Source organism: Stegodyphus dumicola, chromosome 5 (genome assembly GCF_044657685.1).
Source record: "Stegodyphus dumicola isolate Sdum_Otavi_A_Nest chromosome 5, ASM4465768v1".
In the NCBI taxonomy this organism is placed as follows: Eukaryota; Metazoa; Arthropoda; class Arachnida; order Araneae; family Eresidae; genus Stegodyphus; species Stegodyphus dumicola.
The window spans coordinates 237300539-237372627 of record NC_140772.1 but is presented as its reverse complement, the minus strand read 5'-3'; the positions used below and the strand labels follow the sequence as shown (position 1 = coordinate 237372627).

Genomic DNA, 72089 nt, shown 5'->3' with positions numbered 1-72089 from the left:
AGTTTTACTTTCTTTTTCTTCAGGTTGTAATTAACAGTTCCTTTCCATTCAGAGACTCTTAATGTTGAGCATTCCATGAAATTTTTCATACCTCTATGTGAACATAATGTGTCTATCCCAAAGGGAAGATTTTTGAATTTGAAAACCTTAAAATATAGGATAGAGAAGTTGAACTTTCACCTCCTGCCAGCTGGTATACGAGAAGGTTTGGTTTTAATTGGTTAATTTAATCATGACAAAGCACTCAAAGGCTATCTGCCTCGTATATAAGGTATTCCAGTACGAACCCGCGCTCATTTATAGTGATGCCTCTGATCTACAGGATACTTTTTGTTAACCTTAGGATAAGGAAATCCTGCCACTCACTGGTACAAAGACTGAGGGAGTAAAAAAATTACAGTGAAATCCGTTTTGTTGAAGCATTACCTACCCGAATGACAAATCATAAAGCCACAGTTTACAATACGTTAAATAAATGAACTACGAAAATCTTTGATAGGTACAAGTAGGATATTCGGGGACTGGAAAATCAGTGTTTTACTAATCTGAGTGTAATAAACGCGGTTTTTCTATTGATTAGTATATAATTGTTTTGCTTCCTCGAAATGTGAAAGTAATACATGGCTGATTTTATTAACCAGTGAGTTTAATAATGTATCTGAAAATGGGTTTTAAACTGGAAAAGATTCCCACAATAACTCGAATTTGAACAGTCTCCTTGGTTAAAGAAATATATAGATAATATAGATAAGAACACAAAATGAAAACTAAGACTGCGAATGATTTTGGAAAAAAAAAAAAAAAAAGGACTTCTACAAATTCATGAATAATACAGTGTTTGAGAAAACATTAGAAAGAGAGATGATGCAAAATTATGAAAAAGCTAAAAGTTGATTGCTAAACATAACTTTAAACGGAAAACTATATATGATAAAAATTTAATTACTTTCACATGAATAAAACTAAAGAAACATTTAATAAACCAATCTATGTTGGAACACGAGTATATTAGATTTATCAAATATATTAATTTGTGACTTTCATCATAATATCATGAAATCCAATTATTTCGGATATTATGCTACTGTACATGGATACAGGTAACTTCATATATTTTATTGAAACTGAAGACTTTTATAAGAATTTGAAATACATGAGCGAATATTTTGATATCTCTAACTACCCCCAAAATAATGAATATAATATTCTACAAGTAAATAAAGGTTTTAGAGAAAATGAAAAATCCAAATGATGGCATAATTAATGGAAAATTTTGTTGGACTGAAAACGTATGCCGACAAAACTGAAAAGGTCAAAAGACTAAAGAAGTCAAATGGTTTATGAAAACTTGTCGTTAAAAACAAAATTTCATTTGAAGATTGTAAAGATTGTTTGTTTAGTAACAATGATCATTATACACTGACTACCAATAAGTATTTGGTCACCTACGCAAATGACGATATCTGCGGTCCTAAGGTACGTCACGGACTCCGCCGGTATATATCGTGTAGGAAACAGCATCGACTTTAGTCGCATGCAAGATGCCTCGCAGTTCGGAGCTCTCTGATTTCGAGAAAGGTATAATTATCGGGTATCACAAATGTGGCCGATCCTTAAGGGACATATCTAGCGATCTGAAGTACCCAAAATCGACAGTGGCCTATGTTATTAAGAAGTGGAAGGTGAGCGGTGATTGTCGGAATGTGCCCCGAGTCGGCAGACCAACGAAACTGGGAGATAGAGACCGATGAGTGCTGTCCAGAGAAATTCGGAAGAACCGCACCCTACCGATGGCCCTCATCCGCGAGGAGTTTCAACAGGCATCCGGGAGTATTGTTTCAATGAATACCATCCGTAAGGAACCACATCTGCTTGGTTATCATGGTCGTGCTGCTGCCCATAAGCCTTTGATCACAAAGTCCAACAGCGCTGCTCGTTTAATGTGGTGCAAAGCACATCGAAATTGGACCGTAGATCAGTGGAAACCGGTTCTTTGGAGTGACGAATCAAGGCTCACCCTTTACCGTTTGGATGGCAGGGTCTGGGTCTGGCGTCTACTTGGAGAACGTCTCCTGCCAGAATGCATTGTGCCAACAGTCAAGTTCGGCGGAGGTGGAATTATGGTCTGGGGGTGTTTCTCCTGGTATGGACTGGGACCTTTAGTCCCCATTCATGGTAAGCTCAACTCCGATGCCTACTGCACTATTTTGGATGACAATGTGTTTCCTACGTTGTGGCAGTTTTACGGGTTGGACCCCTGTTACATTCAGGACGACAATGCCAGTTGTCATGTTTCGACGTTAACCAAGGCTTGGTATGGGGCCATTGGAGTTCATCGAATGGATTGGCCTGCCCAGAATCCAGACCTGAACCCTATCGAGAACTTCTGGGACGAGTTGCATTGCCGAATTCAGGGGTGCACTACCCGTGCAAAATCGGTGAAGGAACTCCAAGCCGAGTGGAAGAAAATACCACTAGCTGCCATACAAAGACTTGTGGAAAGTATGCCCCGGAGGGTCCACGCTGTAATTACCTCTCGTGGAGACTCTACCAACTATTGATTTTGAATAAAGTTAGTTTTTCTTTTCTATCACAGGTGTTCAAATACTTATTGGTAGTCAGTGTACAACCATGAATTTAATAAGTATAAAACATGATTTTATATATTCGGTTCTGGTGAACTAAAAAAAAAAAAAAAAATTATTACCTAAAAAATGACAAAAGCTTTATTTTAGAAGATCATAGGCCATTCTAAAAATTTTATCAGTAATAAATAATGGAAGAATTCGAACTACACTGAAACTCTTAAAACCGAGTGATTTAAATCCAGGAAAATATAAACTGGTATCTCTGAAACACGTTCTATTATATTATGAAAAATTGGCAATATTTTACTTAGCAGCAGAAGGGAAAAACGTTACCTTGAAAAGTGTCATGGTAAACTCTCTGATTTAGCCATTGAAGAAATAAATAACGATTACGAAATGGCAAAAATTACACTCTAACAAATTTTGTATACAGGGTGAATCTGAACACATGCGCCAAACTTTAGGGGGTGATAAAAGCTATACGAGCAATATTCGTCATAAAATGTATTTTCGGAACGCAAACGTCGAGCCGCCAGGTGACATTGTAAATGGTATAAGAATCTTACACTGATGCCATTGGTTCTCGCATCCAACAGCATTTTCTACCGTGGATTGCCGAGACGGTGGCTGGTTATACAAACCACGAAAGTTGCAGGGCGATGGGAATCGTCGAGGTGGTCCCATAGCTTGGCCACCTCGTAATTTGGACTTTTTCCTGTGGGGCCATATGAAAAGCCTAATCTACGAAGGCCCCGTTTGAAACGAATATGTAAGGTTCCCCGTTTTTGCCGGTGATACCCAGGAAATACCTGGTGTCTTCGCAAATATGTGTCAGTTCCTATCGCGCATCTCTGAAGATGCTGAACTGCATTACAGCTGGCGGAAGCTCTTTACAACAATTACATTGCCGTTAATAAAATTTTTTCTGAAATATCTTTCTGAACTTGGACTTCTATGTATAGCCCCTAAAGTTTTTGCCCACTTGTTCAGATTAACCTTGTATATGTATACAATTTTAGTCCCCGCCGGAAAAATAAGATTACAGGGCAAGTCCATTTAGCATTAAGGTAAACTGACATTCAGCTCTCTCTCTCTAAATTAGCGATGGTTTTTGTTCGATCCCTGTATAAGTGAATTTCTCTAATTCCTATTGTAACTATAATTGCTTCTGACTCTATATAAAACTGGAAATGCATATGCCTTCCAGCAACTTCGAAAAATGAAAGGTATTGGAAAACTATACAAGACCGAAAAGAGCATCAGTTCTCAGTTGTTAAGTTCAAGTTGTATGAATACTTCTGTGAAAAGTTCCCAATTATTTCAAAACATCAGATATTATTAAAGCCTTATATTAGAATATAAACACAAAGTAGACTGGCATAATATTTATCCACATCAAATATTATCAGGAACATTTAATTCATTGGGGCTGAGGACAATATATATTTTAGATTTTTGAACAAATTTTAGCCAAATATTATAAAACTATTTTTTTTTAAATATAATGTTCACAACTTCTGACATGTACGTAATAATTTCGCCATTCTTTATTTTTTCAGTATACTTAATTTCGTGTGGCTTGTATTCACTTAGCAGCAAAAGTAAAACATCTTTTATCCAGTTCAGTATCAGTAATTCTGAAAGGTTTTGGAAAGTGTTTGATACTTGAAAACCTCATTCTAATCTATATCATCTTTCAAAAATTCTAAAGCACCTTCAGATAATTTCGATATTTAGAAGCTAATATCATATCTAATTTGTCCGAGTTCCCTACAAAGAACATATCACTTAAAGTTTGAAGTTCTAAACTTTCTTTCTACTCCACTTTAGAATAGTTTTCAATTTAAACTTTTGAGACAATGATAGAAATGAACTTGTAAACATGTTGGTTTGTGCATTAGCACTGAAGGCGTAATGAATTTTCCTCACGCGCAGTTTTCATTAAAGAATCATAAGTCAAAAAATTAACTACGAAATCTTTATTTAATAACATAGGAGAATTTTGCTTAACTTAAGCATAACAAAAAGTAATAATCTTCACAGACATTAAAACACTGAATTATCGAAAAGGAGATAACTTACATACAAATATAAGTCATACATCTTTAAGCATACCTATTTAGGCAATAAGAAAAAACAGGAACATACTTTGACACCGTACCTAAGGTGAAAGTCAAATATACTGCATCGCACACGAACTTTACTTTCTCTCGCCAATATATATCTTGGCGCACGTTCGTTTCGTATGCCTTTCGAGTTTCATTATGCAAAATACCTAAATTTATGCTAACAAAACACTTTCCAGTCAGTTGAAACGATATAATGGCATGATTTCAAGGCCAAGAATACGGCAAGGTAATGTAAAAAGTGTTTAATACAACCATTATTAATACTACTTCCTAGCAAAGAGAGGGGAAAAAAAAAAAGCTTTCGCTTGCAAAATTATAGCATCTCTCGTGTCTATTATTCAAGCGTCTCGTTAAGATTGCTTACTGTTTTTTTTTTTTTTTTTTCGTGTATTTGTTTAAAAACCTAATTTTTATTCTTTTATACTGTTTACTAAAAAGTACATTTATTTTCAACTTCATTCATTTAAAAATATTTTTATAACTAATCCTCGTTCGGGTATTAATTTTTTTTTAAAGAAAATTCGTTTCCGCCATTTGTTTAAACATCGTGTCTTTGAAAACTTCATTTTATACATTATGTCCTGTTTCGTAAGACTTTTTTTTCTTTTCTTCTTTTCTCTTTAATTAGAAAATTTGTATCTTTCTTAAAGTGCTTGGAAACCTCCAGCTGGAAATATGAGCCTAAAAGGGAGATTTGGAAAATCATTAAAATTACTAATTTAGACATATAATTTTAATTCTTTGTTTTTTTATGCTTTCTTACTGTTACCCTCAAGGCATCCTCGCAAGATTATTACGAATAATACAAAAAGAGATTAAATAGTATCAGTCAGCTATGAAACGAATGTGAAGTCTACATAAAGGTGACTTGAAAATTTTCGGTTCGCCGTGATTAGAATCCGCTTCGAAATGTTCGAAACGTAACTGATACTTAATAAAAAAAAACAAATTTATGGAAATTGAAAATGATGGAAATTTTTTTTCTTTAATATAGTGTATTTCATAAACATTACCAAACTATTGATCAAGTGTTGTGGAATGTCACGCCACTCTTCTAAAAGTGCATTTTTCAGCTCCTGGAGGAATTTGGCATACCGCTGACATTCGGCGTCCTAAGGAATCCCACGCATGCTCAATAGGATTTAAGTCGGGTGAGTAAGATGGCCGACCCATTCCAGTGATATCTTCTGTTTGCAAGTATTTCGACGTCACATATGCTCGATGAGGCCGAGCATTCTAATACCTCGTATCCGTCGTTTATTAAACTGTTGAGAAGTGCCTGGGTATTATCTGATTTAATCCTCAGGATGATATTCAGTTTCTGCCTTTCAGCAATGTATCTGTCTAGTGTATTCAAGATATACTATATGGAATTTAGGTAAACAGCATAAGAATGCCATGCCATGAGCCATTACCAATTATCTTTCCCTGCTTTTTTAGTGTGATGTAGTTCAGACGTCTATGCAGGAAGGCATTGTTATTCACAAACTGAACCAACTGCACCATGGAAAATTTTGATTCAATACTGCTTCTCAAACAATTCTTTCAGTTTTTTTATCATTCTGACTCTCCCCCCTCTCTACATTAGCTTATGTTCGAAAACAATATTAATGGCATAGTTGGATTTGTCACAGAAAATGTGATAGAAGACAGTGACACCTAGTGGCTAAAACAGTGAAATATATAAATATATATAGTTTCAACGTTGTCCTTCATTTGAAAACAATACAGAAGTCTGAATAGGAGATTATAGGAGCTTCAGAAGTATACTGCATATACATACATTCTTGACAAGTATATGAATTTGCTAATTTTGGTAAACTGTTATGTAAAGATGTTTTAAAAAACAATTTTAAGACTACATATGCATAGCATGGGCAAAACACGATGTTTGAGCAAATGCGGGAAGGAGTCAGATAAGTTAACTCCCCCTTATGGAGTCAGGCCAGTGATTTTTCAATTATTCATTTTCCTAAAATTTTAATTTAATTTGCATTTAAATTGTGTTTGCTTTACTACCACTACTAGCTATTGCTTGACAGGCATTTTACCTATTTACTTCCAAACTTCACATTCAACTTTTTTCTTTTAAAATTTATTAATTTTCCATTAAATTTTTATAAAATTTATTATATTTTGAATTAGTACTTAAATTGCATCATTGACTGGAGTAAATATTGACTTGAAAATTGAAATTCCTAATTGTTTGCTAAATTTGTACTATTAACAGGAGTTTCAAATTTCATTAATTTGATTTTTTATATATACACACATTGGCCAATGAATTAAGAAACCCAAGATCAATATTTTATTTGACCACCTTTTGCAATGATAATTGCTCTGATTCGTTTGCACATCGAGTCTACATGCTTCTCAAGTGCATTTATGTCCAGAGAATACCATACATTGGCTATGCAGCATATTAGATGGGAGTGCTGTCAGATTACATTTTCTATGTATGAGATATGAAAGTTATCTATCGAGTTAAGATCCGGGCTATGTGGTGGCCATGGAAAATGCTGAAGATAGTTCAGTGAACCAATTTTGAACACTTCTGGCACAATTATCATCCATGAAGTATCCATTGTCATCAGGGTAAAAATGCAACATTGCAGGATGCACTTGGATCTGCCAGTATATCTAGGTATCACATGGCTGTTTGTTTACCCTCGAGGAATACCAGGGCACCACTTCCATGCCAGCAGAACATGCCCCGTATCTTACTCCCATGAGAACCCTGCACAGTGTAAGTAAGGGAAGGTGGATTCATGGGGTTCTCGCCAAATTCGATGTCTTCCATCAGTGAAAAATAAGATGTAGCATGATTCATCCAACCACATTATCCCTTTTCAATCCTCAGCTGTCCAGTCAGTCTCTGTTTTCCCGACACAACTGCAAACAAATTCTTGCATGTCGAGCAGAAATGAGTAGTTTTCTCACAGGCTGTCTTTGAAATCAAGACCACTGCTAAAGGTGCACCAAGAATAGGGCCTTTCTCAAATGGTGAAAGATTTGTCTTTTCCCCATTTACTTCATTCATTGTTCATTAGCTTACATCTTATTTATTCAGTGGAACTTCGAAATAGGAGCACCTCTATTTACGGGAAATTGGAAAAAAAATTTGTCTCTAAATACGACCACTGACTCAAGTAATAAGCGCCACACATACCGACAGAAAAGCCGTCAGTATGCGTGGCGCCATTTCCCGATCTGACTCCACTCGGGGAAGCCCCTCATTAGATCACTCAATGCTCTTTGATGTACATGTTTGTACACTTGTGGGTTAATTGTTCATTACATTTAATGTGAAAATACTCATTTCATTATGCCTCCCAAGAAGATTGAAGCCTCAGATAGTGCTGCAAATGATAAGATGGAAGCCATGGCCGTTGAAATTAAGAAAGAAATCATAGATAAACATAAGCGTGGTGCAAGTGACGGAATTGGTGAAGACTTATGGTCATTTGATATCGAAGATCTGCACTATTCTGAAGAAGGAAGAAATTAAGAAACTTGATGTGGCCAAAGGAGTTACTTTTAAGCACTGTCCAAATTTTTGGGGGTGTGGATTAACTGGATTTTCATTATTTTCAATGGGGAAGTTTGTTTCTAGATATGAGAAATTCGCTATACGAGTTCAATGCTGGAAAGAATTAAACTCATATCTCGAGGTTCCACTGTACTATCATTCTAACCAGGCGTATCCCACGTCATAAAAAGATTTGCATACTTCATCCCTAGCATGCATTCAAATAAAAATTAAAAAAAAAAAAAAAAAGAATGATCTACATTCAAATGGAATTCTCATTCTCAATTCATTGGCCAGTGTGTATATGTCATGCCCTTATTCTCAAGCTCCTATTGATATATATAGGATCTACTTGGTTTGTTCCCTCATGATAAGGCAAATAATTTCCAATCAATAACAATAATAGCTTCGTTTTTATACGCACTACTTTTTAAAAATTTTTCTGGCTTTTAACTATACTACTGGTATATTTTACTCAGGGTTGCCACTCAAACAGGAGAACGAAATTCCCTGACTTTTCCAGGTATGTTTCGAGAAAATTCCAGTCTTATCCGCGTGATGTACGTTGGCTGTGCTAAGAGGTAAATTAATTATGGTATTAATTGTATTGTGCAGCAAATTCACTTAATTATTCCATAAATCCCAGCGGACATTTATTCTTAATTATTCTTGGTACACTTTGTTTGATAATTTGTTTACTTTTCCACTTAAGAAACTTAATAAAATTTAAGATACAGTCAAAAGTCGTTAATCCGGACTCGTCGGGACTTCGGCGATTCCGGATTATAGATCATCAGTTTAAATCTGGTAAAATGGCATGCAGAAATTATAAAATTAAAAATATGAAACCGTAATTTACGAAATAAAGAGCAATTATGATCTAAAGGGTATCAAAATTTACAAAAAAAAAAAAAAGCTTAATATTTATTTGTTTACTTTATTAAACATTTCTTTCAATGTAAGTTGTTTAAGTTGCTTCGTTTTTTATGTGATAATACATTCTCTTTAATTCTATAAACAGACATAATTTCTTGTTCAGTTACAAAGTTCCGCTGTTCAAGTCCTATAATTGCTGTGTCGAGAATACCGACTAATTTGTCAATCGAAATTTATTCGTTTTCAATAACCTCTGTCACTTTCTTCGCTATCCGAAGCGAATTATAATGACGAGGCATTTGATTTAAATCATATCAAAGACAGAGTACATCGAGATGAAATACTACATTGAGTAAGCAATTATAAGCCAAATAAAATAAAAACATCTGCCCTTAAGATAAGGATAGTGCTGACAGATCAACTTCCAATTCATTTCACGCCGCAGCCGGGTTAAAGATAAACAAACGTTAAAGTTTAGATAAACAAAGGCTATGCCTTTATCCATTTTTTGCATCAATTCCACTTTTTGTTTAATGGACTTCGAAAGATACTTTCGCTTTGTATATCCTTTACATATTAGTAAATATATATCGGAAATTCTATTTGACATAATCGAAAGTTTAAGCTTACTTTTATAAAATTGCTCTAACAGTCTGCAAAAAATAATAATCCGGATAAGAGATTAAGGAACAACGCAATCTGCAACATTAACTGAAATAGATAATTAGATAATTTTAGCTTAGCTTATCCCGTCCGTTATACATTAAACGCGCATTCGTAAACGTATTTTGCGCACGCAAATTCGCAGCGGTAAAGGTCTTACGCGCATGCGTCAACACGACGCATGCGCAGAAAGTTTGTAGCTTTGAGGTCCGGATTAAAGATCATTCCGGATTACGGGTGTCCGAATTAACGACTTTTGACTGTATATACATTGGATAACAAATGTACGTTTTATTTAATTATTACCCATGATCATCACCAGTTCAACACAAGTTTTATATAAAATAAAGATACAAGCGAAATTTTTTTTTTGCCGAAAATGGAAGAGCAAATGCAAATTTTTCTGATTTTCAAACTGTGGAGTATGCTAATTTTGAGTTCGGCGTCAAAAACGTCGCATCAGCAGCAGCGAATGAAATTTGACTTTCAACTGAATAAAAGACAATGAAGACAAGGATGATCGGCATTCAGTGACTGCTTTGTTTCGATGAGTACGATGTCTCAGCGAAGTCATTTAACGGATTCAGAAGCTTGCAGAGTTGTTGGTAGGTTAGAAGAGGGAGGAGAAATGAATGGAGCAATGCTCTTTCTTCTGATGAGTCCCATTTTTCTGTTCATCCTGATAATAGGCATATTTTCATCTGGAGGGACCATGGCAATAGGAATAATCCTGCGTTCGTGCACGAAAGTGTCAGATTTGGAGGTGGGGGAGTGTTGGTGTATGGTGGCATCTACATTGACGGGTGCACAGACCTCTACATCATTCAAGATGGACCTCCGACTGGTCGCCGATATAGGGATGAAATTCTCAGACCTATTGTAGTCCCTTACGCTGCAGCAATCGGAGATAACTTCATTTTAATGGACGATAACTGCAGGCCACATCGTGCTAACCTGGTGGAGGATTTCCTTTTCGAGGAAGGAATCATATGAATGGAATGGCCAGCGTGTTCTCCAGACATGAATCCAATAGAGCACGTTTGGGACGCTTTAGGAAGATGAGTTGCTGGCCACCAACCACCCCCCGCAAACTCTCCAAGAACTGGAAAGAGCTCTTCTGGAAGAGTGGGAGAGGATACCCCAACTCGTGATTAATAGCCTCATTGACTCCATGCCTCAAAGGTGTTCAATGTTGCTAGCCGTTCGTAGAAACCATACCCCCTACTGAAAATGATTTCCTTTGAAGAAAACACCTTTTGTTATTCTTTTTTTCTCATATGCACAAATTGTGTTTTTTTTTCCTTTTGTACACAAATGCGCAATAAAATGCATTTTTTTCTGCCAAACATTTATTCTCATATAACCAAACTAATTTATTCTCATATAACCTACTACGTCTGTTGACTATGTATCAATCAGCTAAAAAGTTTCCCAGCCACAAGATCCACCTAAAACCGCAATATCCTTTAATTGTTTTGAGCAGTGTACATCTTTTATATGCTGCTATAGATTGATATAATGCCCTGCTGTCAAGGGACAGGAAGTTATGCAATGCACTGAAAGGCCCTGTTTCCAACAGATACAAATGTAGGATGTGATGAGTTACACTGAACTTTTTATTAGTCTTTGGAATTAAAATGTTCTTTATAATTATTGTCTTGACCCAGGTGCTTATATTATTATACCTTCTTGTTCAGCTTACATTGTAAGCAGAATGAAGTCTACTAGGATAATTTATAGCATCTGTAGAACAAGACTCTGGGATCACTTTTGGTAATACGCTCTTTAAACCAAGGTACATCTTTTCCTGTCATGGTTTGTTTGCAAAAGATGGCATGCAACAAATTCTTGTACATATAAACAACTTTTAATTAATGATCGAGAAACGGTTCTCAGAGACATGAGTGCCAGTAGCATTAGTGGATTTACAATATTTTGTTGAGATGTGCATGTAATCATATAGCTTCTCCTATTTGCCACCATTTTCAAATCTATCCCTCTTTTTCCTGAGCATGATTTTACATGGCAATTCCACCTTCAGCAGCCTTCTTTAACCATGAGATAACACTCATCGATATGTCTATTTCTGTGGCAACTTGAACGACACTTTTCATTGCCCAGTTGTCAAATTTACAGTAATATTTTAAGTACTGGATGTTTTCTCTCAAATGCTACTGTTAGCAATTATGAATTTTAAAAAAATATGAGTGCATTACATTTTATGCAGATATAAAGACTTGCTCTACGATCCTTACTACATTTACTTTTCCTGAGACTGTGATGTTGACAGGAACAAAATTTTGCAAAACAGTTGTTCTTCAGCAATTGTCAAGTGGCATATACCAACCTAGTTTTGGGCTCAGTTTTAAATGCAGCTATAATGCCTTGGCAATGATTTAATAAGGTATCTGAATATATATAGATAATAGAACCCAACATGCAAAAACCGCCAGTCAACAAAATTAAAAAAAAAGGGGGGGAAGGGGGGTTAAAAGCATGATGGAAGTATTCCAACTCGCACCATAAATCATCATCTCAATACAAGAGGGGCAAAATCTCACTGGAATGTTTTTACAACCCAACCCTGTATCAGTTATGAAGGTTGGAATAAAGGTTTATCTTGTACAAGAAGACAATTTTTCTGTAGTAAGGTGCAGATAAATGATGAAGTAGCACATCCTAAGCCTGTCAGGGATCTCTCCAACTATATCATAGGCTGAGGAATGAAGCAATTTATAGTCATGTTATAAAAGTTTAACACAAAAAATTCTGAGTTTTTGAAGCTTCTAGGTTATGCTTTAGTAAACTTTGATTAAATACGAGTCGCTTCTGAAACTATAATAATTTTTGTATGCCCTATGTATGGTATTTCTCAATAATTATGATCAAAGCTGAAATAAATAAATAAATAAAAATAAAAAAAAACTGGACACAGTTCACTTACCGGACTTGCAAGCTATTTATATTTCTTGAAATATATTTCATATTTACCTTATATTTATTAAAACTATTACACACACAGAATTTCATTATCAATTACAATTATCATCACACAGCTATAAATAAAATTTCTCTTCTAAAAATATTCCTTTTTCCTTTCTCCCTTTTTTTTTTTTTTTTTTTTGTTACTTAACTATACATATCCAAGTGCATCTCTCCTTAAAATATACACTTTTCAGGTAACACTCAGCTTGTAATTTCAAGCAACATACATTAAAAGTTCTAGAAATGACCAAAGAACTTACTCTTGGTATTTTTTTCCCAATAGAAAAGACCTATACGTTCACAGCTTTTCACCTAATTACATGAATTTTCGTGTATTTGTATATAAAAATCTTTTAAATTAATATTTTGAATAAAATTTATTTAAATAAATAAGATTAAAATTTATTATTTAAAATAATTAAAATATTTAAACTCTCTCTAGGAGCATGTATTGTGACAGAAAAATTTTCTCTTTATTAGAAAATTAAATTAAAAAAAAAAAAAAAAAAAAAAAAAAAAAAAAAAAAAAAAAAAAAACTTACCAAAAAAGGAGGGGAAAAAAAAAGACAAACACAGGTATATCAGAGATACATTAATTTTTATTCATATCTATGAGCCAGAAATGTTGAGAAACTACATTGCTTTACAGTCTACACCAATGAAAAATTTCATACATTAAAATTAAAATATCTTAGTTTCTTCAACTTTTAACTCTTCTCAGATATGGAGCTTTTTCCTTACTTATTATATGATGTAGCTTGCTTATAATAATGCCATTTAACAGTCTTACAGAGAGTAACAAATATACACATAATATTCAATGAACTTTTACATATTTTCAATGCAAATCAAAAGTCATAAAAAGAAACATGTTTTGTTGGGACACATTTCGCTGCAAGGATAAATGCTATTTCAAAAGTCAATCTACATCATATAATATGGCAGGTATGACAAATCACCTAGAAAAGAAAAAGAACATACATAAGGGGAAAAAAAATTCTCATTCAGTGCTAAGCATATTAAAAATATTCAGATGTTCCAAAAAAATGAAACTTATTTAACAAACAAGTTTATCTTACATTTACACATATATAATTATTTTGCATGCTTTTGACAAACACATGCATCACTTATTTTACTTTAATGATTAAAAAAATTAAATAAAAAATATTTTAGGAAGGAAAAATTTTCAAACATACATCATTCATACAGAGGTTACTGAGGAGAACACAAGAAACCATTCCAAATAAAAATAATCTTTACATTATCAATTAAATTTCAAGAACAATGAACAAGCACAATTAAAAAAACATTTAACATGTAAACAGTACAAGAATTGAAAATAAGAACTAAAGAAATGAAATAAATGATCAAAAAACTTCAAGCACAGGATATTTAATTTGAAACTGCAGGCACAGAGTTTAAAGGTAGTAAGTGCAAGAAGCCATTGCAGCTGGTGGTAGCTAAAAATTTTAATTTTCTCGAGCTATTTCATAAATTAAAGATGAAGCAAAAGCATTAAGCTTCAATAGAGAAGATATATTTTTGATTTAGTGTTTTTATGTACAAAAAACAGCTTCTGCCTTCATTAACAATTTGTTTAGGTTACACTTCCACCAGAACAGCTTTCCATAAAAAAGCAAAAATGCTTTACACAATCTGCCTTTAAAGGTGCAAAACCTTAACTTAACCCTCTCGCTGCGCATCCCACGATTGTGTAGCACGTAAATGTAGCAAAATTTGCGCATCCTGCGATCTTCGCGGGGATGAATTTTTGCCGTCTATTTAACTGTGCAACCCACTCTTTCCCCATTTAAGGTTTCCTTTTAGCTTTTCTGTGATGTTTAATTGTTTATTTAGATATGGGTTAACAGATGGTGTTAGTTGTTCACATTTCTGCCAAATATATGAGAAAATGTAATGTAGCATTTTGCGTGCACTTTTCAGAGCTCAAAGATGTCTGGCAGGAAACGTTTCGCAAGTGATATAACCAGTATCCTTGACGATATTTCCGACACCGATAGTAGTTCTGACTCTGATTTCAAGTATATTGAAGATTATAGCGAAACTGATGAGAATTTTTCGAATTCCTCTGCAAATAGTGATGAATCTGAAAATTCAGTTTCTATTGAAAACATTCGACAGTGGAGCAAAATTGATATGCAAAATATTACATTATGCAAATATTTTCATTAGTACATATGTTTTACCTTTGTATTTTATAAAATAAATCATAATTTAACCAATATTAATTTTCAAAATTTTCCTTTTATATCATTATTCTTCAATTTCAGTATTCTTAACAATCTTTTTCTATGATCTAATTCTATATTAAAAAAACTCTTTTACAATTTTTTTTTTGTATATTTAACTAATATATGTAGATTATGTAAATATATGTAGATTTGAAATACGTAATAAAAAATATGCAATTTTTGAACATATTTTGATAAAAAAAAGTATGCAGTGAGAGGGTTAAGGCAGGTTAACAGATTTTTAACAACCTAAACCATCTAACTACGGTAAAACCTTGTTATTAAATTTATAAATAAAAAATTTCCTGATATAACTTTCCTAATTTGATTTTATATCATGCGCTTGAAGTCCGAATTTACCTGTAAGTTGTTGATTTCGAATCTCCCCGCACAACATATGGTGCGGCGGCATCTCTTACAGTCTGTTTAGGTTGCTCATCGCGTCTTCTTATTGGGCTACGTGGCAAGAAAGTTTAAGAGTCAAAAACTAACAAGATGTATCTCTTTAAACTCATTGCCTTTTTTTAAAATAATTCTGAAGACCCGATTGTTAAAACAGCCGAAACCAGTTAATAAATTATAACAAAGAAAAACTATAAATATAAATAATATTTAAATAAACGAGTTTTATTGCAGTTTATAAAGGGGGAAAAATCAGCAAGGTTTTACAGTAGTAACCTAATTTTTTTTTTTTTTTCCTTTTCTAATTTGAGAAAACATGACAACAGCTCAGGGAAAAGCAACTTGCACTTAAGTTTAAAAAATTTTATATTGATGAAAAATTTAATTTTAAAATGATGACTATGAGAATGAAAAGACAATAATAAAAATTTTCACCTTACTTGCTTTCTTCAGGTAGCCTAACATGAAAGGTTTAACTTTGGCAATGATTTAAAAAATTAAATATGTTTATTATAATTTTATATAAACTAAAAAGTTAACTAAAATTTAATTTAAAGAATAAAAAGACAAAATATAGAATTGCATGCAATTAAAATGTAAACTTTTAACATATTTATGCAATAGTAAATTTACTAATAAAAGCAAGGAGTAATAATAAAAGTGGGAGAAAAAAAAAAACAAACAGATATTGCACTTACCCAAAACCTTGACCATAGTACTGTCCATATGGGTACTGCATTCCCTGCATAAATTGACCAGCCTGCATTTGAGGATAGCCTTGGGGATACCAGTAACCCATTTGTTGGTAAGGGTAAGTATATTGTGCTGCTATATTCTGGAAAGCATCATGATTGTCCTAAAATACATTAATGCCAGCTCATTAAATATTTTATATTTTACATGTTTAATTCCTAGTTACTACAAAGCTGATACATGATATTAAATTAAGTCTAGGAAAAAGAGTTTTATTACAGAATAGTATTTTTAAAAGGCTATATGAAAAGTAAATATCAATTATTAGACTTGACCTACTTGGAAAAGACATATTTTCTAAAGAAATCTTCATGCAAAATTAAATGATTAGATATTAAAAGCTGAATTCTTCTTTATAAAATTTAAGCAATCTTTTAAGATACTTACTACCTGCTGCTGTTGCTGGTTATTTGGATCCCCAGCTTCTTTTCCCCAAGAACATTTGACTGTCTGTCCATTTATTTCTGTATTATGAGTGGCTACTATGGCATGAGTTGCTGCTTCTTTTGTGGCAAACCTGAAAGCACAACAAAAATTAAAGTGCATATATAATAATTTATATCACTTCTGCTATTTCTTAGGTAAGACGAGAACTTATTAGAAGATACTGAAAAAAAAATTCTGTACATATTCAAAAATATATTCTTTATAATAAAGGTCTTTTAATTTAGTCACTTCACCTAGAGATTATTCTAGCACTTAAAAAAAAAAAAAAAAAAATAAATAAATAAATAAATAATAATAATAAAAAAAAAAACCAGTGTTTGTCTATTTCTGCCCTGGCTTCAGCTAACTGCCCCACCCTCAAAATTTTCCAGAGTGAATGAAATGTCTTGAGCTCTATTAAATGCAGTAGAGGTGACAGACAACACAGGGGCAAGAAAAAACTTAATTTACTAATGCATGCAAATAATTATATATACTAAACATGTTTCAAAGAATGTCATTTTAGGACATTAGTTCTCTGAGCACTTCTAGAAAAGAAACAACATACCTAATAAAAGCATAACCCTTATCTTTAAATACTCGAATTTCTTGTATTGCTCCAAATGCACTAAATGTTTTCTGCATTAAATCATCTGCAAATAAAACAATACAAAATACTATAAGCACTAAGTTTTATTTTCAATAATTCTAAACATTTCAATGACAGCCATATGCTTGAAGGTTACTGAATAAATTTTAAATAAACTGAAGAGAAAATGAAAGCTTAGTTTCATACCAGATAATCCTTGAGCTATTCCACCACAATATACAGTACAATTTGTAGGGCTTGATTGATTATAAACTTCATCAAATGCAAGGGGTTTGGCAGAAGCTAAAGAAAAGAAATGTCATGAAGTTTATAAGCAGAATTTTTACTTTATTTTTAGAGTGAAAATATTAAGACACAGTACTCAAAAGGCGATACTATTAAACATTATTACAATGCAGTAAAACATGCACGCAGACACACATGAAAATAATCGTATATGTTTCAAAGTGAAAATCCTTTTTACTTTCCTGAGACATGAATGATGAATTTCTGACATGTGAATTACAATGAAAATATATTTTTATAATCTAATTTCCCTTTCTAAATGTTAATTATTAATACTTCAGTATTTCAAAAAATAGAAAATCAGTGAACGTTTTCTCTTAATTAAAAAATTGTAATTTAATAGACTTACATTCATTCTGAGATCTATTGGCAGGTGGTTTCCTCGTAGCCCAATTTGTTCGAATAGCTCTACTACCTAACCATTGCCCATTCATTGTAGTTATGGCATTCTCAGCATCCTGGAAATATAAAAAGGAAGCATTTTGTCACACTATTTACTAAGAAATTAATATATTTCTTAATTTGTGTTTTAAATACTAATTTAATTTTTAAAAATTCTATTAAATTACAATTTATGCAACAATTATTAATGAGGATTAAGTAAAACATAGGGGAAAAGAAAAGGAAAATAAATTTGAAAATAATTTTTTAATACTATTTAGTGCTTGTAGATTATATATGATTATACAATATTTATTTAACATACAGTAAAATATTAGAATTTAAATTAAAGAATAGGAACTTCAAAAAAGAGATACTTTACACAAATCTAGAATAATATTATATGCTTCAAAGTATAGAAGTATTCATTTTAAAATTTATCTGCTGTTAATTAAAATAATACTTTTGACATTAATACAGTGATAATTTAAAATTAATGCGATAGAACAATATTTTCAAAGACCACAAACAAAAAAGACACTAAAATTATAATGCTGAAAATATATCTCATGTAAAACAGAGAAAAATGGAAAAATTTTACGCTACACTACTCAGCAGAAAGATATTTATACAATTCCATAGAAAATTCAGTTTGCCAATTTCTACCAGAGTTATTTGCAATTTCATCTACTTCAAATGAGAACTTTGACCTTTAAAAGACAATTCAAAAAGCTTTATCGCCTACGATATTATTCCTTGCTTATTCCCCAAAATAAATTTTTCTAAATCTTTTCATTTGCAAATAACTTTCATTAGTCATGGTAAAGAATACCATGAGCTAAGGTACAAGTGAAATGGCTTAAGTACCCTAACTCTAACCAGCTGCTAGCTTGGTTGCTGGCTGCTCCATTTGAACACGTACCGCTTTTTTAACAAATGAAACAAACCCATAGCCTTTCGACTTGAGCGTCTGAGGATCCCGTACAACTCGGCAATCCCTAAAAGAAAAGAAGAAAATCATGAAATAAAACTGCTTAATATACAAATTTAAAAATAATCACCGAAATGAAAGTGACATATCTACTTACGATATTTCCCCAAAAGGTGCAAAGGCCTCTCGTAGTTGTGCAGTTTCAATTTCAGGACTAAGGTCTCCCACAAAAATATGGTAATGTTCTACATAATAAAAATATTATTAAAAATCTCCTCACAATTATATTAAAAATTTTTTTGCAAATAATAACTATTAATTGCTAACCAATTCTTTACAAATAAAAATTTTATAGTTAAGCTAAAGGCTTCCTAAATTTATTTCCATATATACACACACAAAAACAATAAGTATAATAAATTAGACTGATATAATTGCAACATAACAAAATCACTTTAACAACAGTTATGTGCTTGAGTAATTTAAAACTCAGTGTGCACTTTTTTCAAAGATGCTGTTTAATAACACATTTCCCATTCTAGCACTCTCATAAAAATTTTTTTTGTTCCTTTTCAATAATACCAACACAATAAATAAAAACTATAAATCTTCTTTTGATTTTCTAGAAAATGGTTTTTAATCCCAATTCTTTTACTAATAACAGACATTTATGTTTTTTGCAACATCGAAACAATACTATTATTACTTATTCTTATTATATTACACATTATTTGAACTTTCATAAATTCTTAATTCAGAAAGCTGAACTTTTTTGAAAAATGATTTAACTACATACAAATATGATAAATAATGTTTAATTACATACATTATTTTAATAATCAAACTTCATACAAATCCAAATACTTAAGTAAGCAATAGTAAATTCTGGCATAATAGAAGAAAGTCTGTTTAATATTTTCATAGCCAATGGACACCACAGAATCCATCATAAATCATCATGCTACTGCAAATGACTGCCACATTTTCAGCGTGGCAGAACCTTGTATCACAAACCCCTTTCACCGGGAACAATTCCAATTCACAAACAAATGTCTTAAACAAAAAAATGCCTTGAGTAATGTCTTGAGATACGAACATTCATGCCATTAACAAATTATTTTCAAGGGTATTTTGTAATAACCTATTACACTGAATCAATTGGAGACTTCAAGAAAATAATGTTATATTTTTTTATGCTTAACTCTAACACAGCCTGGGAGTGACTTAGAGAACCATAATTTCAATTTGGAGGAAATTAAGGTTAAACTGGGTGGCAGGCAGACACTTACTTCTTGCTATGTATGTTACCATCTCTACACAAACGCACATGCTTGGACGTTCAGAATGAAGACACACAAGAATTATTTTTTTGGCCAGGAAAATTTACTGAGCATGAAACAGCTGCAACAGCTTCTATGCAATAAAAATAAATGATTATGATGGAAATATCTTAAAAGGAAGAGAAAGGAAAAAAAAAGATGATTCCAGTTCTTTCAGCCATGACATTTGTGTAAAACGGGATAAGGCCCTAAAGTTTGAGAGATATAGACAAAATCCCAGTGAGTCTCAAACAGAGGTTGAGTAGCACTAACATAAGAAGAGAGGGGATAATTAAAAAAGAAAAAAAAGGGGGGGAGCCCCAAAAAGGCAAGTTACCCAATATTTCAAAGAAAAGAGACCTCTCTAACCAAATATCATTTCTTTCTTTACTTTTTCTTCCTCATCCACTTCTACTTATGCCAAGAACTCTTCTTTCTCTATTGTGTGGTAAAATTGAACTGTTGTCTATTTCATTGTTTAGTAATTTTTGCCTTAGATTTTAATGGTTCCATTCTACAAACTTTAAATTTCTGATGTAATTGTCTAAAAAAAGTATTCATCAAGACCTAGAATGGATTAATCTTCTATTTTACAATAATTTCTATGGTTAAAATAGTTTTGATTTACAAACATTTTCAATGGTAAACAGCATTCATGAACAAAAGTTCTTTAGACGAGGTTTCACAAAATGAAAGTGGGTTTTTTTTTTTTTTTTACTGATTCAAGCAAATTAGCAAATTCAGTTAATAATGGTGAATATATTAATCCATTTATGTGTAGGGCAATATTCTATTTAACAGACATACTTTCAGACCTTTTAATGCAATTACTCAATTGCATATTTGAGATAATAATTTAAATACACAAATTGTATTACAAAAGCAGCAATCCTTAACGAATGGATATACTTAAATAGAGAATAACATTATATTCTAAAATATTTACCCTCTACACTAAAAAAATTCACATTAGAGAAAGTTACATAATATGTAACGAATTATGTGAATACTGAAATGTGAATTAATAACTGGTTTTCACATTTCTAAATATTTTATTATAAAATTTTTAATATAATAATAGATATTTATATTTGCATAAGGTGTAAATTAATATGTATACTGCACTTTAGACATGTACAGCTAACATCTTATACAAAATAATTACTCTCATTATATACAGAGAACATAGAAGACAAATTATATAACTCCCCCCTCCACACTTTCTGAGGTTGCCTAAAATTGTTTAACAATGTGTTTCTCTCATCCATAGCCACATGCTTTTTTATCTCACACATGAAAATTGTTTCCATTTTTTTTAAATAAAAGACCAATCTATTTATTTTGACTTTTCTTCATAACTATTTTATCTGACATATTGAAAGCGAGAAAGGAGAAGATAAAGGGAATTACAATATTTTAATGAAACTGTAAAACCATTGATAAAAACTCAACACATTAAAAATCATAAAATTTTGCTACATATAAAGTGATAAAATGATAATGAAGAAAGTATACTTACATTTATAGCTGTTAAAGTACATTTCAAGATTTAATAATTAAAAAAAGCACTTAAGAAAGGAAGTGAAATTAGCAAATTATAAAAAAATATTTACCATGGCTGCTAAATCAGATTATTACAATGACTGCTGATAATATAATGGTATACAAACCAGCTCCAAAATACTGGCACACAACTTATTTATTAATAATACTTAAAACTTGTTTATTAATAACTAACATTTTATTATAAAGTGTTTAAAAATTTAAATAAAAATAATTAAATCAAGTCTTAACAGTAAATTATTAAACTTTTCAACATTAAAAGATATAAAACAGTATTTTCTATTAATCTTTTAAAAGATAAGCTCAAAAGTGACTTTGATAGAAAGAAACATTAAAAAGAATATTAAAGAGTTACTTACTACTTGTATCTTGTTTTGGAGTGTTACTAGGGGATGTTGCCCAATTCACTTTCATTTCCTAGAAATAAAATTCTTGTTAACAACACAATTTCATAATAAAAGGAAGTAATAAAATGCAACCATCTGTTTGCAGATGATATTTTCTCTAAAGGAAAACAAAAATAATTCAATAGCTGCAATTACATAACAAGTATACTTACCACAGAAATTTAAAAAAAAAATTAATTGTTGTTAGTATATTTATTAGTCCTAACATAATTTGCAAGAAAATTACAGAAATTATGAGTTGTATTACAAATATTAAAATTCATATCTTTAAATGTATTTTAACTGCTTAATGAACAGAGAGAGAAATTGTGTGTATATGTCTATGTGAACAGCTAGAATTCAATAACACTTCTGCATTCACAGCAAAATATGCTACTTCTGAATATATTCAAATTAATTAAAAACCAAACATTTTGTACCAAAATGAAATTTTAAGATTTCATTTCAACAAGTTTGTTCTAATAAACCGAATAGCAATTTTTATAGTTACTTACCTAGAGACTATAAAAATGCAAATTTTACACTGAGTTATATTTAAATATGTGTAAATCTTTTCCCTCCCTTTCATCCTTTAACTTTTTCTTTTTAAATGGTAATCATCTCCCCCCCTTTTTTAGCGTGGTTATTGTGTTAGATAACACAGAATAAGGTCAGAAGTTATACAAATTTAGCAACTGCCTTCCCACTTAAAACTTTTTTACAAAAATATATCCGAGGTATATTTATAAAAACTAAAATTACAAAAATGAAATGAAAAAAATAAAGAGATTTAAAAGAAACCAAACCTGCTTCAGTGGCAATTGTATTCAGCGAGGACCAAAGGCAGGAAATAAATTTGAATGCTGAAACAAACTGACTAACAAGATAAGGTACAAAATGGATTAAAAACAATAACACGCTATTCCCACTAAGTAAATCAAAGGGGAAAAAAAAAAGAAAAAAGAAACGATCATATAGTTAATAAAAACTGATGTTTAAGGCTTTTAAAATTTTGACAATAGTTCTAAACAGCAAAGCTACTTTTTCTTTTAAAAAAAGGGAAGCAAAACAGCACTGCTTATCGTATATATGGTTAAAGATGTAAAAAATAAAGAAATGAGTAAAAAGTTTTGAAAAGGATGCATTTAAACCTTACGTTTTGAAATCTACAAACTTGTTTATCCCAATAAATGGAAGTGTCCATCGTATTTCTTCCTGAAAGGAAGAGGTTACCATTAGTGTGTTTTAATTCTCATTTCTACTCATTACTAGTCCAAAACAAATTAAAGAGAAGATACGGAGCACCCCTACTTACCATATCCTTTCAAGAATTTAGCCTAAACCATTATTACAGCAAAGAATTATAAGTTTATGGAGCTACTGTTATGAACATTTAATAAAATGAATAAGTGACTAATTTATTTTTCACTTTTCCAGTTAAAACTACCTTAATTTTATATTTGCTTAAGCAGTTAATACCAATCATATAAGAATAAGAACTCTTATAATATTAAAGAAATGAAAACAGAAATTTTTTAAGCGTATAGTAGAAAAAAATTTAAAAAAAACTGGTGCCCCTAAAAAATTAAGTATTTTTTAAAATATGCTAAAACTTATGTATAATTTGTAAGTAGAACATCAAGATTATCTTTAAAAGAAAATCCGCCCAAAAATCACGCAAAAAAGTAAACATTAATATTCAACAACACATTTTAATACTTGATATCCATGCAAAGCAATTAAAAAATTAAATAAAAATGAAAACAAGATTTTTGACTGTATAGTAAAGTGCCATTTCTGAGTACTTCATAGGCAAAATCAAAATTAAATGCATTCTAATATTTAACATAATCAAAGATGAAGCTAGGAATTAATTACTTTGTGGATAATATTTTATTTTGTTCCAGGTAAATTCTTAGAAATAACCCCCCCCAAAAAAACTAGACTATTAGTAAATAAAAAAAAAAATTATCTTATGATATAATATTGAAAACAACAGTGTAATACAAAAAGTGGCTCCTTTTTAGCTGTATGTTAATCAATTAAATAACAACAGGACAATAATGGATAAATGCCTAAAACTTAACACACTTTGTAACCTCAACACATTTATCTCTCGGGAATTAACAAGTGAAAAATTACTATGAAAAAATTATTTTCAATGTGTACAATCAAAAATGCAAAATGAAACTGAAAGAATTCAAGATAAAATTATAGAGCCCACCGTGAAATCTAAGAAAATTAGGCAAATAATTATCTGCCATGAATACAACTTGAGTTATGTATTGGCTCACTTAGATATAAACTCGTAAATGATGATGACATTAAGAATAAACAAATAAATTCTGATGTGGACACCATGAGTCCTCGTACGGCTTATTAATTTATATACATTTTTGCCGCACTTCATTTAAACTTATTTCCTTGAATTTCATTACAGATATATTGCTCATTCAATCAATCAATTCATTTCTCATTTCATGGTAAGGCAAAAATATATAAAAACACCTTCATTAAAAATTGTAAAATATAGAAACACCATGTATAGTTTAAAAATATGTTTTAAAAAACAATTGTCGAAAAATTTCAAGATCTCGGAATTAAAAACCTTTTATAGAAACTGATCTTAAAATCGCCAAAATGTTGATAAGTCGCCAAATTCAGAAGCGTTTAATAGAGGCAAAAAGTTCTTTAAGAGCTCTTCTTAGAAAAAATGATTTCCGAAATGCTTATGTTTCACTTCTTGCTTAGAAACTCCAGTACCCCACCATTTATATTAGAAATAGGAACAAATTATAACCCATGAACCCATTCAAATAGAAATAGGAACAAATTATAACCCATGAACACATTCAAAAGATAACCGTATATGTCAGAGAATCGCCAAATATATTCCTCCAAAATGATAATTCACACTCAAAATGGCAGTTGTAAAAACAGACAGACATTTCTGATGATTAAAATTAAGGACCTTCTGCCGTTTTTGGCCAAAATTAAGGACTTTTAAGGACCAAACATCGATTCCAAAAAACTTTTAAGGACCGCACGAACCCTGTATTAGCGTGAAATGTACACGGAAAACTAAACTGGCTCTCAAGATTTTAACGCTGGATGAATAAAATACAATGGCAAAACCTGAATAAACGTGTAAATCCTTATATAACCTCAGCTTGTTTACTGTTAACAGGATAATATTTCAAGAATTAGGCATAGTTCAAATGCCATTAGACCAATTTTTAAGCCTCTAAAAAACTATTAAAAAGGCTCAAGGAACATGCCTCCAGTGTCTTAGAGTGTCCCTCCTTTATAAAAACAACATTGCACTGTTTTCTTTTGTACATAATGTAAAGCCAAGAAAATTCTAATCTCTTCCCAGATCTGCTCATAGCATACGAACGGCGACCTTCCCCCCCCCCCAAAATCTTTTTATGCCTTTTAAGCTATAGAAATAGTTCTAACGATCTTCGAAAGTTTAGCCGCAATTCTGAAGGACAAATTAAATGTATTTTTGGAAATGAAAATTCTTAAAAAGGGCATTTAAACTGAATCAAATGCGATTTGAATATAACGAGATCTCGAATAAAAACTAGATTTAAAGTTGCGCTCGTCCTCCAGCAGCCGCATATGAAAGGGCTCGAAAAGGAATATATAAAAGGTTAAGTTCGACTCGAAGAATGAAAAGAATGCGCAGAAATAAAAATATCCTAACAAGCAACCACTCTACAGTGGTACGCGGCTTTTCGAAATCTCGAGAAATGGATCGACGGATTCACGTTCTTTCAAATTGCATTAAATGGATAAAAACAGAATAAAAATCACGTAATTCCGGTGATTCGAAACATATAAAGGTGCTTGGGGGAAGAGGAAACTTCTAAAATTCCAATATACATTTGTGGCGTGTACAATTACACTTACGGGATGAATATCAAAGGCGTAATGTTAAATTCACATTTTCTGCCCACAGCTTATTCAATTAAATTTTAATTAACCCAGTTTTAACGGAAGGAAATCTATGTTTTGAGTAAATACATAGAGGAATAAGAAAATTTAGGACAACCGGAAACAAAAGTGATTCCGTTTCATAAATTATTGCGCATTTTGTAGCAATTTTTAATATTTTAGAATAACTCTAAAAGTAACAACTATATAATTTAATAACTATCAATTTGACTTTTTTTAAAAAAACTGCTTAGACAGCAAACAATTCTAATAATATCCCACTTCCAACCTAATATAAACTGGCAAGAATAGACATTCTCAGATCAGTTTCCCCTCCCCCCTCTAGATTAAATCGTCCCATTTTAGCCTTTTTATGCAGAGCCATCGCTGAAGCCCAAACGTGATCAAAAGTTCTTATACTTAATGAAATGTGTCTATAAATCAATCCGCTATCAGAGTTTCTAACAAAATATTCATTATTTTGCTGAATATTTTGAAAATGTCCGTTTCATTGCGAAGGAGAATGTTCAGTCATTTACAAAGAAATGAATTTTTCAGGGCTATCTACGAAACAAAATTACTACATAGTATCCAAAACACAGGATCATATGATACTTTTCCGACGCATTTTAAATGCTTTTCATCCACCTTAAAAAAAAGTCATCTCTTTTTAGACATTTACTTATTTGACGCACACTTTACTTCGGATTTCTTAAAATGAACAATTTTACTCTTGAATTCTTCTAATGCAAACGGAACGGGAAGTGATGAGATTTTTCTCGCTAATAAATATTCGATGGCCATAAAGGTGAAGAGATTTAACTTGGAGTTAATGAAATCAATTCGATATGCATGAAATAGAACTTTATGACTTCTTTTGTATTTAAAAAAATGAATTCTTCTATGATATGAAACGAAAAGTTGAAATAGCACGATTCTGGATGCTCATCGCGAATACTTGCAGATGCCACCTCCATCAAGCTTAATATGAAACATCACATTCATTGTCATCATACAATACAGTTTGTTAGTTCCATGCTGTAAATAATTTTAAGAACATCATAGTAATAATAAGCTATGTTACTCTTCCAATACTCAAGAAACTCCAAACAACAGTCTAAAAAATCATCATTAACTTAATTTATGTTATAACTAAACACGAAATGAATACGCCAAACCCACCCGATATGAAACAAAATATGAACATTCTGCATTCAGAAATGTGCTTACTCTTTTCAACGAGGTATTTTAATATAATTGGAGAAATGACCCTCCGATGAAATTCCGACATAATAATTACGTATCATAAACTGCATATGGCATAATGGCCTTTTTACGTATTTACATCAAATTTTATTCAATCATATGACTTTTCAAACTGTATTCGTAAGTGCCATGAAATTTTAAAGAAATAACATTTTCTGGAAAATAATCCAGATACTTTTCTAATATCTTAACTATTTTAACATATGCAGTTCAAAATATTTTTAGAGGTTTTCTTTTTTTTTTTTTTTTTTTAATATTATAAAAATTTTATGTTTTAAAATAAAAAAAATATAACTCAGTCATTCAATGAAGAGATTTCAAATTCAGTTTTGAGGCAAAATTCATGTTATAACAACTAAATCTAATATATACCACAAATCGCGCTTTTGACATGTTAAACGTAAGCCAAATTCGTCGAACGGCAACTACAAAAGAAATACAGATTTTTCTTCTTCTTCTGACTCCTTCCCTCTCTTTGTACAGTTAATTAGCAGGAAATAAAGGAGGGAGGGGGAAAAAAAAGTTGTCTCCGACTGCCAGCTAAACGTTCTTCCAAATACATTACGAATACGAGCAGTAAAGAAGCAGAAAATTTTACTACTTCACAAGGAAATTTGATCCACTTGTAATCGCACATATATAAAAAGATGATAACGCTGAAGAATGAAATGAAATTTCAGCGACGATAGTGCAGAGGTAGGAGAGTTAGAGAAAAATACCGTAGCAAAAATACATTAACTATGGAGCAGGAACTCCATATTATGCAAACAATCGACGTAAAAACAGCGAAAGGAGCTTCTTCATTTCTGGAATATTTGTGAAAAAAGCATAAAACCTGTTCCAGAGATTCAACATATATATATATACTAAAAAGTTATTAGTAAAAGTTACAAGTAGTTTGAAATAAATATTTGTAACATAAGAACAAAATAAATTAGTCCAAATATTTTGTTTTTACTTTTCTACTCCTTCCGTTCTCTTATTAAAACAGGCCTTTCAATTATTTTTACAATAAAAAAAAAAAAAAGGCCCACTAGCGGCTGAGCACTAAAAGTCGCGGAACATTGGCAGTTCAGTCCCAGGTTCGATTTCCAGCGAACGCGGTGACTGATTAGGCGTTTTTGTTGTTTCCCCATGCGTAACGTATTTACAAGCGAGTTTTGCTTAGAAAGTCTTCCAGAGACATCCCTCTTTATAACAAGTACAAGGGGCACCATATCATCGCTATGAGCAAAAATGGTATTGCCCCGGCGTACTACCTTTCGTATTTATTGAGAATTAAACAAGGTGACAAGCAATCATACAGATGCTATCGATGTCGGTAGCCTCCTCTTAGGCAGATACTCCTCGAGTGTTTTGCTTTAACCAAAATAAACCAAACTGTATAAAAATCATATACAAGATAGAGTTGTATCTGTACTCGCGCGCAAAATTAAAAAATGTAATTTAAGATATATGAAAGGAATGTTCGTTGTTAAACATAAAGATATAAAGACATAATAAAATACACTGTCCCAGGGTTAAAATACTGAAAGAATTTTATAAACAACTCATGTAAGTCATATCCATCATCTCAGCTAGGGGAAAAAAAAAATTGTTTATAATCCAAGAACTGATATTATGATAACCTTGGCATTAATTAGATTGCGAATTACGTTCACTTGGATTATTAGAACGCCTAATTTGAGCACCTCGAAGTCAAATTTTCTGCATTTTATTTTTTACTAGCGTTAATACCCGATGCCAAGTAAGTTAGGTTGAGAATAATGCATCAAACAACAGGGAGAACGAGTAATCCTTCTCTAATAAAGATGCAAAAAGTACGAATCATAGTAATACATTTTTCAGTCTGATGCGAAATGTGGCAAAAAAATTACCATAATTGATCAGAAATCAATAACGCGAAAAACAAACACATAAACAGGCATTCTTCTTTATGTATATATTTATAAATATATTTATATATAAATAAATATATATATATATTTATAAATATATATATTCTTTATATATATATTTATAAACTTACAAATATAAAATAATAATGTATTTAATGTTTGGCAAAGCTATTTTTATTTCATTGCAAAACTCAGAAATTTTTTATTAACACTCTCTATGAAAGCGAGCAGTGGCAACACTTCTCGAAACAAAGCAGATTTTTATCTCCAGCGTGCGAGACTGTTCCCACTTGGAAAAAATGAGGGCGAAAACTACTTTTTCAGAGTTTTTAATTAATATCTCAGATTTTTAGCTACATTTTTTTGGGGAGGGGAGGTGGACGTCGACCTTTTCCAGGACCTAGAAAAAGAATTGTAGAAAGTTTGGTTTGTGATAGCTGTAGTAGTGACTTGAGTTCTTAGCGGACAAGCAAACACACAGACTTCTTTATATATATATAGATAATGGCTACAAAATTTTCTTAAATACACGTAGGGACCAGAGAAACGTTAGATTCCGTATTTTACACATTTTCCCCCTTTAAATTAAAAAATGCGAAAACATGAGTTTTTGCGTCATTTAAAACATTTTTGCAATTGGAAGTAAATACATATCTAAAACCAACAGTTGCATAAAAAAAGCTGGGCAAGGGCTATTGTGGACACGGCATACATGCAATTGTCGGCAAAATTACCAGAATTTCCAAATTATACGTATTTTTACGAAAGGTATTGAACCAAAGGTAATAATTATACCGCTGGAGAATTATGCAAATATTCAGAACCAAATGCGTAAGCTTACAATTGCGTGCCTACGTAGCTGTTATTGTGGAGGCGATATTAAGCGCACGAGGGGTTTTCGGTGATTTGTGTGCTCCTACCACCTTCACGACATTCCCCGTGTTTCTCGCTAGTTAGGTACATTTTAAAAGGTATATCTTGCAAGTTAGGTAAATTTTAAAAGGTATAAGGTAAAATAAGTAGCCACAAACTTATGGATAACAGAATCAAGTGCAGTTGTCGGTAGATTGAAGACAGATCAATCACAAGTGCAGGTGGATACGGTGCTCAATGTTGTCTGCAATTTGTGGAAATAGCTTCAGGGCATTAGATTCATAACAATGTATTTCTCCCTCCTTTCCACATGCCTGCGTGGTGTAATGGAAGCATACTAGACGCGTATTCGAGAGGTAGAGAGTTTTAGTTCTGGTGTTAGCGCTGCATTTTTTTCACGTCTACTTTAAAAAAAATTCTCATTCACATCAAGACATCTTGACAAGGTCGACGAAGAACTCTAACGATGAAATGAAGATCGTTATTTATCTGCGCAAAGGCTTCATGAGATAAGGCTGCATACTAGGACACTCGCTGTTTGCGCTCCGCTCAGGCAAAAAAAAAAAAAAAAAAAAAAAAAAAAAAAAGGCGCGTTCAGCATGGCACAGACGAAACACACGTCTTAAGGCCAGTTTACATCTGTCAAAGCTGCTCGTAGCGAGCCGCTCGTCCGGGCGTTTCGAACCGAGTGAACGGACCTGTACTCTGATAGATTGTTTACACCAATCAGAGTGGACTGACAACTCGCCTCCGTTTGCTTACGAAATGGATACCGACGTCGCAGCTGCAGGAAAGAATATGCATTGAACATACAATAGATGTTCTTAGGCTGCAGTGCTTGAAGTCTGCGAAGCAGTTTCAAACGAATTAATTTCTGCTCAATGGGTACGTGATTGGGTAGCTTGCCGCTGTGAATTAGGAGTATCAAATGAACTATTAAATGAATTTCGGACGAGAATGTCCAAAGTTACAAAAACGTTATTGCATATCAGATACAAGAATTTAAAAGAAACTCAGTTTGAGAGAAGTTATTTAGTCAACTGTGGTTACTGAAAGTCAAATTACCAAAGTTTTTCTACTATATACAACTGTTTATTTACACCTAATTAATCATTTACAAAATAATGTAAAAGTAATAATGTGTTTTATTATTTATTAATAGAAAGAATATATTTATTCATCCAGAATCCACAGAATCAGCAGCTTTCTGTGCATGAATTAATTATGCAGAGTTCTGACTGGAACTGTGTTATTTCTAGAGAAGAGTGCAAAATGAACACATGGAATATTTATTCAAAGCTACCATTAACACGACAGAAGTAAACTGCATGATATCTACCTAATTATTCAGAAAATCTTAAATAAATAAGAAGAAGCAAAAAACTTGGGAGCATTACATATATTACCACTAAAAGAATATATATATGTGGGAAATCATACCGTCCAATGCTGAATGAGAATTGCCCGTTATGACGTCATCAGTATAGCTTCACCCAGCGCAGTAAGAATCATCCCAGACAGCGCTGAGACCTGGTCGAGAGTGGAGGGCAGACGTGAGCAGACGGCTCACACGTCTTCAAGAGTTTATAAAAGGACTGTTGGTGCATCATTATGTTAATCCTGCATACCGTTAACTTCATCTTTATATACTTTTTTTATTTACTTTTATTTCTTTCTATTAAATAAACCATTTAAATATTACTTCGTGCTCTCATGCTGTGAATTAAGTCAAATTCTACAAAAAAATATGGCGACCAACCGTGCGGCCTCGAATTCCAAAATGTGCGAGTAGTAGAACTGTGCTTTGAACTGTGAACTGAGTGAACTGTTGTCACAAGTTATTCGATTTATTGGATTACTCGTATAAAGTGTGGATTACCCAATTGACGACGATCATCTGTCGGGTGAGTACAAAACTTTCTTTCCAATATGAAGTTAGTAGAAATTCCAGAATTGGAAGCAGCTTTAAAGAACAGTAAAAGTTCTGAAATCAAAAGTTTGCATAAGCTTATTTTTAATACTGATGGAGATCGAAATAACCGGAAACGATTACGTGAATTTTCTGGCTTTGTATTTAAACCAGATTCTGAAGAATATAATAAGAAAATAGATGCAGTGCAGAATAGTTTTACTTTGAATGAGTTAATTAAAATTTGCAATGTACTGTGCATAAATTCAGAAGGTTTAAAAACGGAAGTCGTAACCCGAATTGTCTCTTTCCTATGTGATTCATCTGTATTATTTGAAAATATTTTGCATGAAGAAAATAGTGATATTGAAGATGAAACTATTAATAAATTTTCTGAAGTAATGCTTGATGATAATCAAAGAGACAATCCTGGTTTTAACGAATCTCAAGTAAACAACACTATGCAGCTTCCAATTCAAGATCATTTTAAACCTCATCTTAGTTTTTCTGATATTGAAAGTATTGTTAATCCTTTTTCTGGTAATGCATATGAAAATGTTGATAAATGGATTGATGAATTTGAAGATGTTATAAATTCTTTAAAATTGAGTGATTTGCATAAATTAGTTTTTGCTAAAAGATCATTAAAAGGTAAAGCGAAACTATTTATTCAGAGTGAACCTAAAGTTAATGATTGGTGTAAGTTAAAAAAGCTTTTGAAATCTGAATATGGTAAAGCTTTTAATTCTGCTGAGTTGCATGAAATGTTATGTAAACGTAAATTAATGCCTAATGAATCTTTAGATGAGTATTTTTTGAAAATGAAAGAAATGTGTTCGCGAGGTAACATTGAAGATGCTTCATTAATTAAATATGTTATTGATGGTATTCCCGATTCTGTGGTTAGGAAAACTATACTGTATGGTTGCGAAACAATATCTGAATTTAAACAAAGGCTTAAAATTTATGATAAAATGAGATCAGACAATGATAAGTTTAAAAATCCGAAACCGAAAGTAGACACTCAAGTTAAAGATAGAAGTAAGCTTTCGTCATCAAACCGAAATCAATCTAACGTTAATAAGGTCAAATGTTTTAATTGCCAGGAATTTGGGCATTATTCTAAGCATTGTGTAAACAAATCAAAGGGTGTAAAATGTATAAAATGTAAGAAGTTCGGGCATTATTCAACGAACTGTCCAGAGCAGACCCCCGAGACACATCAAGCAGCTTTATTACAACGAATTTGTGACAAGGATAGAATTATGAAGACTGTAGAGATAAATAATCATTTAGTTGATAGTTTAGTTGACACTGGTTCAGATGTAACGATATGCAGCGTAGAGTTACACAAGCAGATTGGTTCTCCTAATTTAAATTGTAGCGATATCACATTAAACGGAATTGAATCAAAGCAAACGTACCCCATCGGCTTTTTCATTTCTGATATTTCAATTGATGGGTTTTCACTCCGTACGAAAATTTATGTTGTTAAGTCATTATGTAATCAAATTGTATTAGGTTTGGATGTATTGAGTCAGTTTAACTTCTCTTTTACTGAGAATGGCCTTCAAATAATTTCTCATCGGAATAAAAGTAATGTAAACTTGATAACTGCTGAGTCATATCGAAATTCTAACGTTCGTTGCGTTATGGGAAATTTGAATATTGCTGTCTCATTGAAGAATGTTTATGATCCTTCGCGATCGTCTGGCGTCCCTGTTAATGTAAACAAAAGTCCCGAAAGCGGAAGTAGCTCGACGTTTAATTACCTTTCACATCTGGTGAATGCTATTTCTGCCAACGAGATTGATTTATCGCATATTTCGAATGCAGAACATAAAGAAAGACTGTGTAATTTAATTAATTCGTACCAGCCTCGGAAAAATAGACAATCTGACTTCAAGATGCAAATAAATTTATGCGATGATATTCCTGTCTGTCAAAATAGAAGATACATGTCTTTCGCGGAACAAAAAGTTGTTGACGATCAAATTAAGGAATGGTTGAAAGAGGGCATAATAAAGCCTAGCAATTCTAATTATTCGGCGCCTATTGTTTTGTGTAACAAGCGTAATAATTCGAAACGTTTATGTATAGATTATCGGAAATTGAATAAGAAGATTATTAAAGACAAATTTCCACTGCCTTTAATTTCGGAAGTACTTGATCGCTTAGAACAGTCAAAAGTCTTCACGACACTAGATTTGAGAAATGGCTTTTTCCATGTAGACATAGACGAAAATTGCACCAAATATACCGCATTTGTAACACATAATGGTATCTACGAATTTCTTAAAGCTCCTTTTGGTTTATGTATTAGTCCAAATGTTTTTCAAAGGTACATTTATTCAGTATTTCGTGACTTGTTAAATGAAGGTGTACTAATTATTTATATGGATGATATAGTCATACCGGCTAATGATGAAGCTGAATGTTTAGACAAATTAGAAAGAGTACTCAAAACTGCTTCGGAGTATGGATTACAAATAAATTTCAAAAAGTGCCAATTCTTAAAACGTAAAATTGAATTTTTGGGACATGTAATTGAAAACGGAACTATTCGACCATCACCTTCCAAAACTGTTGCTGTTCGAAACTTTTCACAACCGCGTAACTGTAAACAACTACAAAGCTTTTTAGGACTAACAGGTTATTTTCGTAAATTCATTCCTCAGTATGCTAAAATAGTTAAACCTCTTAGTGACTTACTTAGAAAAGGTATTGGTTTTAAGTTCGATTCCGAACAACAGGAAGCTTTTTGCAGATTAAAAGAAATTCTCTCTCAGGCACCTGTTCTACACATATTTAGGCAAGGATATCCATTAGAACTTCATACTGATGCTAGTAGTCAAGGCTTTGGTGCGGTATTACTCCAATTGTCTGATGATGGTAATTATCACCCAATCCAGTATATGAGTAAGAAGACTTCACCGCAGCAAGAGAAACTCTGTAGTTACGAATTAGAAGCCCTTGCAGTAATAGAAGCTCTGAAGAAATTTCGAAACTATTTGTTAGGGACTAAATTCAAAATTGTAACTGATTGTAGCGCTTTTCAGAAAACTTTAGATAAGAAAGATTTAACTCCTAAAATTGCAAGATGGGCAATGTTTATTGAAGAATTCGATTACGAAATTGTACATCGTTCAGGAAGCCAAATGAAACATGCTGATGCTTTAAGTAGAAATGCTTTAATTTTAACATCATACACATCCGATGTAACTGAGAAGATTCGGTTAGCACAACAACAGAATGAAGATGAACATGTGAAGTTAATCAAGAATTTAGTTGAGAAGGGAGAAGAAAATGGGATTCTTCGTGAGAAATGATATTTTGTACAAATTTGAAAACGGTAAAGATCTTCTACTAGTGCCAGAATCCTTACAGAATGAAATCATACAGAAGGTACATAAAAAAGGTCACTTTGCTGTAGATAAAACTGTGAGTGCTGTAGAGCAAGAATTCTATATTCCCAGACTGAAATGTAAAGTTTGAGAAGTAATTGCTAACTGTATAGAATGTATACTGTACAACAAGAAGCAAGGAAAAGCAGAAGGATTTCTTCATCCTGTACCAAAAGAAAACGTTCCTTTGAGTACGTATCATATCGACTTTATTGGACCTCTTCCATCGACGAACAAGAGATACCAACACATTCTAACTGTTGTCGACGCTTTTACGAAATTTACTTGGTTCTATCCAGTGAAATCACCAACTACACAAGAAGTTATTTCAAAATTGAAGCAACAACAGACTGTATTTGGAAATCCAGCCAGAATCATTTCAGATCGAGGTAGTGCCTTTGCATCGAAAGAATTTTCAGCTTATTGTACTGAAGAAGGAATAGAACATGTCAAAATTACTACCGGTATTCCAAGAGGTAATGGACAAATTGAGCGAATTCATAGAATTTTGATTCCTGTTTTGTCAAAATTATCACATGAAGATTCAACGAAATGGTTTAAATATGTTTCAGATGTTCAGAGAATAATCAACAGTACAACTACGAGAAGTACAAAATATTCACCGTTTGAGCTTCTCATAGGCACGAAAATGAAGAATAAAGAAGATTTGAGAATTAGTGAGATATTGAATGAAGAATATCTAAAACAATTGATGCAAGAACGTGATGAAATGAGAGAAGATGCGAAAAACAACATTTTGAAGATACAAGAAGAGAATCGTAAACAATTCAACAAGAAACGTAAGAAACCGAAACTATACAAGATTGGCGACTTGGTAGCCACTCAGATAACTCAATATGGGACTGGTTTGAAACTACGACCTAAGTTTCATGGACCGTATAAAATCATAGCTGTTCGATCAAATGACAGATATGAAGTCGAGAAAGTAGGATGCCATGAAGGACCAAATTTGACATCTACTGCGGCTGACCATATGAAGCCATGGTCAAATTGATTTGATGTTTGTATCAGCTCAAAACCTAAGGACCTGATACTCTCTTTTTTCTTTTCTTTTTTTTTTTTTTTATTTATCTTTGCAGGTACATGATAGTGATGTCCATTCAACAGACATCGAGGACGATGCCTCTTCAGGCTGGCCGAAGCTGTGGGAAATCATACCGTCCAATTGCTGAATGAGAATTGCCCGTTATGACGTCATCAGTATAGCTTCACCCAGCGCAGTAAGAATCATCCCAGACAGGGCTGAGACCTGGTCGAGAGTGGAGGGCAGACGTGAGCAGACGGCTCACACGTCTTCAAGAGTTTATAAAAGGACTGTTGGTGCATCATTATGTTAATCCTGCATACCGTTAACTTCATCTTTATATACTTTTTTTATTTACTTTTATTTCTTTCTATTAAATAAACCATTTAAATATTACTTCGTGCTCTCATGCTGTGAATTAAGTCAAATTCTACATATATTATGATATAGTTCCAAGAGGAAGACATTTATCGCAAATTGTTACTTTTGGATCCTACTGAAATTGTGTTTCTGGTGATGACAAAGTGATATCAACAAAATTAATCCGTAAATATAGTGATTATACTTTACTTTTAAAATGCTAAAACGGATAGTTTAAGGAGATTAGAATTCATCTAGCATAATTTGTATAAACCTTAATACACCTTCAGTACTTGCACTCACACATCCAAGCGGAATTGTAACGAATTGTTGCCCAGAATGTTTTTATACAAAGCAAGAAATTTAAATATTCCCAATAAAACAGATCTACATATCTTTTAATTTTTTATTTTTATAGTTTATCATATATTTATTGCATCCTCATGTAGGGATGCTTGTAGAAAAATGAATATAAGCTCACATAATTATAGAAGTAAAACACTTCATAAGATGCGTATGCATTAAAAAATGCCATGGTTTGGCTATCGCTTAATCTCAGATTATAGAACTCATTGTCACGACGTCCCTGCGAACGCTGCTCGGAGTAACTGCCCGGAGAGATTTTTCAACAGGTTCAAAGTAGAAACGGAGCGCTGACTTATCTCCCCTACGTTTATACTCCATCGAAGTGAGCGTTTACATTGTCAATGTAATCGTAAGGAGCGACTCGCTCCGAGCCTCTCTGACAGGTGTAAACTGACCTTTAGACCAGAATTCAGAGGAACGTGCGTTCTACAGACGAGTTTCAGCCGGAACAATGATTGTCGGTGTAACTGTACCGCAGAAAGTCCTGTGTTCCTGTTAGCGTACGATAACGCTCGTCCACATACGGCTCAGCTGATCGACGATTACCTGGAAAGAGAGGCCGCATGGATTGGCCAACTAGATCTTCTGACCTTAAAATATCGGGTACGTTCTTTTACGTATCTCTAAATATCGGGTACATTCCTGGAAGGGCAATTTCATATTGCATCTCCCTCCGAGAACCATACCGGAGTTGGGACCAGAACGACTGCCACAGGGTTAACCGTCTCCTGTCCTGTATGCCGTCAAGCTACACTACCTGTCCGGCTGTGAAAGGGAACCATACCCCATATTAGACTCGTTTTTATTTAGACATCAAAATGTGGATTTTGGATGTTCTTACACTGCGAGATTTACTGATAATCATGCGCAAATAAAATTACTTTTCAATGGTAAACCTCTTTCTCTGTTATAAATGCTTATTTATACCAAATTTCATTAAAATCTGTTTATTAGTTTTTCACAAATTCCGGATAATATGCAATTTTTTCTTTAATTTTGCGCACTAGTATACATATACAGGATTTCGCATTTTTTACGAACTTTATTGCATTAAAATCGAGAGCAAAAGTTAATGCAAATAATTTAATTACCGAATACACCTCAGAAAGAATACAGTGGTTCTTCGGTATACGTCAGTCATCCGTTCCTGGTCATGACACATATCAAACGAATTTTTAATATAAGGAATAATCGAAAAATTTTTAATCAGTTCTTAGAAAAAAAAATCAGATTTTTATCATAAATTTGTGTAATACTAAAATACAAATGAAGTGGTTGAAAATACATACTAAATACATAAACGTTTTTCTGTTAATCTAGATCGACAGGAATTTCTCACCATATTCTCTGATCTTTGTTTGGTAATCGACTTTACCCTTTCGCAAAGTTAGCGGATTTATAGCGTATTTGTCTTCCACAACCGTAGACACTAATATATTCGGCATACGGTATACCATATCCAAGTCACGGATAGGCATGCCACCTTCATACTTTTCAAAAAATTTTTCCGCCTCCACGGTGACCGCAACTATATTTTTCGTTGGCTTCATTCTTCTTACTAACCTTCTCAAAACTCGGTGTCAACGTACTTTCAAAAATATATGAGAAAAAAAACCCAAAATCACTTGAAAATTCAGAGTTATAGCACGAAATGTTTACTGAATAGTAGCAACAAATGTGATGCTCATGAAATGTTTTTTCTCGAAAGAGGCAAACAAGGGTAATGCGCAAAGTCGTGACTCACCGAATTCGAGTACAATTCCAAAAGAATATCATATCTGTTTCACTACCACTACCTAGGCCTCCAATCATGTCTGTTCTAGGCCACCAGTCATGTCTCCGTATCGTCCGCTACAGTCGTCGTCTTTCTGTCTTTTTACGTGCAATTTATCTTCAGAACCATCACGAGCAGATATAACATCATTTTCTTGAAGCTCTTCACTAATACTGCTTAAACAGAGACCATACATTCAAAATCCGCAAGTAAATCAATCAGCAAGACGAAAACAAACACTACTAGGGCGAAACCATTTTTTAAAATTTAAAGCAGCATCTTTCTGAATGCCTTGAAAAAGAACAAAATTACATGAATATTAAAAAAAGTTTCTGAACTTTGTGCTTACTGGAGGGATCCGCATCTAATTACGATATATATTAAATCGTTACATCAGTTTGGTGTATTTGATTATGGCAAAGCACGGGAGGATTATCAGGCAATAAATTGTAATAATGAAGTTCTTTATTATATTGGTGATTTAAAAATCATTTTCCCTTCTACCGCCAACTGACAAGTCCGAAATGACTCCTCTCAATGTCATATCGACCATTTTCAAGATACCCTGGTCTACACAGTATCTAAATGGTTACTACATACAAATTTCGTACGCAAAGCACAGCATTCATTGGTTAATTATTTCTAGGTTATATGCACTACATTGAATACGCAGCTATACGTTTCGATATCCAATATTTCGTCTTAGCATACCCGCGGTGATTAATTTCACTTCCTCCCCCCTTTTTTTTTAAACTTCTGAATTCTGTGTAAAGTAACTATCATTTACAAAGTTACTTTTGCATTTATGAAGCATTCCGACTGATTTTCCATTGTTGAATTCACTAGATTACTTCTACAGTTTCAAAGTGTTTTCACAGGCGCGAGAAATATAGTACATCAGGCTCAGTAATTTTCCAAATTGCAATTTTTATAAAAGAAATATAAAACATCTGAAAATTCACTCAATTTGTTGATAAGTATATTTCACAAAATTGGCATTTCAATCTTGTTTTGAAACAACAACTAGTTCCAACGAAATATAAAAACAATCGCTGGGGTGTATAGGGAACTTGTTAAGGTTTTAATATTTTCGGCTTCGTTGACGATTATGTGTAACCAAATACGAGAGCCATCAGACTAAGAGAAATGATGCCTTCAAGAAGTTTCTAAACGAAACTGGTCAATATTCATATTACACACAGAGAAAGTCATAAAAACAGCTTCTTTGCCCTGATTCGAAGTATTCCTATTCAGCGCTCAATTATGTGGATATACGAAATGACAAATTACGTCCGTATGGATGTACAAATAAGCACTGCCTCATCTATTACTAAAATTTACATTTTTAATTGCATCTTATTCTTAACCTCTTCGTTCGAAACATAAAAATTCGTACAATATTTTTTATTTTTCAAATAGATCAGTGCTCCACAACCTTTTCTCACTTGCGACGCACAAAAAATCTTTCTGGAATTTCGTGGCACACCAAAAGCTAATGTATATTGATTTATACACAAAATTTACAATAAATTTTTGTTTTTAATTTGAAAAATATACAATTATAAAACCATAACATATTTATTTATATGCAATCATTATAATTATCACTGTGATACCTGCGCATAAAAAAAAGTTATATATTTTTGAGTTCCGAGTTATCAAGGAAGTGCCGAAAAAATTCAAATGCTGACACACAATCACACACACAACAACACAACAGTGAAATATATAAAAACATTTAAAATAGACATTATTAAGGGAAAAAAATTGTCATTGTGTATTAAATACATGATAAAAAATTGCAAAATGTCAAATACATGTATTTGATTGCGGCACACCTATACCCTACTCATGGCACACCAGTTGCGGATGATAAAATCAAGATTATGTCCTCTTTCGTTTTTCGAAGTTTTTTAAACCCGACTTACTCAGCGAGTTCCAGAAAGAAATTGAATACACAAATTAAGCGTCTACATTTTACGTTCACCCAACACAACAAATCAAATACCGGGGAAGAATATCGACGAACAAAAGTCAAAGAAATCACATTATATTTTCATTTCTTTATGCTACATGCATAATCAAAACGTCACGATCAGAATGTGTCTACTGAATCCAACATCAAATACATCATTGAATAAAAAGCCAAATTTTTCAAATCAACATCTCAGAAATCTATTGAGATTATTATATATGAAACAGCATCTTCAGAATACTTCAGAAATAAAAATGTAAACTGCATGTGACAATACCAGCAACCTTAAAAAGGGCGGAGGGGAGGAAGCAACTTCGATGCACCGAGGTGTTTTGATGCAGAACAAACCGTAGGACAAAAATTCGATTCTATATCAAAGGGGCGGGAACCAGCAGGAGTGGGAGGATGTATAAAAGAGCAGAGTCTGCTTTACTTCGATAAGACACAAGAAACAGAAAAAGAAAACATTTACTAAAATAGTATCGAGGGATCTTTTCTACACTGTCATCCATCTGCCATCAAAAAAGAGGTATTTCTTTTCTCCCTCACTGACAGCTAATTGGCTCTGTTACGCTCGGTTTGCTAGCATCTGATGCCACTGACAGATCAATTTTCTTGTCAGTTAGTTACCAGTACGTTCTTATCTAGTTAGGCCAACAAAATTACGACAGAAGAGGAAAGGTAGCAAAGAGCACTTCTCCACAATTAGTTTTGGTCATCTCCTTATCATCTTAACAAACGGCTTTCAGCAATTACAACAAGCTATAAGATAGCAACTAATAAAAAAGAAAGCTCGGCCAACTCAAGAATAATAGAAGCAACTTCCGTATTATACAATCTTACAATCGGATTGAAGTATTTTGAACGGATTCAGTTCCCCCTCCCTTCTGCTTCGAACATTCAATATTTCTTTGAAAATTTTTAAGCATTTATTCAGAAACTTGGGAGAGCGATATTTCATCTTAGTCCTATATGCTAACATATTATCGTTACCGATGTTTAATCATACTTAAAAATATATACAGAGATAGATAGATAGATAGATAATTGCTTTTTCTTGCAGTTTTTACTGAATAATAAATGTTCGAAAAATTCCCCAAACTGGCAACTCCAATTTTTGATTTGTAGCTCACACTTAAATAGGCTTCTTAAAATTATGCACTTCATAGCTTATTCCAACCCAGAATTCTAATTACATAACACTGTATCGGAAAAAAGTCATATGGCTGGAGAATAATTCCATCGTCAAGCGATCGAAACTGCTTAAGATACAATAGGAATTCTAAACAAATATTGCTAAAGTATGCTATGCAAATAAATTTTAGAATGCAAATTTCTAAAAGATCCTTTTTACATCTCACAGCAAGAATAATAAGCATGCAATAGGAACGCTGCAAAACTATCTACCTATCTGTAAGAAGAAGAAAAGAAAAGAAAAAAAAAATATGTAAAAGATTAAATTAGCAGAGTTAATTAATTTCCGTTCTCTATTCTAAAAATAGTAACCTCTATTTGCACTGTGTCATTTCGAGATTAATCCATGTCATTAAACTTTTACATAATTCTGGTGATTTAAATGGAACTAAAACAGCCAACAGTAATTTTACAGCAGTATTACCTATCCAATCAAAATGCATTGAGAACAAAAACAAACTAATTCAGTCTGAATTAAGATTTCACTCTGAACATAACGCACTTGCTTTCTACGCTTTGGCCTAGCTGGACTGCAGTCTGTCTGCTCCTTCTATCTTACTGCAAATTTATCTAAAATATAAACTTTTTAGAATAGGCACAATTAATGTGCCGGCTTGATTAATGTTGACTTCAACACTTCTACGCCATCAAAATTCCTCCTGGCCATTACTTTCTGAGTGAGACTCTTGCTTTCACGAATTCGTACGGATCGTCCCTCTCTTCATAAAGGAGAGGGGGGATGGGGCAACTGATTGGTGCGTTAGTTCATAAAAATACAAAGAAATTAAAGTTAAAAAAAAAAAAAATGGGGAAGAACTAAATTTGTTTTATTCAGGAAACTAATAAATTACAAGAACATCAAGCAATACTAAACGATATCAGCTCGGCACGCGTTAATCAATTTGCAATGAAATGTTATTAAAAAAGAACTTGCATTTCGCAGTAGTAACTACTCTAAAGACTACTGCTCGATTCCTTTGATTCCGTCACTTTACGAGCCATGCACGCATTTTATTTTGCCAGGAACGAATTTCATATAAATACATCCTCAGACACGTAAAAAAGGGGAAGAAGCTTCTGAATAAAACTAACCCATTTCTTTGTAGCTTATTCTCTAAATTTGACTGACTTCTCTGAAACGGATTGATTCTCTAAAATTCCGAAGCTGAAAGTGTGCCAATTCGATATTGCAGGAAGACTGTTAATGAACTTACTCAAGAAAAGAATTCTAAGTGCACTTTTCTGAGGATTATCTTAAATTATTTCCTTTCAAATACGTTGAGACTGCTACTTGCATTCCCCAAAAAGTTGGTTCAAAAATCGAAACACACGTTAGCGAAGTTACTATTAAGTTCCTTTTATGTCTAGTCCAGAAACTTTCAATACATGCCAAATCTTTCATTTATAAACTTTTCATGCACTAAAAGGTTTCAAAATCATCCACTTCAAACCACTTTTCAGTTTCATTTATCTGCATTCGACTCACGCATACTCTCAAATGTATTTTCATCATGTTAGGAACCATTCTTGTGATGTCCCAAGTTTCCAGACAATTTTTAGGCGAATCCAACCTGCAGTATTTTACGAAAAGAATGGGGTAAGAGAAAAAGGGGAGAGGCTTCTTTCCAAATGCTACATGTCGCACATCTTCAGATATCATTTTCAAAGTTGCGCAATGCGCCAACATAAAGTTTGGAATAGAGCAATTTACGGTAGTTTGAAATGGGTTCAAAACAAGGCGAATGAACTGGAACTTGAGAGTTTTTGTGGTTTATTCCATGTGTAAAGTAAATACGACCCAATTTCCCTAAGAAAGTTTTTACCGGAAAGAACACTTTTGACACATACCTTTCCAATGCTCTGCTATAATTTAAATCGAACCCAAGTGATACAAACTAGGAAAACATTACAAGCAGCACTAGCTTAATCTCAAGAAATAATAAAATCTATATCAGGCTTAACATGAAATAATCTTATTAATGAAACAGGCGCTACATCTACGTGCGCTAATTTTCGGCAGCAATTATAAAATTAAGTTTATTCGAGTATATGAAACAGTTGTCCAAAAAGCACTCAACGTCACTCCAGTTACGCATTCCAAGGTTATCAACAAAATCATCTGAAAGGACAGGTTGTTGTTTTTGAGAGGCTGCACAGTAAATTTTCAAACAGAAATTAATATACAAATTTACAGCAAGTTTATAAAGGAAATGAAAAAAAAAAAAATAAATAAAAAAAATTCCAGCACTCTTATTATATATCTATGTTTACAAACACAACACATCCTTCTTTCAAAAGTGGAAACAGAAGTCTCGTTTATGGTTCCCGACAACTTCAACCTTATTGGCAATTCAGCAATTACTCATTTGACTGACGTTTTGGTTCCCATTACGAAAAATGTGAAGTCCAAATAAATAACTGCATAAATTGATTTTTGGTTTCCACAATAAAGCATCAATTTAACATTGTGTTGTTTAATGAGTTCTTCTACATGCAGTCATTTTTGAAAACACCGTGTTACCTGACTTATTAAAGCTCGTTTTCTTTGCATAAATTTAGCACCTGAGCCGCAATTGATAAAGTAACACATTCTTCTAATTGAAAGATAGAGGAAAATAAAATTTCACTCATTCTTCAAAGGAAAAATACACTTTTTAAGCAAAGAAAGACGTACAGAGGTCTCAAAAGACTAGATTTCGACCATATGAAAATTAATCTACACCGATGGCCCAGAGACAGAGCCCGGCCATTTAGAGATGATTACACAGATCGATACAAAATCAAAACACTAAACATTTATGTAAAAAAATGTACAAATCAAGAGCATCTTGCCAGCGAAGATGGCTAATTCCGGCTCTTCAGGTGCGGAAAGAACTTGGTTGCAATTCTATCAGTACTCCGATTCCCAAAGGTATGCATTCGCCGGAAGAAAAGGTATACAAACCCTGGACCTAAAAAAGAACTTTTAGTAACTTGTGCCTCCCTCAGGAAAGTACTTGACCGTATCAAAAATTTACAGACGCGCTGGGAGCAGGGTAAACTTATCTACTACATTCCACTGGAAGTTAATGGCTATCTTATGACGGAGGCGAACAGAAATTCCTATGTTCTCCGTATCTTGCTTAAGCCCCAAGGGACAAAATTTGCAGCTGGTTAGAAGAACGGAGAGCCCCCCGCTATGAACTCAGTACGTAAACAATGCAAGCAGAGAAGGCAGAAACTCCGACCCATAAGCTTTGAATAAAAAACACCTTTGATGAGAAAAAGATCTCACATTCAACAGACTTCTTACCAGAATGCATTTCAGTTAGAATTGGTGCCTGCTTCCAACTTTTGATGCAGACACATTACAGAACAAGTTTTTAAACTTGTTAAACTTTTAAACTTATCACTTAAAAAATGCTTTTATTACCGTAGTGACTTAATTTTATCTAAAGATACTGACGAGCAAGAAATAAATTCAAAATTGCAAATTAAAGGTAGTATTTTATCTTATCTTACCCCTTACAAAATTTGCGCATTGTATGCATGTGTGTATGTTATACATCGATTCACTTAGCTCTAAATCAACGAAATGGGAAGATAAAGATCTCTAAATCAAGAAAAGGAAAAAAAACTACAACGCAGAACACTACCATGAAGAGACATATAAGAAGAAATCATTTTACCATTTCTGCTTTTTAAAGTATTTAAACAACACAGCCCACCTAAAATTTAAATGTTGTTTTCCTACACATTACTATAATAACCGAATGAAATTTGTAACTAATACTTTCTGCTATTAGATCCGTTTCTAGATACTTTTTAAGCAAATTAATTATGAGTGTAAATTATTTCAGAGTTGAAAATGCATCCGACATCTACGTAGCTTTAATCCAATACAAAACGGCGGGGTTACTATGTTCTTGAATATGAAATGTCTGGTAAACATCGCAACTTTAAGCCCCAAACCTGAGAGAGTCCAATTATGCAAAACTAAAATTAATTAAAGAGTTAAGGTCATCGATGGTAACGAATTTATTCACAAATTTCTCACAATGTAAAGTAAGAAAAATACATAACTCGAACTGAATTCCATTACAAGGTTGCGCTAATATTCCAAAGCACGGGAGTATCTTAATGATTTTCCTTTGGCAAAGACATGTTCCCGAGTTTACACTGTATACCCACTGCTAAAGTAGTTTTAAAGAGAACATTCAATCTGGCTTTAGAATTCCAAGTGAAATTAAACATCGTAATGCTATTAGACTATAACTTTTTCGATGCTCTATGCCGGAGGTTCTCAACCTTTTGACTAACGCGTACTACCTAAACAAAGACTGAAAAACTTTAGTACCATCACTACATTTTACGATGATTATTTTTCAGTTTCTCAATAGAAATATTAAAAAAGTATATTCGCCATTTCCACAACGTATTTGGCTATTTGTATTAAACATGCACACATAAAAAGTATTAGATAAAAACTGGTTACCATTTTAATTATCAAAATTTCAGTTAGAATATTTTAATTCTAAAATTTACTGTGAAATTTCAGCCTGTTTAACAGGGATCAATTTCTTTATGTCTAGTCTTATTTCACTTAGGTTTTAACCGTAAATTAGGATCCACTATTAATTTTATTTTGTATTTATTTTTCAAATAACATGGAAGAAGATCCTTCACACATATAGGTTGTGCAAAGAGGTAATAAAAAGTTAATAGCTTTGAATAATGTTAAAACGATATCTTTAGCTGCTGGCAGTATAAAGTTTTCTCGAATAGGGTGAGCCTGCCCAGTCTTAGCAATTCTTAGGCTTACCATGTAACTGCCTTTTCATTTGAAGTAACAAAACATTTCATTACTTGTCTACTATTTTTGAACTTCGATAATTTCCTTTTAAAATATTCTTCAGATTTATCCTTTAAACTGACATGCTTAGATTCAAGATGTCTTTTAAGAAGGATGGTTCCATACTTTGGATAATAGTTCACAGTAAACAAACAACACATTCCAGGTAAACCCAAATTAACCCAGGTAAACCAAAAACCATTCCAGGTAAACCCAAATGATAAATAGCTTTTCCTTATATTTTCTATAAACAATTTTTCTTTTCTTTTCACCATTCTTAGTGTTAGTAGATTGCCCTGGATTCATCGCATGGTGAGTCATCATTTTTCCGCTTAGTCAATACTAGCCATTTTTTCATTTTGAAAATCTAGGGTTTTTTTTTTTTTTTTTCCTCTTATTATTTTTTCACAAATATTTATATACTCAATATATTAAGAGTTATTCGAAAACAAACGACAATATTCTCAAGTCGCGGATAAAATTAAGGAATACAAAGCAACAAGACTATAAAATACCTGCTGTTAAGAGACAGAAAAATAATTAATTCAAAATAAAGCAATATGAACCCGGAAACAAAGTGTAAACATGCTAATAATTCGATCAACCAACACGAATTAATGAGATACTATTATCTTTTTACAAGGAATTTATTTTTATTTCTTATAAATGAATTTTTATTACTCAAAAACATCATTTATGACACATTTTGTAACGTCTGTGGCTAAAAGAATAATTTGTGGAAATAAAACGTATTATTTTGCTAATGAGCGAATACTGACCCTGAACAAAGCTCAAATTGCATAAATTTACGAGTGTTAGAGAAAAAACTTAAACAAGGTGTCGGCGTATTTTAATTTTTGAATTTAATAGTTAAAAATACATTTTTTTTTTTTCTTTGCGTACCACCGGTTGAGAATCGCTGCTCTATGCAAATTCATATATCGCTTTTATCTTTGCTACCTTCACTGTTAGTTTTCTGCTGGGAAGGAACGGGATGAAGCTTTCTCAGATTTTTTTCACTCAAGGAAAATTTATAATAGTTCGCATTTCGTTATAAAATAATATGCTTAGAAATCAAATCACAGAAATTTTGAAACAGGCTTCATTTTCACTATCTGCAAGGGAAGAGCTAAAAATCGGCGCAATGCTTCAAAATCGGCAGCTCATGATTAAACCTGGATTTCATTCTATCTGAGATACTTTAATTATAAAACACAAACACAAGGAGAAAAAGAATTACGTAACGCATTTCCCATTTACCAATTACAAATAACATTTACACATTAGCAAAAAAAATTGGTTATGTGAGAATTTAGTGAAAATCATAACTAATCCCTGGAATGATACCAAGTATTGTGTGGGCCTCTTTAATAATTATTAACGGGGGGCACAAAATAGCGCTATATCTCAAAATGATAAAAACTTGCTAAGCCAAGGGTTATTTTCCGTTGAGGAGGGAAAATACACTCGGGGGGGGACAACATTAAGGATGAGTATTTGGATAGCAGTTTGTTAATTTTAACGCAGAAAATCCAGTGTGTTTGTCAACCAAAACAATGAAAGAGAAATTACCTTGCCTTCTGATCCATCACTGATTATACTATTTTTCGCCTTATATTAAAAGAACAAAATCTTCAAAATTCGACTAGAAGAGAAACACGCTAATGTGACAATCAAAATCGTAAAAACAACCTTGTATTTAGCGTAAGTATATTGAAACAATCGATTTCGAGGGCAGCTAAAGGTCCCTCCTCATCAAGATTTTCTTCTTCTTAGTATTTCTTTCTCCTGATGAGGAGGGACCTTTAGCTATTTTCTTCTTTCTTGGTATTTCTTTCTCCTGATGAGGAGGGACCTTTAGCTATTTTCTTTTTTCTTGGTATTTCTTTCTCCTGATGAGAAGGGACCTTTAGCTGCCCTCGAAATCGATTGAATGTTTCAATATACTTATGCTAAATACAAGGTTGTTTTTACGATTTTGATCTTCAAAATTCATTTCATTCACAAGATGAAGTATATGTCCTACAAACAGCTAAAAAGGCAAAGTCGTAAAAACGTGATACATTCGATTTAAAACCGGCTTTTGAAGTAACATCAGTTCAACACACTAGAACTTCACCACTTCACTAAGAAAAGAAAAAAAAAAAAAAAAAAGGTTTAAGATTTTAAATTACGCCCAAAGGGGCATTTCTTTTAAACATTTTGTGTGTTACCTTTATTTATTAAATATTAAGTTCTTCGCACTTAAACCATAATATTCAGTTCAAGAGCAATATGGCAAAATAATTTCAAAAATGAGCAAATCTTTAGAATTTCCGATACACAGTCTTGCCATACGTTGCCATTGCTCGTTTTGAAATACTTGAGTTTCTTAACCAAAAATTCGTTAAAGTTTTAGAAATCTGAAATCGATTATAAAACAAATTTCAAATTTGGGCTTTCAGATGCCCATATTCGGGTGGAAACGTTGTAGAGACATTAGGAACTTTTTTGGAAGCAGGAAAGATGAAAAATGAGCAACGCCCTCGCCGGGAATCGAATAACGGACCTCTGGAATACGCACCCAGCGTGCCGACCACCATACCAAAAAGGCATGCTAAGAACTCGAGGGAAATACCTTACACACTGCTCCTTTTAAAGGGTGACTGAGTTTTTTCTTTTAGGGGACCCAATCGCCAAATCCTCGGTGTGGACAATCATCATCCACCACCCTTTTAGTTCTGCGCCACGGTAGAGACATTAGGTTTTTTTTTCGGTGGGGGGGGGGGGGGGGAGCAGGAAAGATGAAAAAAGAGCAACGCCCTCGCTGCGAATCGAAGCCCGGCCCCTGGAATACACGCCGAATGTGCAGACCACCAAACCACGAAGGCATGTTAAGAAGGCGAGATAAATACCTTATAACGTTCAACATTCAAAATTTGATGGTTCTAGGTACCGTTGTTTTATCACAATGCGAGAAACATACATACATTTATACAATTTTTCATTATTTAATTTCTTTAAATATAATACAGGGCGATAATATTTGGTGGCAACGATTTGAAAAGTGAAACAACGCTTAATGCCAAAACGAAATTAATATAGTCCTTATGGGCAAATTGTCTCTTTGAACTTTAAAAAATAATAACAATAAACAAACATAAAAAAAATTTGAAAGGTTTCAGATTTTAAATTACATCCAAAGGGGCCTTTTTTTTTAACATTTTGTGTGTTATCTTTATTTATTAAATATCATATTCTTCGCATTTAACCCATTAAATTCAGGTCAAGAGCAATATCGTAAAATAATTTTAAATTGAGTATATCTTTAGAATTTCCGATACACAGTCTGGAGACACGCTGGAGATAAAAATGTTTTTTGTACGACGTTGCCATTACTTGCTTTTAAATCGTTGAGTTTGTTAATCAAAAATTCATTAAAGTTTTACAAAATATAAAATCTGTAATAAAACAAATTCCAAATTTGGGGTTACGTCATTAAAAATTCGCTGGCTCTAGGTACCGTTGTTTTATCACTATGTGAGAAACATACATAGATTTATGCAGATTCTTCATTATTTAATTTCTTCAAATATAATACAGGGCGATAATGTTTGGCAGCAACAGTTTGAAAAGTGAAGCGGACATGTATAGTGAACCAACGAAAACAATAGTCCTTCAGGGAGAAAGTCCCTTTGAACTGGGGGGGGGAAAAAAAAAAAAAAAAAAAACACTAGTTACAAAGTGGTTGTCTTATTACAAAATTTTTGAATAAAATAAATTTGGTGAGCCCAAATTTCTTACATTTCTCTTATTCTTGACTTATGGCAACTAAGTTTCCACTTACGTTTTGTCTATTTTTATTCACTTACTGCTTTACTTTACACAGTTCCAAAAAGAATTCTGTAACATCTTCATAGCAGCAAAATAAGCATGTTTTAAGATTCACCTCCGAAAACTTTAATGTAATTGCGTTGTCGAAAATCAAAAGTATTTAATGACTTTCGAAAATTTTCAGCATAAGGCAGCCACTAATTTCCGCTTTTAAAATACCATTTCAATACGCTTAGACATAATACTGAAGTTGGTCATTTCATTTCTTTCCCAAAAGCCATTGATGGTTATTTGCGCTTCACAAATACGCGTGTAAACCATTTCAGATTTTTTAAATTAATTTTCATTGTTTCAAATACTTATGAAAAATGAACTACCATAAAGTAATAACTTTATGGTCATCATGAATACACCTTACAGCCTTGGCTATATTTTTTTCTTTTAGAATTAAGATTTGAAATTAATAAAGGAATACTGTACATATAAGAAACCACACTTCTTAAAAAATTTCCGCAATGCAGATGATTTTCACTGAAATTAAATACTGCAGGGAGAGCATGACATATACGCCGTTCGATTATGTTCGATATTTGACGTAGCGAAACATTCCGATAATAATGACTTAAAAAGCTCAGACCGTGCTTCCATACACATGTAACTTTTTTTCTTTTCTTTCTCTCAAATAAAGGGCCCACCAATCGGCAAACATCGCGTTAGAATGATCTTGAATACACAACTTCTTCAGTATATGGATGGAGGTTAGTCTGAAATATTTAAGATACGCGCAGACGATAGGTGGCAGAAAATAATTAATAGTTAGATTTAAAATTATGAACTATTTTAGCCTAGCAGACCATTTTTTAGCAATCTGGAAGTAGTTTGGTGTAAAACAAATTTTAGGCACGAGGAAAAATGGAATTGACACAAGAACATTATTGAGCTATCTATGATTTACAGAATTTCAGAGAGGTCGCAACTTTCTTCAGGTTGAAGAATACACAGAGGGCCGTTGTCAGCAGTAATACCAGATAATGTGTCTGCGAAAAACGTTAATCGATGATAATCGCTGCACCTACCAAATGATACAGAAGGTACTTAACATCGGATCCGCTGCCATACATAAAATTATCTCTCAAGAATTGCATATGAAAAAGCTACTTTGCCGTTGGGTTTCCCATAACTTAACTAAGCATTAAAAAGAGGAGCATACCATAACCGGTAAAGAAACCCTTAAACTATTCAAAGATGGTGGCCACTCCATTATTTCTAAAACCGTAACTGACGATGAAACGTACATACCATTTTTTTTTTTTTTTTTTTTTTTTTTTTTTTTTTTTTTTTTTTATGTTTCAACACGTCAAGAAAATAAAAGTATGGATCTATGAAGATGATCCCGCGTCCACAAATGTGAAAAGACAACGCACCATGAAAAGAGTAATGTATGCCATTTTCTTCAGAAATACAGGACTGGTCAAAGCCATCGAACTGGAAGGACAGAAGACACTCAAAGCTGACTGGTACAGCACTAAGGGTCTTCCAGAAATTCTTCAAGAAGTGAATAATTAGAGGACTTGCGCTCCATCATGACAATACATTTTCTCACTCAGCAAGATTGATAGTCGAGTTTCTCGACCAAAACCACAGTAAAGTGAAAAACATTCACCACATTCACCTGATCCAGGTATGTGTGACAGTTGACTATTTTTTAATCTAAAAAAGAACTTACGTTGACCTCGTTTTTATTCGAAGACGAAAGTGATGAGGCTATAAATGCATTTTTTTCATTAATTCCAAGAAATGAATGGCTTGAGGTACTTAATTTCTGAATGATTCGCCAACAGAAGTGCACTGATGCTAGAGGAGACTACTTAGAACATTCTTCAAATTTCGCACGTGTAACTAACTTTAAAAACCTATGTGTACCTTAAAGATTTCAGAGTGACCCTCGTATGCCGAACCACTTTCCAATATATCTGCCTATAACTTCTCTTTGCAGACACAAAGATAAAATGACTTAGTGCTACACGATACTGCACTCTGGCATACAACTCATTTACTTACTTGAAAGGGATGAAATTTAAATGTCTTTTCAAATATACCTGAAATGCAATATTCTTAAAGAAACATCATAATGACGTTATTTCTTGCTCCTCGTCTTCAGCTGAATACTAATGCTAAATCTTACCGAGGATTTCGTTCTCTCGCACGCGTAGTAAGAAGGAATGCAAGAAATTACTTTAAACATGAATGTAAGAGCTGTAGTTTTCTTGCTCAGCTTCCTCCATAAACGATTCGCAATGCAAAAATTATAAATTAAAATGCCGATTCAGAGCTTCTTGACAATTACAAAACTCTGCCAGTCGCCTATTCGTATACTAATAGTAAATAAAATATTTTTGCAAATGATGGCAAAAGATATTAAAATCCTGCAAATTTTTACTTTTCTGGTTTGGTTTCGGTCTATTTGATTACGGCAAAGCAAGCTGTTTTACTTTTAAGAACTATACGCTAAGTACCCGAAACGAAATTTACTATATACGTTAGCGATATTCCTTTCGCTGTAGATGACAAGCGTATATAAATTAAAGATGCGGCAAACTCAAGTGGAGGGCGGGATATTTCTTGCGAGAAGAATGAATACTTCTCGCACATACTTTTTACTAATGTTATATTAACATTAGTAAAAATAAGAGAAATCAGCAATCAGCGTTCACGATGTCATATTAAACTATTTACAAACAAACTATTAACCAAAACACAATTTTGGATGCTTTGAGTATCCCGTAAGATTGCTCTGGCATGATGTACGATGAAGGGAATCAAGCATTTTTACTGCGCTGATTTAAATAAAGAGAATTATTTATTAGTATCCAAGAGAGAGAAAAACTTTTTAATGTATGTGAGAATTTTTTTTACAAGTTTTATTCTGATTAGTAGAAGTAAAGAACAAAGAGGGGCTGAATTATAATACTGAATGCAATCACTGCGCCAAGGATCAACCATAAAACACGATTTATTACCTAAGAATTTCCGCTGCATTCAAGATGGAATCAATGGCTTATAAATCGTAAGGCAAAATTCTTCAGCGCGAATTTCTTGAATTTTATATGCCGCGTTTTTCCTCGTTGAGTAACATTAACAGGAACCAGATACCTTTCAAAAAACTCTCCATGAAGGCATTACTCTTCTTAGCCAGATATCCCCGAATGCTTTGCCATAATTTATAAAGAAGCCTAATGCTAAACAATTTTTGTAAAAAAAAAAAAAAAAAAAAAAAAAAGTAAAATAAAATAACAAGACAGATCGTCCTTAATTGGACGAATACACGATACTGATATCTTCAGTTTTCAAGCGATCTGACAGAAATGCTGGGTTTATTGATATTTCCATTTAAATATTTTCAGGGATTCAGGGATTTCAAGAATCGATTAATTCTTTTCCGAATCCCATTCGCAGCATTTTCACTTATAAAATGCCATTTTTAAAACTCAATGATCTATTTTCATTATGCTTAAATAGAGCAATTTTGTTTCTTTGTGTATAAAAATTATAATGAAGAGAATTTCGTTTGTAATCCGGTAAAATTACTTGTTAATTATCCATTATGGTCTTGGTGTATTTAATTATGGCAAAGCACACGAGGGCTATCTGCCTAAGAGGAGGGATGCCTTCGTGGAGGACTTTCTAAGGGAAACTGGCTCGTATACACGTTACACATGGGGGAAACCACGAAAGCGCTCATGCAGCCAGCCCGTTCGCGGGATTCGAACCTCGGACCGAACTACCAGTGTTCAGCGACGTTACCGCTCGGCCGCTGGTGGGCCCCAATTATCCATTATGATATTTTTAGTTAAAAAATAATAACGCAATAAACTAAAATAATCGAATTTGTGGAGAATATCCCCTTATTGGGAAAAACCAGCTGTTCTGAATAATTTTACTGAATTCAACGCTCAAAACTTGCGTGAGGGCTGAAAGTTACATACTCCGTCTTTCAACCAGCCAATTACTAGCATTCTAACTTTGCCTTTATGGAATAACTGTTTTCTTATACACGGTAATCTAACTATGACGTATCAAACACGGCGGACCAATTCTGTGTTTTATATCATAAGATAAACAAGCGTTTTTTTAGGGGGGGTCAAAATTATTCTTTCCAAATATTTTCCTGTGTGATAATAGCTTTAATGTCTCCCATTTTCTGCCAGATTAGAAAATACAGAATTGCAATACGTTGATTTTGATGTAAAGAAATTTCTCCGTTACAAAAAGAAGAAAGCTTTGAAATTCGATACTTCCTGCTCAGCGGTTTTCACTGCAGAAATATACTAAAAATCAAAATTTTCTCGAAAGTCGAAATATTCAATACACAGAAATTTTTTTCAAAACAAGCTGGTGTTATTCTTCTCGACAAACTGATACTTTCAACAATCCTCCTTCATATCAATTCATCAACAATTCATAATATATGAAGTAATCTGCACACCCCTATTTTTTTAATTAATATGTGTGTGTATATATGTTACGGTGAAACACCGAAATCTGGAGAATGTGGACTTTCACCGGTAAATGTAAACATTCACATAGTCGCTTGGTGTATGTCCGAAATATTTTCCAAATACTCTTATTTCTGACTTACACCGGTAAATGTCGACATTCACCATGTACTAATGGTGAATGCTGAACATATAAGAATATTATGTTTTCTTCTGCGCAATTCAGTCGCGAAAAAACGCACTTGACACTTAAGAACTTAAAACACATAGTACATTCAAAACGAGAAGATAAAATAATAGTAATAAAAAACTTACTAAATTACGTGATTCAAATCTTATTTATTACAACAACTTAGACGTCACCTCTTCTCTTTCCGACCTACACCAGAGCATATCTGTGATTGTCGACATACACCGGTGAGTGTCTGAACGTACAAGAATGTAATGCAATATTCGATCTTCACCGACATATTTAGTGAATATAGACTTCTCCGATGAAAGTCGACTTTCTCCAATTTCGGTCTTTCACGGTAACATATATATATATATATACACACACACATAATATATATACATAAAAACACTGCCGAAAGCAAAGGCATTTTGGTTTTCAGTTTAAAAATGAACTCTGCAGAAAATTTCAACTCATTCCAGAAGATGAAATAAGAAATATTTCATAAACAAAGGAAATAAAATATTTTGTAAACATTCATTACAATTTGAAGTAGATATAGCCATCTCACTGTCCATTTGAAATATATGCCTACATGCCTTTTCCTTGAAATATGAAAATCCTGAGGATTTCCTGAGGGTTTTCGTCTTTTCGGCAAAGCCATTTCAAAAGAACAAATAGACGTAAATTCACTTCAGAATAAGGGGGGATCATACCTTATTGTTAATCTTTAGTTTATGAATATCAAAAAAACACTTTTGTTCAAGTTTTGGTATTTATCTACATTTTCTAAATTTTTTCTTATTTAATTTATAATATAAATTTAATAAGAATCTCAATTTTGGAAAGGAAGGGGAGAAAATTGTGGTCTAGCAATGGTGAAAGGGGTGCATGTGGCGAAAAACGTTGGAAATTCCTGCTTTAGAATGCATGATTCAGCTTACTGAACAACTTAACAATACGATTTTGAAGTCACTTTTATAGTAAAATAAAATTAGGTATACCAAATTTTATGTTTTGGGGCTGATTTTATTTTGTAAGCTCCTTATATTTTTATGCTGAGAAACGCCACTTTAATCGATACAGCGATTAGCACATTGGGCCAGGTTCGAATCCTGAAGAAAACTTGAATGCTTGTAAGTATATAATGTTTGTGCGACATGGGAGCACTTAAAATACCAGCGAACCGAAAGTCTTATCAAGAGGTTTTGATAGAGAAAACGGGTTAGAAAACTCTCGAATCCCTTCCCTGGGGTATTCTCCGTCAGAGCTGGATGAGAACTTCCCTTCTTCATGGGTGTAACCTTGGTCGCGCCTGTGGTGCACCTTGGCAACGTTCTCTGTGATCAAACAGCTAAATGATCAATGAGTATTGTTCATTCTCGAAGATTAAGTACTACTTGAAATCATCATAAAAAGTTCTATTAATGCTACAGTACATTAAGACTATTCAAGTCCAATAAAATTTAGTACAAAACAGCGCTAGCGCAATTTTTAGGTCTTTTATTAATTCAATAAGTTCATTAACTTCTTCAGCAATTTCAGGGAAAATTTCCTTCGGTAAAAAAGGCTAACAATTAAAAATGAAAGAATTGGCAGCTACGCAAATGATTTCATACCAGTGCCACTTTATGGCAAATTTTTATAATGTAAATTACGACAAAAATTGCGTTTCTTTTTAAGCATCGATACTTTATACATATCGAAATAATTTTAATCATTAAAACATGCAAAGACTGTCTCATTTTATTGCCTGCATATTTATGTAAAGACAATCCTAGAAGAACCTCATTTTCCCCCAGTTTTTGAGTCCTCAGAATTTTCAACCCTGCCCTCTTCAATTTCGGATCAAAACTCGACTGCAAATATTTTTGAATTAACATATTGAATTCTAAGCTTCGTTTATACGTTGGTTTTAAAGTCATAACAGGTTTAAACCGAGCTTCGCTGCTAAGCAACCAGACATAGCTACGTCATAAAAATTGGCCTAAAAGTTATCATTTTTCAACTTTCTGCCAAGTTTATAAGAACCACTAATCACAGCGAAGCAAGCATCGGTCGACGGTTTCGCCGAACCAGCTACATATTTACGCAGGCGTAACTTTCCCCTTCCCTGATTGGCTATGGCTTAAACTCTCCTAAAAAAGATGTAAATTAACTTACTGACTTTTAGACCTTAAATCATAGCCCGCTTTATGACGACAAAACCGCCTTCTGAACGAAGCCTCAGTTACCAGCTAGCGAACTTAGTGATTTAACCTGAGAAAGATTCGGCAGTAAACGTTTCGATGCATGGAAAGAAAAATGTGCGAGCTTAAATCGCTGTATTTCGCCTGCTTTACGGACTTCGTCACTTTGCCTCTCGAAAATTAATCACACTGAAACATGGATGCCGAGGTACTACTAGCTAGTAATTTTCAACGTAAGAACTCAGAAGATAAGCTATTCCATTCACTTACCACTTCGATCGACCAAATACGTGATATACTGCAATAGGCTGTAAAATTCTGCTCTTAAAAGTATAGATATTCATTCAGCTTTATACAACTAACTGCATTTCATCCGCATGATTATTCTAAACTTCGCATCATGCAGTCAAAATGTACTTTTCTTCAAAAATGCATAGACTTTTTACAGCGTGAAATGCCCGACAGAACAATTTTCGTAAAAAGTAACGTAATGCAACATTTAATAATAATCTCTGCTTCCAGGAACTTTAAAAAGTCGCGGATAGAAACCCGCCGTTCACCGATTCTTGGATGTGTTCCTAAAGAAACTGCCACTTCAGTTTATCGTTCGTGACATCAGCACTACCTAATTTACAAGACTGGGAAGACACTGCATACCACTAATAATATTTATATCATTTTTCGAAGGTCACTTCTACCTGGCTCCATCCTAATTAATTAAATATGTAAGTAATAAAAACAAATTAAAATGAGAGTAGCTAATAAGCATCAATAAAACCAATACGAACATTATTTTGAAAATCTAACAGCGAATGAAAGCAATATATTCAATTGGATACTGTGTGGGAGGGAGGGGACGAAAAAGGAAATTTTATGTACAGCGGGCAAAGACCAAGATCCGAAACCGGCAGGGCTTCGGGAATTCCGTATTTAAATCATTAATTTAATAAGATGGCACGTAGGATTATTAAGTTAAAATATGAAATAGTTCTTTATGAAATAACGAAGCATTTATGACTTAAGGGAATAAAAAATTAGAAAACAAATGCTCAATACTTATTGACTTATTTTATTACGCACTTTGTTTTTTTCCAAATACAAGCTTTTTAAAAGCTGCTGCCCACATTTTTATTGTGTGTACGTGCTAATACATTCTATTTAATTTTACAGACAAACATAATTTCTTGTTCAGTTAAAGGATTGTGTAATTGTCGTTAATAATAGTTAAAGAATCATGTAATCATGCCAAATCATGTAATTGTCGTCAAGAGAATTCCCACTAAACTGTCAATTGAAATTTTTTTCTGCCACTTTCTTCACTAGCTATAGCGGTATTTTTTGGATTTAAAACCATACTAGATATTTCGCCGTCCATCAGTTGATTGATGATTGCGCACTGTCGTCGCACTGGAAAACTTCAGTTGCATCATTTTTATTCATTATCATTTTTCTATGTTTCTTCACAAATTCAATTAGGAAAGTTAGCATTTTGCCTATATCCGAAAACCTTCAATTTCGCAGCCATCACAATCATTATCACATACTAGCTGATCATAAATTATGCCAAGCACTTTTTAAAAATATCTGCACAGACGTCCTTCCGTACCCTTGCAATACTTCATACAGCAGATTTTATCTAAAAATACTTAAAAATTTCGTATCAGTCTTCCGACTGTTCAGAACATTTAACAGCTGAAAATTCTGGAATAAATTATCACCCAAACAGTTGCCTAAAATGAAGACAATTTTTGCATCATCAGGTAAACCAATCGATTACAGATCTTCCTATGCCTAGGCGTGAAATGATTTTTAAATCAATGACGCACTAATATTTGTGTCATCTTCGCCTTTTTATTTGAACGCAGATGTCGCGAAAATTTTTTACTCAGTTATATGCCCCAGGTCGCATATTTTTCCGATTCTCAAAAGTTCGCATATGTGCGTTTCTGCAGCGTAGATATATACGCCCAAATCAGTAGTCTCATTTTGGAATTTTTGACAACGGATGACACTTTTTCTGCAAAAGACGAGAAGTGAGCATATACTACTAGAAAAGCCCAGTTTCGACGGCATTATAAAATGTGTTCTGGTGATAACTATTTGCTATCAATAAGCTATCATCTACAAATTACTTAGCTGCTTAAAATTCTTAACTAATTTATACGATGGTGCTTTTTAAATTTGTTTAACCTACCCTGCAGGATATGCACTCAGTTTTCTTAGACTCATAAAATATTTTCGTTCCAGCCATTAACCAACGACCCGCCAATCGCAGACCAGCGGCCGAGTGGTAGTCGCTGAACACTGGTAGTTCGATTCGAATCCCGCGAACGGGCTGGCTGCATGGGTGTTTTCGTGGTTTTCCCCACGTGTAACGTGTATACGAACCAGTTTCCTTTAGAATGGTTTGGTTTGGTTTATTGAGATTATGGCAATTCTATCTCCAGCGCACGAGTATGGTGTATTTAATTATGGCAAAGCACACTAGGGCTATCTGCCTAAGGGGAGGGATGCCTTCGTGGAGGACTTTCTAAGGGAAACTGGCTCGTATACACGTTACACATGGGGAAAACCATGAAAACGCCCATGCAGCCAGCCCGTTCGCGGGATTCGAACCTCGGGACCGAACTACCAGTGTTCAGCGACTTTACCGCTCGGCCGCTGGTGGGCTAGTTTCCTTTAGAAAGTCCTCCACGAAGGCATTCCTCCTCTTAGGCAGATAGCCCTAGTGTGCTTTGCCATAATTAAATACACACGCACCTAAATCTATTTTGGAGGGAAAGGAAGAGGTTATTAAGCAGTAATAATAATAGCCTCCAAAAATAGCATGATCAAATTAGGAAATTAAAGAAGAGCACAGTTTTGCTGTGTTAACTGAACGTCAAGTTCCTCGGGATCGTTTCTTCTTCTCCGCTACTATGACAACGAAGAACACCCGTATGAACAACATTCCAAGGCAAACTAATGTCTTGCGGCTTCACTATTTGTTTAGGTCAGATAAAAAAATGCTAATCCCCTTCCCACACCCATTTAAGGGTCAAAAGTGTCGCAGTCACCGTCATTCAATGTGTTGTCATTGGCCATATTCTGATTTCCTAGCCAAGCATGTGTTCGAATTTGACGCAGGAATCTGAATTAATACGACGCATCTTTTTTTCCTATAATGTTTATTTTGAGTATTAAATTTTATATTCCTAGACTTTGTACAGTGAACAAATTCTCTATTAATAACAATAATAATTTACTCAAGAGTCCAGATTTCGGACTTCGTACCGTATTACATTAGAAATGCACAGGCTTAGAAGCATATTGTTCCTCAGCATATTTCCCGCCCCCCACTAAAACAGTATCATCCCGTTGTACATCCTTACACAGAATTTCCTCAAGGCGTCTGGCTATTTTATGGCAGAAACGCCCAAAACGTATTTACATTTTAATATTCTTATGTCGATATAGATTGTAAATCCCCCCCCAACGAAGATATCGATAATTTAAACAGTAAGTGAAATATCCGGAATATGCCACATTTTTTTTTTTTTTCATTATTTACAAGCAGTATAGAACCAATCTCATCTCAGTGTACCTCTGCAACAAATGTTCACAAGTCTTTTAAAATTAATAAACTTTATTACACCTTTAGTAATATATATGCAACATAGATAATCACGCACGATTTTAGTGCTGCACATTATGGGACTCGGTAATCGCAAAATATTTTGTTCTTAGAACAGAACAGTGTTACCCAGCCTATTAAATTAGAAACAGTGTTATCCAGCATTTCATCAATATCAAATTTCGATACCATGATTCTCCCAGAATCCCATATCCACGAAGGAAAAACATTCACCAATATCACGTACTTTAAACAAATATTACATTTAAATATCCTATAGCGCTTTATTAATAATACAACAAGTAACTTCTTCAAAACAGTAATTCTTGATGAAACGCGCTGAAATTTAATTAAATTGGAGAATCTTCATGAAAAAAGTAGATTTCATCAAATACGTTAACGAATGGATGCTCAATTATGATAGCTATATAAATTCCAGCTTCCTAAATAATTCCATATTTCTACATACACCTTTCATCAAATACAAATTAAATTTACTGCTGCTAAATTGATACTACAATCTCTTAGCGTATTATGTTAACCTTTTTGCTAACCTTGAAATATGGAAAAGTGAGAGATTCTCACAGGAGGCGAGGGGGGGAACTGAGCTTTCGAGAAGCTTTCGTGTTGCGGGGCGGCACCATTTAAAAAGAATTACTAAAGTTATTGAACTACTTATAAAATGATTCTGATTTAAAATACATAATTGTATTTAATTAGATATTCTAAATTTGTTGTCCCTCGGTAAATTTCATTTTGTGATTTTCTTACGCTTTTATACAGCGAAAACCCTCAGCAAGCAAAATAAGCTTTTATTTATTCAAGCATTTTTATATACTACAAAAATATAATTAATATGCAATATACATACTTTTGTGTGGATAATCATATTAATGTACTATTTATGAATGAAAACAAAATATGGATATAAACTGGTTAAACATTAGCTGAATTTTCATAAAGTTCTAAAAACGTCCACAGCAGATTTAAGACAACTAAAATAAAATTCCATTAGAAAAAAACATGGTAAAATTCACTAGAAAAATGGAATTTCTACAATTTCATAAAAAATTCTACAGATGTCTACAGCACATTAAGGAAAAGATCAAATAAATTTTACAAGAAAAATTTTACAGGGGGATGAAATTTGCACAATTTAAGTTTTATTTGTTGCTGGGAACACTTTCCTTAGTAAAGTGCAGTAAACTGGGAGATTTGGCAGCTATGGAATATTAAGGTAAATAGAGTAAAAGCATTAAATTTTGTGCCACCCATCGCAATATTACCGTGTCTTCCACTGAAATATTTATGAATATGTGAAAAATCGCAAGAAAAAAATAATAAAGTAAACAGCAACAAGCAGCCCGCGCTCTTCGAAAACTCCGAAACGCAATCGTGACATATAAATACTTAACTTCTTCCCAACAATCAAAAGATGCAAGGAAAGAAATTACAGCTTGAAGATGACCTCCTCTTAATACAATACAAAAGGTTGTTCAAAAAATAAGAATACATTCTTTAATACAATGAATATAAGCTACAGATTATTGGAAGAATAACTGCTAAAATAGATGAAATTACAATCTAGAATAGTCATTGCCAAAACTGAGACAAGTTCACCATTTAGAAATTTTCTGTCATAGTGAAGTCCGAGACAAAAAGACAAAGACGTCATCGCTTATCAGTTTCAAGATCGACAAACCTTCATCAGATACCTAACCTCCCCCCTCCAATTTCAGAGGCATAAGCATCAGCAGAAATATTCTCCTAATATTATAATTCTCTAGATACCTGCATTTCTGCTGTCGAGGTCGTGACTGACGCTCAAGGGTCTGACTGCCACATTCTGTCCATCACCTTTTTCCTCAAACAGCAAGCTGATATCCGTTCTACAACAAATACTGCTATCCTTTTTACGGAATCTAAAACTGCAATAAAAATTCTAACGTTAGTTTAACGTAACGCTAATTCCAATATTAGGTACCACAAATTTTTGCTACACAGAGGAACAGGAAACCTCCGGCCACTTTAAGAAAACGGATCCAAAGTTCTCCAACCACCAAACCACTTGAAGACTTTTGGTACGCCAAGAGCCCTCATGACGCACAAACAACATACGCTTCTAAATTTCCACTTCTTTGGGATCCGGGCCCAACGATAAGGTAGTCCAGTCAGCATAATTAACCACTATACCGATCACGGTGGCAACTTTATGGCAGTAAGTTAACAGGTGGATTAGAAACCACTTCCAAATAATAAAGTTCTTGAGATATCTAATTTTCTTGGAAAGATAATTATGGAAATAATGAAAACCGATGTTTTTAAACATGTTCTCAAAAATTTTAAATTTACTAAAAAAATGAAAAAATCATACATCGCGTTATAATTTAAAATACTAAAATATTCCGAAACTTGGATGCTAAAAAAGAACACAACAATCACCTTGGCATTTTCTATAGCTACCTGATGTGTCAGGTGTTAGTCCTTAATACCTTCAATCCTTAACCAAAGACTCTTTCAAGTTAGTGCAGATATGTAAAATCGACCAATTCAAATTTTTAAACTTTAATAAAACGCATTTAAAGTTTTTTTTTTTTTTTAAAGCACACAGTATAAGATACCACCCGACTCTTCTTATGCGCGTGAACTCTCTTTAAGATGATCTCTGAATTTCGGTCGCTATTAAAATATGACTCAATCTAAATTCAGCAAAGCCTTGCTGCTACGGTAAACACAGCAGAAGTTACAAGTGCTTCAAGGCCCGTCCACACGAGGACCCTCCCGACGTAGTAGACGTAACTTTTTTGACGCCGGCGTAAATTCGCAGGACGCAGAAGACGTAAAACTGAGTACGCTCCTGTTCAGCTTTTTCGCCCGCGACGCGCGCGTATAGCCAATAGCTAACCGAGTTCTTATCACGTGTCATAATCAGAAAACCTTCTTGCTTACCCGTTTCAATATGGCGTCAGAGCCACACAGAGATGAGTTTTTGCTTAGAAATATAACTGTATACAGCAATAAAATAATCAGCATTGTTCACGCCATCTTCAGATTTCTCAAACCGTACATATTGGTATACATTTAAAATTCTCATTAAAGGGGAAGACTGTATACTTATTAAGCAATAGGAACCTAAATAAATTACAGTTTCTGTCTTACAAAATTCTCCTTAATTATTATAAATATTGGCTATATCATGTGCAATAAAAAGCTCTATAAATATCCCAATATTAAATACACCAAAAACTAACTTCAGCAATATAAAAACTTCTAAACGTGTTTCTTATATTTAATCGTGAATCATTATATTCTTATTTTACCTATTATTATTGTTTTCATTTCTTATTTTATTCATTATTATTAATGTTTTTAATTTAGTTTAAAATGTGCAGTGCAAATAGAAATCCTTATGTAGTAATATATCTGCATCTCTTTTTCATATATCATCTATAAATTCTCTCTTTATTTTTACTTTATTGCATATTTTATCATGCACATAATTTCTCATAAACTGTCCAAAGTTTAAACCTCATTCTAAATTTAAAAATAAATAAAAACAAAAGACCAAGGAAGAGCGAGTTAAAAAAATATGAAGTTGGTTTTATTATATGGTGGATGGAGTACATAAAGAGAATTAAGTAATTTAATTCTCTTTATATACTGTATTCCAAACCAATTTTATAAATCCTAATTTTCATATGATATAGAATCTGCAAGTCTGTCAAACTGGTCGATACTCATGCCTGAAGGAATTAAAAAACAAGTATTATACCCCTCCCAAAAAAAATTAAGTCAATTCCTACTTAGGTCCACAAAGAAAAGTTTAAAAATACAAAAATAAATAAATAAATAAATAAATAAAAATACAAACAGAATTTTTTTAATTAAAAATTTAAAAAATTTTAATATGTGAAAAAGCTGTATTAACATCAAGTGTCATTCAGTACAAGTTTAAAAAATTGTATTTGAACTTGAGTGGATGAATAAAAAGCATTTTACGTACTGAAAATTTGAACAAGATATAGGGAGAGTGTGAGCTAATAGTAGGAATTTAATAATTCCAGATATTCCTTTCGCAAATAAGGCAGTAAAAAAAAAAAAAAAAAAAAAAAAAAAAAAAAAAAAAAAAACACTCTTTGAACAGGTCGCTCTAAATAAAACTTTCGGACCCATTCTTGCCATTTTTTGCGGTTTTGCCTCTGCTTAATAATTTTACATAATAGTAAAGTTTCAGCTATAAAAAAATCATCTGATTCGGACAACTTGCCGCAAACATACAGAAGAACAGCGAAGTAATAAGATACGGCTCTGTTGACGCTATATTACAGCGTCACGATTTTTGCCCAAAATAATTCTATTGGTTAAACGCACTCTTCGCAAGCGTACTCGTTTGGACGCTTTTACGCTGGTAACGTAAAAGCGCGTTCGTCAGCTACGTTTCGAGCGTATTCGTGTGGACGGGCCTTCAGACGGAAATGTTTGAGCGAAACAACGGAAATGGGGCTCAAAACAAGTTTTCGACAGGAATGGGATGAAAGCTCCGTCATTCACAAGACAGCTAAACAAGAAAACTTGGGAAGCTTGGGAAGAAATCTAAACTACCCAAAAATGTCAAAGTGAAGATTAATTAAACACTTCCTTTCTCTGAAATACTAAAGTGTACTGGGAGGAATTAATCTTATTTGGCAACCCCCTACAAATGCTTACATTCTTTATTAAGGATTATCCCAGAGTATTCTACAACCGCATAGACCGAGTTTAAATTAATTTTACTTTCAGTTTTGTTTTAGCCGTAAGTTTAAAACATTACAATTTTTAAATTTCGACAATAATTACTCCCGACACTACTACCGCTTAAGATGCATGAAGACTATTAAAAAAAATAAAGTGTATGTTAACCAAGGCTGGATTAAGATCTTCAGATAAGATTTTCGTGCCTTACTTTACAACAGTTTTTTCTGATTTTTTCTCTCGTCTTTGGTTTAGCTGCACCATGCATTCCATGGGGTAGAACTAGCGATGGGAATTCTGGGTGCCCCCTTTTCTTGATTGTCCTTGATATTAACCTTAGCGATGACTGAAGCATAGTAACACTGCAGCATTTTTAAATAGGGTACTGAACGTTAAATGTATATGTATAAACTAGCTATTAACGCAATTCTTCGCTATTTTTAACTGCTGAAAATAATGAACATAAATCATCACTTTCAAACATTAAAAACAGCATTCACGTTTTATGGTTCTGCTCCAATAAACTCCGATAAAGGAGGTTCTATTGTAACATCTCTGTAACAGAAGCCACTTATTTTCACAGTGGAATTAATCTTAAAATGAAATACATATTGCTCAGCTTACATATTAAATATCGGAACTACCGATCTTTTGTTGTATTAATTAGAAAATGAAATACTCGATCATACCCATAAAAATTAATTCCGTTATACTTGTAGAACAATGGTCATATTTCTCAACTGATTAATTCATGTTTTCCATTTCGTTATTCAGGCATTTTAACTTTACAATTTATTTCTCATAAAATGAATTTATTGGAAAGGCATATATTCGAGATAACCGAAACAAGAATGATTAGCTTTAACACTTGAATTCCGAAAGGACTTTTCTCCTTCTTCAAAATAGGTGCACGGACCATCGGAATTTATGTAATGAACCTAAAGCGAAAAGTCTTGCTATTTACTACCAAACATTACTGATTTTCACTTTTAGTTATTAATATCTTACGAGTAAAATTATATATATATATATATATATATATATATAATTCAAGAACGCAAAACTTCAAACGGAAAAGAAAATGCCGCTTAAATATTTGAAGATCAACCTATATCTTCGTGAAACAAGTTAAATTAGTGAAACACAAAGTAAAATACCAAATCAAAAACAAAAGTATTAAACATTTTTGTTTTTAATTTCGTATTTCACTTTGATGTGTGTTTCACTAATTTAACTTGTTTCACGAAGATAATAGGTTGGCCTTCAAATATTTAAGCGGTATTTTCTTTTTCGTTTTAAGTTTTGCGTTCTTGAATTATTTTTTTAATTTTGCTGCACATGGCGCAAAATTTATGTCTTAAATTGTTTTTTCGTTTTCTAAATACGTTTTTTTAAAACTCCTTTATAATACAGATATAGCACTTAATAATACACTTCCATATTGAAATTTTACATATGCAAAAGTTTATTTTAACAACATTTAAAATTATAAAGAACTACTAAAAAAAAAAAAAAAAAAAAAAAAAAAAAAAAAAAAAAAAAAAAAAAAAAAAAACTAATTAAACGAAACTGGAATAACTAGTCCTCACCTTAAACACGGTGCTTAATTGTTTCGGCTGAAAAGGAAAGAGACAAATGCCCGTTCTCATTGAAAAACTGACTGGTACTGACATAGTACATGTACAATATAAAACTTTTTTCAAATATTTTTATATTAGACTATCTTTGCAACATTTCGAAGAAGAGATAAAAGCATTGACCTAGTAAAACACGCATGTTTTTATAAGTCGATTTGAGTGCAGCAGATAATTTGAAAATTCATCCCTTAAATCCCGTCGCTGCTGCTAATAGAAACACCATGAAAGAGGAGCTTTTAATTTTAAAAATGCATTACACTTAATCCACGGAACACACTCCACTGCCTTTTCATTTCTCAGACCCACAGCGCCCGCAAAGCTCACTAGCTCTCAATGCTGCCACGATTCCGCCGTTTAATAATTTAGGCGTACCATTATTTAAAATAATCAGAAAATCCACACATTTCACATTCAAACTTCTGCTAGAGATGGCGAATTATCAGAACTGAAGGCAAAACTTCTTATGTATACTGCGACTGAACTTTTAAAGTGAATTCAAGTGAAATGAACCAGTTTGCACGTTTATGGAAAAACATAATTTATATACAAAATGATAAACGGAATACTTAACAGAAAACAGGAAACCTTGGCTTTAATCCTTCTTTTACGTTATTTTTTTTTAAACATGATTTTATTCACACAGTAATTAATCGCGTAAATGAACGTTCCTCCAAAACTTGCATAAAATGATTGATTTAAGGGGGAATGGTACACAGAACAACGTTCAAGCGTTATCAAAAATGCTGATGTCCGGATTATACGCAAACTGGCCAGCTTAATTGATTAGCTAAATTTTAGCTTATCAAAATGAACTTTGCAATTCGTTACGCATCCACAGGGCAGCTCCCTTTAACCTCACAAAGTAACTAAGTTATTCAAATCCTTCATACACGCATTTTGGATAAAACAGCACAGTTTGTTCTGTACAGATGTAAACCTATAGGCACCTTTCAAGCAGATTTCATTTAAAAGTTATAAGTGTTGGAAGACCAATGAACGCAGGATGCCAAAGAATGCCAAGACCATCGAAAGCGTAGAGGAAATCCAAGGAAGGAGAAAATATCGGAGTGGCTTCGCTCATCGATCACACCGTAATCAATCACATCATCGGCAATGTCGCTGGTCACTGATTACTTTCCAGAAAAAAATATATTTCTTTCGGATGACGATCAATGAATAAACTGAATGAGACATCGATCAACTGAAGTGATCCAAGAAGGAATGCGACCGGAAAGACAAAAATTAACGGATTATGCAGAAATCCAATTAAGCTATTCGTAAGTCGAAATAAATCAGTTAACAGTGAACAGCTCTATCTTTTCCTGAGAATTTGGAACTAGACAAAGATATCAAGCTTTTTAACTGTTTAAACCAAAGTTTGAATGCCTTTGAATACAACTTCCTGACGAAACTACTAGTCAGTATTCTATTCTACTTACTTTATTGCTACAGTTACGTTTTAATAAAGATCAGGTATAGATTTTTTTACACGCTGGAAGTTAATTAAATATTAGGTAGAGACTTTCTATGCGCTGGAAGATAGGTTTGGCAATCATTCCACGGCTACCTAGCAGAAGGGAAAGAAATGCCTTCAAATATATAACATAGCCCTTGCTTATACTGACGATACAAATGTGGAGAAACCTAAAAAATACCGATGTTAAGTAGCCTATCCAGCTGATGGAAAATGAGAAAAGGACTTCTGATATAGCTACTAGTGTTTTATGGTTTTCGACATTAGCCCTTTAGGAAATGGGCAGATAACGGACATGGGATCTTGCACAATTCTTCCATGCTGAATCACCGGACATGGGATCTTGCACAATTCTTCCATGCTGAATCGATCAGATGACCGAAATGGGTTCAATAAATATTCAAGCAAGGTAAATTTTGCTCATACAACCTCCATTACTGCTATTACTTCAAACCATTTTAAATCTCTGCCTTACCCTTCTTTTATATAATTAGACATTTCAATTAAAAAATGAAAACTAAGTAGCATATCCAAAATAGCATTAGTGGTTTTTCCCACGCGTAACGTGCATACGAGACCAGCTCAAAAAATCCTCAAGTGTCTTCTGTTCAGATGGATCTTCACGTACTTTGCCAAGCAAACCACGCAAAAAGGCAAATGACCTTCCCCCTTTAAATAATAGTTTGTAATAAAAGCTAAAAATGAAAATAAATACAGATCTTTCAAATTAATTTATAACAACAACAAAAAAAAAACCTGTTTAATTTTAACGGATAATGTTTTTCTCATAACAACAAACTTTTAGTTAATATTACACTCAATATAACTAAAGGAACTTATTAAAAAAATTTCTTTTCACCAAGCTATTCAAATTTTGGGGAATAAATTCTATCACTTAACCACCCATTATAAATAAAATGGAATTGTGTATATTAAGGCGTTTTGAAATACACACACGTTTTAGCACATTTAACAAAAATATATAATTCTTTCTTTAATAATTTTCACAATGAAATATGAAATCGATAACCTAAAAAAAGCCAATAGATAAACATATTTTCACAAATTTTTAGAGGCAGATTCTTTTGCAATACAATTAAATCCAAATAAAGTTAACGTTTTTAATTAAATTCAATTTCATATCAACAAAAACAAGCTCATTATTAAAAAAGAAAAGCTAAAAATACAAGGAATTGAAATAATTTGGAATAATAATATATGTTCTCGCTCAGAAATGGCGTTAGAGTGGTATAGAATAAAAGCGACGACAGGAAATCGATTTTCGGACTGGGTGTCTTGCCAAGAAGTTAGCAACATAGTATGCTCAGCGCCGCACCTTAGTCCTCATTTCATAGGAAGTTTAAATCGATGGAACAAGGTCTCGAATGAGTCAAAAACTAATTTACATTTCAAACAACAATACAACGGCTAGCTCAAATAAAAATACTAAGAAAACATCCCACACTACTAATAAATTTTTGGACGCAAAAAAGGGAGGGATTCCGCCACCAGCAAAAGAAAAGAGAGAAAGCGAAGTCGCGCTTGTGAGGAAGAGTAAAAATCCGAGAATGGAATTCGGTACTTACTATGGGCGTCTGTGTCGTCATCTCCATCTTCATCAGTACCTGCTGGTGGAGTAAGGATGCGGCCCGCAGGGCATGGATCGAGGTGGCAGCGGGACGAAACAGCGCGGTTTGTTGTTGCTGCTGGGGTACCACAGCCGGGACTGCGGCGGCAGCATACGGATTGCCGGCCGCTGCCGGAGTAGCACCGCCGCCGCTGATTCCTACAAGCGAAGACGGTGCCCAAGGAGTGAACAAAGTCAGAGCATCAGTAGATGACACGGTTGCTGGATCCGGACACAGTGCGCCGGATACCAGCTGCGGATGAGGTCGGACGGCCGTCGCGTACGGTTCAATCAACATGGAATTACCACCACCAACACCACCGACGGCAGCGCAACGAGTATAAGGTGCGCACAGAACAGCCAGTTTCTTCCTGTTTTCTTCTAGGTTTGTATGAAAATAATACTTTTTAACTGTTTACGTTTTTCCGTCAGTTGGAAAGAGGAGCGGGCCGTAGCGAAACTAGAGGAAAGCGAAGAAGCACGGTGCGCTGTGGCCGTCCATCCGCGGAACTACGGAGGAAGTGGCAGCAGCGCTCGTGACGCAGCCGCCGTGTGGTTTCCGCGCATGGCATACGCCACCATAGAATGCTACAAAATAGCTAATTCGCAAACGGCCGCGAATGGCAATCGGGCTCTCCAGCCCAGAATCAATATAAAATTGCAACATGAATCAGCAGTCAAAACTAACTGTAAGCAATTGATCATTCAATATTTTTAGACATCATTACTAAGTTGAACAACTTAAATCTGGAGGAGTACTTTTATGCTTGCAGATAAGTACTGCAAATGTTCCAGGTTTAAGCTCATTTGATCGTATAAATGTTCACAATTATCTAAAGAATACGATTAAGGATTGCGTTGGTTTACAGGTACAGAGTGGAGAAACGTCATAAAAAGTGTTAGGAAACAGTAATTGACGTTCATAAGGCATTTCTAACACATGTATATACAGGTATAACACGGTTTCGCTCTTGCACGATAAGAAAATTACAGAAACTCTGGTATAGTACACGGCAAACAGTTTCATTCTAGAACATTAATAAATATGCATAAAACCTTTAATAATACTTTATATATACGTAGATTTCGAAAACACGATTTTTAAACATTTGCAAAATAATGTACTATGCCATCGTGTGTAATAACTATTCTATTTATTTACACACACAAATTTTCTATTTATTTACACACACAAAAATAAAATAAATTCTGAGAATATCTGCATTATTTCACATCGAAATTCTTTTGAAGCTGAGTGGTGTCCATCAGTATTTTGTGCTCCAAGTGTTCAAACTGTGATTTTAGAAAACGACTTTTTTTTTTTTTTTTTTTAAATTAATTTTTGGGTTTGTGTTACCATTTTGCTTTGTCGTTTTTAGGAGTAACCATTGCGAAATTATATTTCAGTCCCAAAACTATGTC

At 33.3% G+C, this 72089-nt stretch overlaps 1 protein-coding gene across 4 annotated transcripts; it reads right to left on the bottom strand.

Annotated features, from left to right (window-relative positions):
• Nucleotides 1–13351: 13351 nt before the first annotated feature.
• Nucleotides 13352–71187, bottom strand: LOC146997436 (nucleolysin TIAR-like). Of its 4 annotated transcripts, XM_085817792.1 has the most exons (11): nucleotides 70627–71187; nucleotides 22055–22112; nucleotides 18971–19058; nucleotides 18805–18880; nucleotides 17851–17959; nucleotides 17403–17498; nucleotides 17175–17259; nucleotides 16568–16697; nucleotides 16126–16283; nucleotides 15386–15481; nucleotides 13352–13729 (listed from the first exon to the last, which is right to left on the bottom strand). In XM_085817792.1, exons 1-11 carry the CDS (start codon nucleotides 70963–70965, stop codon nucleotides 13726–13728), a joined length of 1239 nt encoding a protein of 412 aa, XP_085673918.1. In that variant the 5' UTR covers nucleotides 70966–71187; the 3' UTR covers nucleotides 13352–13725. The 4 variants fall into 4 exon arrangements, with proteins under 4 accessions (XP_085673918.1, XP_085673921.1, XP_085673919.1 ...); XM_085817795.1 differs by lacking the exon at nucleotides 15386–15481 and having other exon boundaries at nucleotides 70627–71185; XM_085817793.1 differs by lacking the exon at nucleotides 13352–13729 and having other exon boundaries at nucleotides 15382–15481.
• Between the last annotated feature and the right edge of the window lie 902 nt (nucleotides 71188–72089).

Bases quoted from the DNA above. Each gene is read 5' to 3' on its own strand.
- LOC146997436 (XM_085817792.1), bottom strand. From the start codon at position 70,965: ATGTTGATTGAACCGTACGCGACGGCCGTCCGACCTCATCCGCAGCTG. The intron at 19,059-22,054 runs GTAAGTAACTCT...TTTATTATGTAG, and splicing joins TCCAAAACAAGATACAAGTA to AACATTACCATATTTTTGTG. The intron at 18,881-18,970 runs GTAAGTAGATAT...CTTTTCTTTTAG, and splicing joins GCACCTTTTGGGGAAATATC to GGATTGCCGAGTTGTACGGG.